The following is a 72,089-nucleotide window of genomic DNA, read 5'->3' as shown; positions in this document are numbered from 1 at the left end:
AAGACATTTGGTATTCACTGTGCAGTCACATAGGGACAAGTCCATTCTGGGCTGCCCCTCAACAGAGCCAGCTGTTGCCAGGTTTGCCTAAGGTCCTCTTGGCTTGAGGCATAGGCAGTCAATCTACAAGCTTTCTTCTACCTTACTCCTATCTTCCCCATCCCTACTAAGTCTTTGGTTTGTCCTACCATAATTAATTCCAGCAGAAGCCCATTCTCATTTCCTTTTCCATTTTTCTAAATCTGAAATCTCCCACCTGGTCTGGAGCTAGGATTTTAAAAGACCAAAGTTAAGGTTTTAATAGTCCACAGACTTTCTTGTTTCTTGGAGGTAAAGAGTTGGAAGTGTCTAATGAGTTATATTCCAATATACAATGCCCTCTGATTGTGTATTATACATCAGCATGCTGTATTTGAAAGAGGCAATTGTGTAATGCTTGCCCATTAATTGTGAATAAACATTTCAGCTGCACAGTGAGTATACCAGCCAAGCTTGTCATCCTCATATCCAACAGCTTTCAGTTGTCCTGCAGTCCCTTAATGCCAGCTTTTCTGAGAAAACTAGAGTTTGAGAAATGCAGCCCTATCTCAATATAATTTCCTTCCCATCCTAAAAGAAAAGAATCCACTTACAGTGAAAGTATTTGAGTTCTACAACCCCAAGAGAATGAGGGTTCAGCATTTTCCATGGACAATTCAGTTCAAGAGTTATTGGGCACTTATTGCTGGCAAAGCACTGCACTAAGTGTTCTCCCACCTTGAAAATTCCTATGCCACTTTGTTTAGACCTTTAAAAAAAGTTCCTTTATTAGTTTCTAACTTGTATTACTGTTACTTGTATACATGTCTTATTCACCCTCGCCAGACTTCAGGGTCTTTAAGGGCAGAGGTGGGCCTTGTGGTATAGAAGAAAGAGGGCTGGACTTGGAGCTAGGAACCATTTATAACCTGACCTCACCACTTACTGTATAACTAAGTGACTCATTGACAAATCACGACATCTTTGAGCCTCAGTTTATTCATGAATAAAATGGGGATAACATAAAGTGCATTGTAAAGCTTTTAAAAGCACCATATAAATGCATCATTATTTTTTCCTTTGTAACCCCAGTGCTTAGTATAATGCATAGCATTGCTCACTGGGCCATTGCAAATTTGCCAAGGAGTGCTGTGAGAAAGTAGTGGGAGAAGAGAGGGAGAAGGTGCACAGCGTGGAAGAGCCATGGTGCTCAGCCTAGGTGGCTCTGTTTAAGGACTAGGGGGAGAAACCATTTGCTACAAAAGCAGCAACCATATAAAGGATCACTCCCGTTTTACAGAAAGGGAAACTGAGGCAACCAAAACCATTTGTCCTCTTCTTGGGTGGCAAAACTGATGTCCAGATTCACAAGCCAGTACCTATCTATACCCTGCCCATAACTGTCTAGGGTTGCTTCTTGCACCTACATTCAGTCTGAAGAAGCAGTAAACTATGACTGTTCACATATCCAGAGCCTCCTCCTCTGCCTCTGTCTCACTCTCTCCCCTCCCTTTCACCCCCTCCCCCAACACACAGACACAGACTGAGAGGTGCTAATAGTTTCTGGCTTTTTTCAGAGTCTTTATCAGGAGCTGCTGTTCTCACAAATCAAACTGTGAGAACATTTGTCAGTGATTTCCCCAGAGTGGGCTTAGCTCTTCCTGCTGTATCAGTTATTGTGTTTATACAGGGTCTGGACCGCTTGTGGGTTGGGGCCATTCATAAATGCAATGTCCCTTTTATGCCTGGAAGCTGCTTGGGTGGTGGTGGCGTCCTGCTTCCTTCTCTTCTTCAGGGACCTAAGGAGGTGGTACAGTTCTTCAGAGAGGCATGGCAGTTTCTTAGCAGTTTCCATGACAGTTTACTATCCTTAAGGGAGTCAAACCAGTCCTTGGGAATTCTATACTCATGGACTTGCTTATCTATCCTGGTGACAGCCCTAGGGAGAGGGGAGTGTTTGGGGACCTGTGATTGATTGATTCTTCTCTGGCTAGCACACTCTCTACACCTGGGCTATTTTCTTTGACAGTTCTGTTTTTGGGTTTTTTCCTGCAGTCTAATCTGGGAATTACTTCTAACCCTAGAGGGAGTTTTTGTTTGCTAGAGTATTTAGGAAAATTTTCTCTTACTGTTAGTTGGCTTTGGGGCAGGCAGGGAAGGACTGCTGTCCATTTTTGGAGGTTAAAGTAGACCTTCCATTATGACATGAAGATAATATGGCACTCATAAGGAGACAACAATAGTGATTAGGGTTCCCCTGCAAACCCCGTTGGAAGTAGTTCCATAATACAAATACCATAGACTGAAAAGAAATAGGGAAATGCAATAAATAGAAAGAACACGATGCTAGGAGACAAGAAACATGGTCCTAGTCCCCATTATTCCATGAATTTTATGGTAGTGTGCTAACAGTAAGATGATCACTGACTTTGGAGTCAGATAACCCAAGTTCACAGCTTGGTTTTGCTCCTTCTTACCTGTGTGACCTTGGGCAAATCACTTAATATCTCTAGACTCTAGTTTCCTCAACAGTAATATAATGGGGTTGCACTACATGATTTCTAAGGTCCCTTTAAGTTCTAAACTAATGATTCTATGAACTTTAGGTCAGAGGACTAGACCTCAGTTATCTTTTCTTTCTTTCTTTTTTTTCTGGGCAATAGGGGTTAAGTGACTTGCCCAGGGTCACACAGCTAGTAAGTGTCAAGTGTCTGAAGCCAGATTTGAACTCAGGTACTCCTGAATCCAGGGCCGGTGCTTTATCCACTGTGCTGCCTAGCTGCCCCCTCAGTTATCTTATTTTTAAAATGGAAATAATAACATATTTGCATGAAAGTGAGGTGACAGACTAGATGACCTATTGAGAGCCTTTCTTGTTTGAACTTTTATAATTCAATGACCTGCCCCACTCCCTGAAACCATTAAGTTGTGGAACTAGAAATGAATGACATAGCTAGACTTCTTTTCTTATGAGTTGACAACTTATTTTACTTGGACCTGTATGGCATTTTCATAGTAGCTAATGAGCCACATTTTCTTCAGGACCCTAACTGCCTCTATCTAACATGACTGAGGTTGGCTGGCCAACCTTGTTCTTTGTTCCCCTACTTTTATGGTGAAGAATAAGTTTCTTCTTAGCAATCAGTCCCTTTTAGCCCTAAATAGTCAACAGCATTAATAGAACACCCAGTATATAATGAGAACTATTATTATCAATTACTAACCATATATTATTACACATATTATGGGGGGGGCAATGAGGGTTAAGTGACTTGCCCAGGGTCACACGGCTAGTAAGTGTCAAGTGTCTGAAGCCACATTTGAACTCAGGTCCTCCTGAATCTAGGGCCTGTGCTTTATCCACTGTGCCATCTAGCTGCACCCAAAATGTTTTTGTTTGTTTTTGTTTTAATTTCATTGCAATTGGAAACTCACAGTGAGGGAGCAACCTCTATTAATGCAGGTAGCCCTACTCTTCAGTCTTTTTTAGTCATAGGGGGTTGCTTGGAGAATGGAAAAGTTATATCATTTGCCTAGGTCCACACAGCCATTATCTATCAGGGGCAGATCTTAAAAGGAAGTTCAAAGGACCAGCTTGCATAGGCTTTCTTATAGTCTGAGGATGGATTTCCCTCTGTTGTTTGCTAGACTATCCTGTGGTTTACTTCATAGAATTCCCTTTCTTTATGGGAGAGATCAAACTTTGCCTCCCATCCTGCTTCCAGGAATATGTGTTGTGTTGTGTGGAGTGCTACAAGGAAGGGTTTTATTTTACCTTCCCTGAATGGAATGTCAATCATTCCAGCCGGCAAGGGTGCATGTAAAAATAGAGGAACATGTAAGCCTACATTAAGATCCAGAACATAAAACAGTCACTACTACGTGCTCTACTGCTCTCTTTTGATTAAAGGTCTCCGATGGCACCACAGACTTTGCTGTGGATCCTGCAAGTCAGTCACCTAATCCCAAAGCCTTATCTCAGACATAGTTTGGGTGAATTTCACTGCCAGGTACAATCCTTTCTCGTCCTGCCACCAGCAACTCCAGGTCCTAACTTCTTTTCTTGCTTTTACTACCCATTATAGATTATCCATGGTCAGAGGAGCCAGGGAGAACATGGAAACTGAGGTGTACAGTTAATCCCCAATCCCTCACTTTAAGCCAAAAATTTTAACTCCTTCCTCCTCTCACCCTTGCCTCTTCCAATTTTACCAAACCTTTGACCAAGAGAGTTTAACAAAATAAACTGGGCTTAATGAGTGATTCAGCTCTTTTAGTTTCTCCTGTGGGGATAGAGCAGAAGAGAGTCCCTTACTCAAAGACTTTTGATGGCTCACAGTTATCTCTAAGATAAAGTCCACACTTTTTATGATGACATTTAATCTATTTCTACACTACTTGCTAATCTTATCTCCCACTGTTCTATTTAAAAATTCTATTCCAGTCATGAAGTTCTGTTTCTCAAACACATCCTGTATCTTTTCTTATACCATTTCCTTCATGCATGAGTAGCAGCATGGCATAGTGGTTAGGGTACTCAATTTGAGTCAGGAAGAACTGGGTTCAAATCTTGCCTATGTGACCTTATGCAAGTCATCTAACTTTTCAGTTTCTTCATTTTTAAAATAAGAGGGTTGGACCTGGTAGCTTCTAAGATTCTTTCCAGCTCTAAATCTAGGTGGTAACATATGATCTGGAATGCCCACCTCCCTTTCTCCTACCCTTCCTCCCCTTTTCTCTCCCCATCTTATCCAGCCATAAAAATCCTGTCCATCTCTCAAGACTTAGCTCAAGTCTTACCACTTTAAAAAAGTTAACTATGCCTTTTCTAGCCCTCAGTGATCTCTCCTTATTCATGGAATATATTTTTTGGACTATTGATTTAACATCACAGACTATTCTAAAATATCTATTGTGTTCTTATTTTATATTGTTATTTAGTACTCATATGGTTATTTAACTTTAGAATTGTGTATGTCTGGGGCAGCTACGTGTCGGAGTGGATGGAACACCGGCCCTGGATTCAGGAGGACCTGAGTTCAAATTCGGCCTCAGACACTTAACACTTACTAGCTGTGTGACCCTGGGCAAGTCACTTAACCCTAATTGCCTCACAAAAAAACAAACAAAAAAAGAATTGTGTATGTCTTATCTCTCTAGATTGCAAGCCTTTTGAGACTTGCATTATTATCTTCTTTGTAACCCTTACAATATTTAGAACAATACATTTAGGGGCAGTGGATAGAGCACTGGCCCTGGAGTCAGGAAGACCTTCAAATCTGGCCTCAGACACTTGACACTTACTATCTGTGTGATCCTGGGCAAGTCACTTAACCCTGATTGCCTCAACATCTGGGGCCATCTCCACTCATCTTGATGTATCTTGCCACTGGACCCAGATTGCTCTGGAGGAGAGAGTGAGGCTGGTGAACTTGCACAGCCCTCCCTCACTTAAATGCAATTAAGTGCAAGTCACGACATCACCTCTGGATGTCATGGTCCTCTTTAAGAATGAAGGACAAGGGGGCAGCTAGGTGGCACAGTGTACAAAGCACTGGCCCTGGATTCAGGAGGACCTGAATTCAAACCCAGCCTCAGACACTTGACACTTACTAGCTGTGTGACCCTGGGCAAGTCACAACCATCATTGCCCTGCAAAAAAAAAAGAAGAAGAAGAAGAACAAACAACAACAAGTAAGTAGTCATGAATAATAATTAATGGCTGGTTATCAGTACTGGAAAGTACATAATGAGGTTCCCGAAGAAATTAAATTCAATATTCATTAAGCCCCTACTATGTGTAAGGCTCAGTGCATGCAAAGATGAAAAATGGTGTAGTCTCTCTCTCAAGGAGCTTACAACCTAGGAAGGAAATGGGACATGTACACAAATACTGTAATATAAGTAAGAAAATGAATAAGTACATAGTAGAGATAAAAGGGAGATTAGACAAAGAGGGGCTTGGTCACTTGGAGCATTGTCATTTGAAAAGACATCATAGGAGATTATACCTGATCCAGGCCTTGAAGGAGGACAAGGATTTTAATAGCTAGAAATCAGTGGTGGTAACATTTTGGGCATGGAGGGATAGTGTGTTTGCAGGAATGGTGTTGATAGAGGCAAAGATGAGGTCAGGGAACAATTTAACTAGAGCTAGAGTGTTCAAAGGGCATTATCATGAAATAAAGCTGGAAAGACAGATTGGGTCAGACTGTGGAGGGCCTTGAATGTTAGACTAAAGAGTCTACATTTTATTCAGTAGGCAGTGAGGAGCCACCGGAGACCTAGGAGCAGGGAGTTGTGTGCATTAGGATTTAGGGAGCAATCTAAAAGATGGATTGTAGAAAGGAAGGACTCCAAAAATGAGGAGACTATTAAAATAGTCCAGGTAAGAAGTGATAAAGGCCTAGACTAGGGTAGTGGCAAGGGAAGTAGAAAGGACAGAATGGATTTAAGGGATATTGTAGAGGCAGAGTCTATAGGACTTGCCAACCAATTGGATGGTATGAGGAAAATGGAAGATTCATAAACAGCTCTGATGTTGTGAGTCTGGGTGTCTGGCAGAATGATACTACCATCAACAAAATGGATAGGGAAATTAGGAGAGGGGAAAGTTTTGGAGAAAAGGAAAATAAATCAATTTTGGATTTACTTTTGTGGAGATGCAGTCAGTTCTGCTATAGAAACATAGGCATTTCTAAAAATCACCACACTATGCAAAATGGTGCCATAAAAATCACAAGGCTAATGGGGGAAATAGAGTTAGGGATATAGCCCTCAAAAACTTCATCAGTGACAACACTAAAAAAAGATAAAAAAAAGGGGGCAGCTAGGTGGAGCAGTGGATAAAGCACCGGCCCTGGATTCAGGAGGACCTGAGTTCAAATGTGGTCTCAGACACTTGACACTTACTAGCTGTGTGACCTTGGGCAAGTCACTTAACCCTCATTGCCCTGCAAAAATAAAAAAAAAAAAAGGAAAAACTGTTTAAAAAAAGTTTTAATTGCTATTGGTATTTCTACTCATACCAGTTTTGGACAATGAACATTTACTATGGGCCAGGCACTGTGTAACAGTCCTATACAGCCCATTTTTTGTGGGGCAATGAAGGTTAAGTGACTTGCCCAGGGTCACACAGTAAGTGTCAAGTGTCTGAGGCTAGATTTGAACTCAGGTCCTCCTGAATCCAGGGCTGGTGCTCTATCCACTGCACCACTTAGCAGCTCCTATTCACTTTTTTTTTTTGGTGGGGCAATGGGGGTTAAGTGACTTGCCCAGGGTCACACAGCTAGTAAGTGTCAAGTGTCTGAGGTCAGATTTGAACTCAGGTACTCCTGACTCCAGGGCCAGTGCTCTATCCACTGTGCCACCTAGCTCCCCCCCCCCATTCACTTTTTAATTTTTTAAAACATTTTTTATTTTTTGTGGGGCAATGAGGGTTAAGTGACTTGCCCAGGGTCACACAGCTAGTAAGTGTCAAGTGTCTGAGGTCAGCTTTGAACTCAGGTCCTCCTGAATCCAGGGCTGGTGCTTTATCCAATGCGCCACCTAGCTGCCCCCCTATTCACTTTTGAAAGAGGCATTGATGAAAGCTAATTTGTTGGCATCATGTAATTCCTTTGGTTGTCATGAAGGTGGTCAGCATTAAAACTAACTCTAGAGGTGACATCAGGGAAAAGAATGCAAAAGACCCTTAATGAAGTTGCCCAAGGCACACTATCTAAGTATGGTTTAATCCCATCAGTCCTTCACTGATCTAGACAAAAGTATCTATTTCCATTTCTTTTGTTCCCTTGGGTCTGTCCCAGATGAGATTTGATAAAGTTTCTCTAGGAGACATGACTGTCTAGTTTGGAGGGAGAAAGCACTGAGAAACTGATCTCTGGGTCCCTCAAGAAATCTATTATTAATAATTATTTTCTCACAGAACCTAGTAAAAATGATAGCATAGTGTTATACATGTCAAATAGATAATACAGGTTATAATAATAATGGCACTCTGTGGCCTTGGGCTGCTGTTCGGCTCTTGCCCTTTTCCTCAAAGGGTCTGGGATGATAAAATCAAGTCCCTGCTAGTGAAAGGGTAGCTTAGGGGGCCATGACTTTGGGGTTTGGGGCCTTAGCCATGGTAGAAGGTTGGGGAGATGGTAAGGGTTGGCTAGCCCTCCTCAGCCCACAGCAACTACAGCATTAAAAAATGAACAAGAAATATGGCACTTTACTTTGAAAAGCACTTAAAGCTTGCTTTTGGAATTTTATATCAGAAGGGTTCTGGCTTGTGTGTTATTGTGAAATGGCAGTTTTCTGTGTTTTCTCTGTTTCTTGTGGATAAAATCACAAATAAGATAATACAAAATTTGTGTTATGCTCAAATAGTTCCCTCATGCAGTATTGGAACAAATTCATATTTTCAAAACAAGTATTATGTCAGCACTGACTATATTAAGTAGGCAAATGGACATGTGGTATCACAAAGAGGCAGCTGGTGGCACAGTGGATAGTGCTCTGGGTCTGGAGTCAAGATCTGAGTTCAAATCTGGTCACACATACTTCCTAGCTGTGTAACCCTGGGCAAGTCTTTTAATCTCTGCCTCAGTTTCTTCAACTATAAAATGAAGATAATAATAGCAGCTACCTTGTAGGGGTGTGGCGAGGATCAAATGAGATAATAATTGTAAAGTGCTTAGCAAAGTTCCTGACACATAATAGATGCTCTCTCTCTCTCTATGTAGATATGGGATACTAGTACTTTATTTTTAATTTTTTTGGTGAGGCAATGGGGGTTAAGTGACTTGCCCAGGGTCACACAGCTAGTAAGCGTCAAGTGTCTGAGGCCAAATTTGAACTCAGGTCCTCCTGAATCCAGGGCCAGTGCTCTATCCACTGCGCCACCTAGCTGCCCCCAGTACTTTATTTTTAAAAAATTGATTTAATATTTTATTTTCCCCAATTACACATGAAAACAATTTTTAATATTGGTTTTAAAATTGAGTTCTAAATTCTTTTTCTCTGTCTCTGCCCTCCTCCTCCCCCACCATTGAGACTGCAAGAGATTTGATATAGATTATACAGTGCAGTCCTGTAAAACATACTTTTATGTTTGTCATGTTGTGAAAGAAAACACAGATCCCCCCAAAAAAACCCCAAACAAACCCCAAGAAGAATGAAGAAAATAAATTTTAAAAATATGCTTCAATCTGCATTCAGACTCCATCATTTCTTTCTCTGGAGATGAAGAACATTTTTTTATCATAAGTCCTTCAGAATTGTCTTTGGTTGTTGTATTGCCAAGAATAGACAAGTCATTCACAGTTGATCATTGTAAATATTGCTGTTACTGTATACAATGTTCTCCTGGGTCTGCTCATTTTGCTTTACATCAGTTCATGTAAGGTTTTTCTGAGAGCATCCTGCTCATCATTTCTTATAGCACAATAGTATTCCATTACAATCACATACAACTTGTTTATCCATTCTCCAATTGATGGATATCCCCTCAATTTCTAATTCTTTGACACTAAAAAAGAGCTTCTAGAAATATTTTTGTATACATAGGTCCTTTTACTTTTTCTTTGATCTCTTTGGGATAATGACCCAATAGTGGGATATTGCTGGGTCAAAGGGTATGCATAGTTTTGTAGCCCTTTGAGTATATTTCCAAATTGTTCTACAGTATGGTTGAATCAGTATATAACTTCACCAACAGTGCATTAGTGTCTCAATTTTCCCACATCCACTCCAACATTTGTCATTTTCTTTTTCTGTCATATTAGCCAAACTGATAAGTGTGGGGTAATAGGTATATATGTACATATAAATACACACACACACATAAGTATTTTATTTTTTCCCAATTACATGTAAAGATAGTTTTCAACATTCTTTTTAAATAAAATTTTGAGTTTCAATTTTTTCTCCCTCCCTCTCTCCTCTCCCTCTTCTTTAAGACAGTAAGTAATCTGATATAGTTTATACATGTGCAATCATATAAATATATTTCCATATTAGTCATGTTGTGAAAGAAGAAACAGAACAAAAGGGAAAAGCCACAAAAAACCAAAAAAGTGAAAATAGTATGCTGCAATCTGCATTCAGACTCCATAGTTCTTTTTCTGGATGTGGATAGCATTTTCCATCATGCATTCTTTGGAATTTTCTTGGATCATTGTATTATTGAGAAGAGCTAAGTCTATCACAGTTGATCATCACACAGTGTTGCAGTTACTGGGTACAATGTTCTCCTAGTTCTGCTCACTTCACTCAGCATCAGTTCATGTAAGTCTTTCCAGGTTTTTCTGAAATTCGCCTGCTCATCATTTCTTATAGCCCAATAGTATCCCATTACATTCATATACCTCAATTACCAACTCTTTAATACCACAAAAAGAGCTGCTGTAAATATTTTTATACATGTAGGTCCTTTCCCCTTTTTTATGATCTCTTTCGGATACAGAATTAGGTGCTATATTAATATTTATTTCCTCCTCTTCCTCTTCCCTATCAGACTTCAAGAGAGAGGTCAGCTATTGAGACATATATTTGGAAATCATATAAATAGAGGTGGTCAATCGACCAACAAGAATTGGGGGCAGCTAGGTGGTGCAGTAGATAGAGCACTGGCCCTGGATTCAGGAGTACCTGAGTTCAAATCCGGCCTCAGACACTTGACACTTACTAGCTGTACGACCCTGGGCAAGTCACTTAACCCCCACTGCCCCGCAAAAAACAAAAACAAAAACAAAGAATTTATTAGGAACTTTCTATGTTCTGATCAATAATTGATGCAATGGGAGAAGATGTTACTGTTATGGTAGAAATTATAGGGAGAGAAGAAAAGAAGGCTGAGGACAGGATTTTGGGGGATACCTACACTTAGAGAAGAGAACAGATGAAAGAAGAGAAGCTAGAAAGACATATTGAGAAGGATGAGTTAGAGTCCAAGAGATTGAACCAGAAAAAAAACCATGTCATAGAAATCAGTGAAAGAATGAATATTATTAGAGAGGGTGATCAGCTACTTCAAGTCCTGAAGAAAAGTGAAGGAGGATGAGGACTAGAAAAGGATGATTAGATTTGGCACTTAAAAAGAGACCTCATGGGATAGGGAGACTTTCAGTAGGGTGATGAGGACAGAAGTCAAACTACAAGAGCTAAGGAGTACATGGTGTGGAAGTAAACGGAGCAAGTATAAACTTCATTCATTCATTCAGAAGGTTTAGCTGTGAGGGAAAAGAGGATAGGAGAGATAAGATTGGTTTGCAGAGATACTAGGGGCAGGGAATATTTTTCTGTGGTTAAGCTGTGTAATATGAAAATGTTTAGGAACAATTAGGGACAATCTTTAGGTCTGTGTTGGAGATTATCATTCCATTAAAACTGCAGAATGATACTGGGACTAAGTGGGTCTCAGAATAAGACAACTTGGATGTACAAATTGTATTGTCAGCAATCAGGTTTTGGTAACATCTTAGTTATTTTTAGGGGGCTCTGGTCTTGACATGGGTCTGATGAACATTGTCTTTTATTCTATTCACTGCTCCTTTGTCTCCTGAACTAGTCAAGCAGTAAATATTTATTGAACTTCTACTATGTGGAGTGCCGGAGTGCTTTATGCTTGGGCTGGTGATATTCAACATTTTTATATTTGACTTGAATGAAAACAAAGATGGCATATTTATCAAATTTGATGAGGACATGAAGCTGGGAGGAATAACTAGTATATTAAATGACAGAATCAGGATCTAACAAGATCTCATCAGGCTAGGCAGATTGGTCCAAATTAAAGTAAAATTTACTAAGTAATGTCTTTTACTCAAGTTCAAAAAAATCAACTGCAAAAATATTGGCTATACAGCAATTTGTGTGAAAGAGACGTGGGATTTTTGGTGAATGGAAAGCCTAACATGAGTCAAAAGTACAGCATTATGGACCAAAAATCTTTGTATAAATGGAAGAGTGGTATTCCAGCTAAAAGGGAGTATAGACCTGTTGCATCCTTCATTTGATCAGAACATATATGAATTATTGTATTTGGTTCTGGGTATCACATTTTACGAATGAAATAGAAAAGCTAGATCTTGTCCAGACGAAAAAGACCAGAATACATAGATGACTTGAAATCATGCCAAAGGAGGATTAATTGAAAGAATTAGTGAGAGTGGGGCAGCTAGGTGGTGCAGTGGACAAAGCACCGGCCCTGGATTCAGGAATACCTACCTGAGTTCAAATCCGGCCTCAGACACTTGACACTTACTAGCTGTGTGACCCTGGGCAAGTCACTTAACCCCCAATGCCCTGCAAAAAAAAAAGTGTTAGATTGGAGGAGAAAAAAATTGGGGGGAAAATAATAGCTGTCTTAAAGCATTTGAATGATTGTCAAGTAGAAGGAAGGAAAGAAACAAGCATTTATTAAGTGCCTAAGTATGTGCCAGTCACTTTGCTAAGGACTTCACAAATATTGACTCATTTAATTCTCAGAATAATTTTGGAATTTCAGTACTATTATTATCCTCATTTTAAAGTTGAAGAAACTGAGGTAGACAAAAATTAAGTGACTTGCCTAGGGATACACAGGTATATGTGTCAAAGGTAAGATTTGAACTCAGTTCTTTCTTCCTCCAGGTCCAGACTCTACCATCAAGACAGAAGATGGTTTATACTTGTTCTGCTTGGCTCTAGAGGGCAGAACTAGGAATAATAGAGGGAAGTCTCAGAAAGGAAGATTTTAGTTTGATGTGAGGAGAAAAAAATCCTAAGAATTAGGACTTGAAAGAAAGAAAGAAAGAAAGAAAGAAAAAAGAAATGGTCTGCTTAGAAAAGGAGTGGGAACCCTTCATTTGAGATCTTTGAGCAAAGAACCTCTGTTGTGGATGTGATAGATGGGGTCCCTATTCAGGTGGGGGTTGGATTAGATCAATGATGAAATCCCTTCCAGCTCTGAGATTTGATAACCTCCCCTCTCTAGCACTGTTAAAGATCCTGTGTGTGTATGAATGATAATAGTATCAAGATGTAACCACAAAGTAAATGGTTTTAAACAAGAAGTATGTAACTAATACATCCAAATAAATGTTTCCCTGTTCAAAGTAGTTTCACTGGGAGTCTATATACCCTATTCCAAAGATGCTACCATTGCTCAATATATTTTTGGAGTTCTTCTTTTGGAATTATTCATTCTTTTGCATGCCTCTGTCAGAGCAAATATTTCAAGTAGATTTGATGTTTGGTTATAGCCAAAAAGTGACCTGGAGCCATTTCAAATGGATAAATAGAATTACCAAGCTGGATAAATTGAACTGTCCAAAAAATGCAATACACTTCTTTGTGACATAAGTTCCCCATTCCCAGAAATGTTTAAATGGAGGTTGTATGAACAATCACTTTTGAAGGTTGTTGTAGAAGAAATATAGCCATGGGATAGGGGGTTGGCTATATGGGCTAAGTGCCCTTTAATATGTTTCTGATGAATAATGATGGCATCATCATTCTTCTTGTCACCTGGGTTTACTACCTTTGAGTCATCCTTCACATCTCAATTTCTCACTTCCCACATATGATTAGTTGCCAAGTCTTGTTGATTCTGCCTTTCTAGCATCTCTCACATCAACCCCCTTTTTTCCACTCACATTCATTTTCTGAACCATCCTCCACAGATCTGCCAAAATCATCTTTCTAAGGCATGGGTCTTATCATGTTATAAGTCTATTAAAAAATCTTTCATTTCTCCAGTATCTCTCTATTGCTTTTGGGATAAAATACCAACTCCTCAGCTTGGCATCTGAAACCTTTACAATCTGGGGACAGTCTGCCTCTCCAGACTTCACTTCATGTTATTTTCCTACATTCACTCTGTGTTCCAGACAAACTGGCCTGCTTGTTGTTTCCTGAACTCAGCATTCCATCTTCTGTTTCTGCTTTTGCACAGCATGTCCCTTGTGCCTGAAATGCATTCCCCTCTCAACTTCACCTCCTAAAATGCTTCATTTCCTTCAAACCTCCACTCAGGTGCAGCTGTGGAGGAGGCACCTATTGAACAAGCCCCTTCTGATCCCCCCAGTTCAGTAGTTCTACACCTTTTCTGACCACTTTGGCAGCAAAACCTATGGGCCCTTTCTCAGAATATTTTTAAATGCATAAAATAAAGTACAGAAGATTACAAAGGAAGCCAAAGGTTAGTGAAAATAGAGAATTTTTTCCCTTTTAAATCTCACAGATCCCCTGAAATCTATCCACAGACCCCAGATTAAGAACCACTGCCCTAGTTACTATTCCTCTTCCTTGTCAAATTACCTTGCCTTTCCTTATTATGTACATGTATCTATGAGCAGAATATAGGCTCCTTAAAGAAAAAGACAAGTTTTGTTTTCTCTTTCTTTTTTTTTTTTTTAGTGAGGCAAGTGGGGTTAAGTGATTTGCCCAGGGTCACACAGCTAGTAAGTGTTAAGTGTTAAGTGTCTGAGGCCAGATTTGAACTCAGGTCCTCCTGACTCCAGGGCCAGTGCTCTATCCACTGTGCCACCTAGCCACCCCTTATTTTCTCTTTCTAACTCCAACACCTAGCATGGTGCCTTGCATATAGTAGCCTTTTAATAATTGTTTGTTGAATCAGATTAAAAACAAGGTGTGACTGCAAAGTAATGACTGACTTTCTGTTATGGCTCCTAAACTAGTTTTCAAGGCAAATTCCTAAAGAGGAGTTCTATAAGTATTTTGAGCAAAGGAAGTTTTTGGAGGAAGTTCATAATGGCCTAAGGTGAAAGCATGGAAGCAAAAGACTCACTTAGGTGTCTAAGTTCTGATTGATTAAAACAGTCTCATTGCTTGAGAGTCATTTTGTGAAGGACAGTTCCTGCCCAGGGGAAACTGTGGTGACTACCAACAAAACCTAGCAGGAAGAGATAGAAAGAGAAATTCCATTTAAAATAACTGCAGACACTATAAAATGCTTGGGAGTCTACTTGTCACAAGACACACATGGGAACTATATAAACACAATTACAAAACACTCTTCACACAAATGAAGACAGACCTAAATAGTTGGAAAAATATTAATTGTTCATAGGTAGGTTGAGCCAATATAATAAAAAGTGACAATAGTGCCTAAATTAATTTAATTATTCAGTTCCCTACCAATCAAACTACCCAAAAATTACTTCATGAATATAGAAAAATTATAAAATTCATCTGGAAGAACAGGTCAAGATCATCAAAGGAACAGGCAGCTAGGTGGTGCAGTGGATAAAGCATCGGCCCTGGATTCAGGAGGACCTGAGTTAAAATCTGGCATCAGACATTTGACATTTACTAGTTGTGTGACCCTGGGCAAGCCACTTAACCCTCACAGCCCCACGAAAACAAAAGATCATCAAAGGAATCGATTTTTTCAAAATGTGAAGGAAAGGGGCCTACTAGTGCCAGATTTCAAACTATATTAAAAGTAGTAATCATCAAAACAATTTGGATGAAAAATTAATGGTTGATCAATGGAATAGATTAGTTACACAATACAAAGAAACAAATGAGCATAGCAGCTAGCCTAGTGTTTGATAAATTCAAAGATCCTGGCTAGTTAGGCAAGAACTTATTATTTGACAAAAACTGTTGGGAAAACTGGAAAGTAATCTGGTTTCTAGGCATAGACTGACATCACATACTGTATGCCAAGATAAACTCAAAATGGGCACATGATTTAGACATAAAGGATGATATCATAGGCAAATTAGGAGAACATGTCAAATCTATGAATATCACCCTTTATATCTAAATTGTGTACCCATTTTGAGCTTATCTTGGCATACGCTGTGAGATATTCTAAATCACTAATAATTGGAGAAATGCAAATTAGAACAACTCTGAGGTACAAGTTCACACTCATCAGATTAGCAAAATTGACAAAAAGGAAAATTACAAATGTTGGAAGGGCTGTTGGTGGAGCTGCCATATTTTAAAGATAATCAACTATGAAAGACTTAGGAACTTTGATCAATGCAGTGATCTGTCACAGTTCAAGGATTCATGATGTAAAATCAATTGGGGAAAGGCTTGACTCAGTACCGTATATATCTTAGAAATGAGACTTTTAGGCTTTTGACAAAATACAGCACTCATACCTATTAAAAACATTAGAGAGCATAGGAATAAATGGAGCTTTCCTTAAAATGATAAACAGTATCTACCTAAAACCATCAGCAAATATCATATGTAATGGGAATAAGTTAAAGGCATTCCCAGTAAGATCAGGGGTGAAACAAGGATGTCCGTTATCATCTCTATTGCAGATGATATGATGATATACTTAGAGAATCCGAGAGAATCAATTAAAAAACTACTTGAAACAATCACTTTAGCAAAGTTGCTGGTTATAAAATAAATCCACATAAATCATCAGCATTTCTATACATGATCAACAAAGCTCAGCAGCAAGAGATAGAAAGAGAAATTCCATTTAAAGTAAGTGTAAGGGGCAGCTAGGTGGCACAGTGGATAAAGCACCAGCCCTGGAGTCAGGAATACCTGAGTTCAAATCTGACCTCAGACACTTAAAACTTACTAGCTGTGTGACACTGGGCAAGTCACTTAACCCCCATTGCCCACCCAAAATAAAAAATGTACATCTAAAGTAAGTGTAGACAATATAAAATATTTGGGTGTCTATCTGCCAAGACAAATCCAGGAACTCTATGAACACAATTACAAAACATTTTTCACACAGATAAAATCAGATCTAAACAATAGGAAAACTGTCCATTGCTCATGGATAGGCAGAGCTAATATAACAAAATGACAATTCTACCTAAATTACATATTCAGTGCCATACCAATCAGACTACCTAAAACTTATTTTATAGAACTAGAAAAAATAATAACAAAATTAATCTGGAAAAACAAAAGGTCAAGAATATCAAGGGAACTAATTAAAAAAATGCTCAAGAAGGTGGGCTAGCTGTACCAAATCTGAAGCTGTACTATAAAGTGGTAGTCATCAAATCTATTTGGTACTGGCTAAGAAATAGAGTGGTAGATCAATGGAATAGGTTAGGCACAGGTGACATAGTAGTAAATGACTTTAGTAATGTACTGTTTGATAAACCCAAAGACACCATCTTCTGGGATAGTAACTCAGTATTTGACAAAAACTTCTGGGAATACTGGAAGATAGTATGGCAGAAACTAGGCATAGACCAACATCTATCTTACACTGTATGCCAAAATAAGGTCAAAATGGGTAAATGATTTAGACATAAAGGATAATGCCATAGGTAAATTAGGAAAGGAAGGGCTAGTTTACCTCTCAGATCTATGGAGAGGAGAATTTATGACCATACAAGAGATAGACAATATTATGAAATGCAAAATGTATGATTTTGATTACATTAAATTAAAAAGGTTTTGTACAAACAGAAGCTATGCATCCAAAATTAGAAGGGAAGCAGAGAGCTGTGAAACAATTTTTATGTCCAGTATCTCTGATAAAGGCATCATTTCTAAAATATATAGGGAATTAAATAAAATTATAAGAATACAAGTCATTCCCCAATTGAGAAATGGTCAAAGGATATGAATAGACAGTTTTCAGATGAAGAAATCAAAGCTATTTATTGCCACATGAAAAATGCAAATTAAAACAACTCTGAGGTACCACCTCACACCTATCAGATTAGCTAAAATGACAATAAAGGAACATAATAAATGTTGGAGAAATTGGAAAAATTGGAACATTAATTCATTGTTGGTGGAGCTGTGAACTGATCCAACCATTCTGGAGAGCAATTTGGAACTATGTCCAAAGGGCTATAAAACTGTGCATACCGTTTGACCCAGCAATGCCACTATTAGGTCTATATCCCAAAGAGATCATAAAAAAGGGAAAAGGATCTATATGTACAAAAATATTTATAGCTGCTCTTTTTTGTGGTGGCAAAGAATTGGAAATCGAGGGAATACCCCCCATCAATTGAGGAATGGCTGAACAAGTTATGGTATATGAATGTAATGGAATACTATTCTGCTGTAAGAAACAATGAACAGGCAGATTTCAGAGAAACCTGAAAGGACTTGCATGAACTGATGATGAGTGAGATGAGCAGAACCAGGGGAACATTATACACAGTATCATCAACATTATGTGTTGATCAACTGTGACAGACTTGATTCTTCTCAGCAATACAACGGTACAAGATAGTTCCAAAGGACTCATGATGGAAAATGCTTTCCACATCCAGAAAAAAGAACTATGGAATCTGGATGCAGATTAAACCAGACTATTTTTCCTCCCCCCCCCCCTTTTCAAAGTTTTTCCCTTTTGTTCTGATTCTTCTTTCACAACATGACTAATGCAGAAATATGTTTAATGTGATTGTACAACTATAACCTATATCAGATTGCTTTCTGTTTGGGGGAGGAGAGAGGGAATGGAAGGGAGGGAGGGAAAAAAATTTGGAACTAGAAATCTTATAAAAACAAATGTTGAAAATGATATCTACATGTAACTAGAAAATAATAAAATACTTTTATGATAAAAAAGAAATGAGACTCTTATAAGAGAAACTTGCTACAAAGGCACACCCTCCCTCCCCTACCAGTTTCCTACTTCTCTTCTAATTTTAAATGTATTGGGTTTTGTTTGTTCAAAGCCTTTTAAATTTCAAGTCGTAAAAATTGTACACTATATCATCTATGACCCTTTTTATTTCTTAATTGACCATAAACTCTTCCCTTCTCCATAGATCTGACAGGTAATTTCTTCCTTACTCCTCTAATTTGTTTATGATGTCATCCTTCATGTTTAAGTAATTTACCCATTTGGAGTTTGTTTTGGTATATAATGTGAGATTCTGGTTTATATCTAGTTCTTGTCATATTTCTTTCCAGTTTTCTCAACAGCATTTTTTTTTCTTCCAAATAGTGATTTCTTTCCCTAGTAGTTGAAATTTTGGGATTTATCAAATTCTAGGCTACTGTGCTCATTTGCATCTGTAAATTGTGTACCTATTTTGTTCCACTGATTAACCTGTTTCTAGCCCAGTATAAAATTATTTTAATTACCACTGCTGTATAGTACAGTTTGAGATGTGGCAATGCTAAACCCCTTTCCTTCCCATTCTGTCCCCTCTCCGTCCCCCTACGCTCAATTAATTCCCTTGATATTATTGATCTTTTATCCCTCCAGATAAATGTTATTTTTCCTTCTAACTCTATAAAGTAGTTTGATTGGTATGGCATTGAGTAAGTACATTAATTTAGATAGTATTGTAATTTTTATTATTTGCTTGGGCTACCCATTAGATCTGTTTTTATGTGTAAAGAGTGTTTGGTACTTAAGTTCATAAAGTTCCTGTGTGTCTCTTGACAAGTACACTTCCAAGTACTTAAAATTTTCTATGGTTATTTTATTTATTTGTCTATTTATTTTAACATTTCATTTTTAAATTCTCTCCCTTCCTTCAACCTTTTCCCTACTCACTGATAAAGCAAGCAATACCATACCCATTATTTCATTGTTTTTTTTGTTTTGTTTTGTTTTTTTTGGTGAGACAGTTGGGGTTAAGTGACTTGCCCAGGGTCACACAGCTAGTAAGTGTTAAGTGTCTGAGGCTGGATTTGAACTCAGGTCCTCCTGAATCCAGGGCCAGTGCTCTATCCACTGCGCCACCTAGCTGCCCCCTCATTGTTATTTTAAATGGAATTTTTCTTTCGATTCCTGATGAATTTTTTTGGTAACATACAGGTATGCTAATGATTTATGTGTTTTAATTTTATATCCTGTAATTTTATTGAAATGGATAATTATTTGAATTAGTTTTTAGTTGACTCTCTAAGTAAACTATCATATCATCTGCAACAAGTGATCATTTTGGGGGCAGCTAGGTGGCTCAGTGGATAGAGCGCCGGCCCTGAATTCAGGAGGACCTGAGTTCAAATTTGACCTCAGACACTTGATATTTACTAGCTGTGTGGCCCCGGGCAAGTCACTTAACCCCAACTGCCTCAAAAAAAAATTTTTTTTTAAGTGATCATTTTGTTTTCTCTTTGCCTATTGTTCCTTTGATTTCTTTTTCTTATATTATTGCTATAGCTTATATTTCTAGCATTATTTTGAATAGTAATGATTATATTGGACATACTTGCTTTATTTGTGATCTTATTGGAAAGTTTTCTAGTTAATCCCCATTGCAGATAAGGCTAACTTAATTTTAGGTATATACTATTTATCATATTAGGAAAGGATCTATATTTTCCTATGTTTTCTAGTGTTTTTTAGCAGGAATGGGTGTTGTATCTTGTCAAAAACTTTTCCTGAATCTAAGATATAATCATGTGATTTTTGTTGTTTTAGTTACTATGTTTATGGTTTCCCTGGTATTTCACCAGCCTTGCATTCTTTGTATAAATCTAGACTGGTAATAAAATCAGTTGATAAATTTAGTCTGGCCATGGTATATAATCTTTGTGATACATTGCTGTAGTCTTCTTGCTAAAATTTTGTTTAAAATATTTGCATCAATATTCATTAGAGTTATTGTTCTATAATTTTCTTTCTCTGATTTGATTCTCTCTGATTTAAGTATCAAGACCATATTTGTATCATAGAAGAAATTTGCCAGGACCTCTTCCTTTCCCATTTTTTCAAACATTTTATGTAATAGAGCAGTTAGCTGTTCTCTAAATGTTTGGTAGAATTTCTTGTAAACCCATCTGGTTTAAGAGCTTCCCCCCCCCCCCCTTGGGAGTTCATTTACAGTTTATTCAAGATATATTTTCCTAAAGTTGGATATTTAAGTCTTCTACTTCCTGTTGTTAGTCTGGGCATTTTAAATTTTTGTAAATATCCATCTATTTCATTTAGATGGTCAGTTTTATTGGCATATAATTGGGTGAAAGAACTAATGATTTATTTTGTTTCTTTTTTTATTAGTTTGCTTTTTATCTTAAAAATTTTTGATATTGGTAATTTGGTTTTCTTCTTTTTTTTTTAATCAGGTTAGTGGATGGTTCATCTATTTAATTGATTCTCCCCTTTCTACAAATCTTTAGTTTTATTTATTAATTGAAAGAGTTGCTTGTTTTCCATCTTGTTAATTTCTTCTTAGATCTTCAGGACTTCTATTTTGGTGTTTAATTGGGGTTTCAAAATTTGTTTGTTTTTCAAGTCTTTTTAGATTCATGTCCATTTCATTGATTTGCTTTTTCTCTCTTTTACTGATGAAAATATTTAGAGACATAACATTTACCCTAAGAATTGCTTTGGCTATATCCTCTAAATTTTGGTATGGTGTCTCATTGTCACATTACATTGAATGAAATTATGGATTGTTTCTACGATTTGCTCTTTGAGTCACCCATTTTTTTAGGATTAAGTTAGGTAGTCTCTCCTTAATTTTTAATTATTGTTTCATAACTCCTTAATGGATATAATTTTGCATTATGGTATATAAAATGTATTTAATATTTTTGTTTTTCTACAATTGTCTGTGAGATCTTTATGCTCTACATTGTCAATTTTTGTGAAGGTATCATGTATAGCTAAGAAACATTTATCTTCCTTTCTAGTCTTATTCAACAATCTCTAGAGTTCTATTATATCTAACTTTTTCACAATTTTATTCAGGTCCTTCTTTTACTTTTTGCTTACTTTTTGGTTAGATTTATCTAAATTTGAGAGGGGTAAATTGGTGTTATTCCACTATTATAGTTTCATAGTCTATTTCTCTGAAATTAATTTCACTTTTTCTTTAAGAATTAGATGCTGTGCCATTTGGTCTATATATATTTAGTATTGATATTAATTAATTGACTGTGATGCCTTTTGGCAAAATGTATTCTTCCTGTTTATGTATGTTAAGCGTCTATTTTTACTGTTGCTTTGTTTGAGATCATAATTGCTACCCCTGCCTTTTTTTCTTTACTTAAAGCATAAAAGATTTTGTTCTAGCTCCTTATTTTAATTCTGTGTTCATCTGTCTGTTTTAGGTGTGTTTCTTGTAGGCAACATATCTTTGCAGTCACCTTTCCAATCCATTCTGCTATCCTTTTCTATTTGAAGCATGAGTTAATCTCATTCACATTCACTGTTAAGATTATCGTGTATCCATCCATCATATTCTTTTATTTTTCCTTCTCTTTGTTCCATGCCTCCTGCTTACTAGTTTATTTTGCTTAAGACTAATTCTTGGGTTTTTTTTTTTGTGAGGCAATTGGGGTCAAGCGACCCGCCCAGGGTCACACAGCCAGCAAGTGTTAAGTGTCCGAGGCCGGATTCAAACCCAGGCACTCCGGACTCCAGGGCCGGCGCTCCATCCACTGCGCCACCCAGCCGCCCCAAGACTAATTCTTGAGACAACTAGATGACACAGTGGATAGAGCACTGATGTTGGAGTCAGGAGGACCTGAGTTCAAATTCAGACTTAGACATTTACTAGCTTTGTGACCCTGGGCAAGTCACTTAACCCCAATTGCTTCCAAAAAAAAAAAAAGACTACTCCTTCCTTTCATCTACCCTCCCTTTTATTCTTCTATTCTTCTTTTTTCTTTTTCTTTCTTTCTTCTTTTTTTTTTTGACTTGCCCAGGGTCATACAGCTAGTGTCAAGTGTCTAAGGCTGGATTTGAACTCAGGTCCTCCTGAATCCAGGGCCAGTGCTTTATCCACTGCATCACCTAGCTGCCCTTTCCTTTTCCTTTTTAACTCCTGTTTCCTTGTTGGTTGAAATCTATTCCTCTCTCTCTCTCTCTCTCTCTCTCTCTCTCTCTCTCTCTCTCTCTCTCTCTCTCTCCCTGTTTGTATTTTTTCTTCCTTTGACCAGTTCAGATCAGAGTAGAGTTGAAGTGTTACGGGCTCCACTTCCCACTCCTTTCTCCTTGTTTCTAGTTGCTTAATCTAATTTTGAGATAATTTCCCCAATCTCCCCCTAGATATTTCTCTTCCCCTCCCTTTCCATTCTTCTTTTAAGATAAAAACATAACATTCCCATTCCCTCTGCCTGATTAGACTCCTCTATGTCCCTTGATGATAGTATTCTGAGATGTATTATGTTCCTATATGTATCATAAACATGTGTGTTATCATATGTATTATACACATACACATAATATATACATGTTACATACCTACATGTATTATCTCCTATTATAAGAATGTAAATAGTTTATCCTTGTTTAGTCCCTTATGATTGCTTGTTCATTTTTAACTTTTTATGCCTTTCTTGACTCCTGTGTTTTTATTTCAGAGTTGCTATGCAGTATTTTCTTTTCATCAAGAACAATGAGCCCTTTTTTGTTAAAGGTCCATTTTCTCCCTTGTAAAATTAGACTTAGTTTTTTTTTCAGGTAAGTTATTTTTTGTTCTAAGCCTATATCTTTTGTTTTCTGGAATATCATATTCCAGAAATTTTAGTCCTTTATAGTAGTGGCTAAATTTATATGATCATGACTAGCTCCTTGGTACTTTAATTCTTTCTTTTTGGCTATTTGAATTATTTTTTTTTTCTTTGACTTGGAAGCTCTGGGTTTCTGCTAGAATGTTCTAGGAAGTGTTCATTTTGGGGTTCCTTTCAGAAGGTGACAAGAGGATTCTTTTTATTTCTATTTTGTCTTCTGGTTCTAAGAGATCCGAGTAGATTTTTTTTAGGCTTTTCTTTTGGTTATGGCTTTCAAAGAGTCCAGTGATTCTTAAATTATCTCTCCTTGATCTATTTTCTAGGTCAGTTCTTTTTGCTATAAGATAACTTACATTTTCTACTTTTTTCATTCTTTTGACTTTCTTTTAATCTTATTCTCTCATGGAGTAATTAGCTGCTATTTGGTCAATTATAACTTTCAGGAAGTTTTTTTTCTTGGGTGAGGTTTTGTGCCTCTTGTTCTAAAACTGTTAATTCTCTTTCTTTTTTAAAAAATTAATTGGGGCATCTAGGTGGTGCAGTGGATAGAGCACCGGCCCTGGAGTCAGGAGTACCTGAGTTCAAATCCGGCCTCAGACACATAACACTTACTAGCTATGTGACCCTGGGCAAGTCACTTAACCCCAATTGCCTCACTAAAAAATAAAAATAATTAATTAATTTTTGCAGGGCAATGAGGGTTAAGTGACTTGCCCAGGGTCACACAGCTAGTAAGTGTCAAGTGTCTGAGGCCAGATTTGAACTCAGGTACTCCTGAATTCAGGGCTGGTGCTTTATCCACTGTGCCACCTAGCTGCCCCTGTTAATTCTCTTTCTAAATCTTTCTTCCATAGTTCTCATTTTCCCCATTTTTTTCCCCAGTATTCTTATTTGGTTTTAGAAATAATATTTAGTTAAAAAAAAAAAACTCTTGCTTCATCTCTTACAGGAATTCTGGTTGGACTTGTTCTCAAACTATGTTTTACTTTGAGGCTTTACTTGTATATGGTTTTGGAGTCATTCTCTTCTTGGTTTTTGTCTTGGGCATCCCAGTCTACATAACAGCTCTTTATGGTGGAATTATTATTTTTTTCCTTTGTTCATTCTTCCATCTTACTTCTTGACTTCTGAATTTAAGTTAGGGGCTTTGTAGTAGGCCTCCACCAATTGCGGTCGACCATGGATCAGCACCTTGAAGAGCCACAGGCCACAGTGTGGCTGTGCAGTCTGATACGGGAGCCGCAGCTCCTGAGTGACTTATAACCAGCCAAGGCTAACGAGCCCCACCTGCCCGAAGGGGGTTTGTAATATAAGTTAATTAAATTAGGGAGTTTGTAATTTAAGTTAGTTTGTGAGGAATGCCTGAGCTGAGTGTTTGTCCTTGTGGGTCCTTCTGCTGCTTTCTTGGGGTATTGAGTGTTGTGTCATTTCAGGATCTCAAGGTCAGCTTAGGCTGGGGACCTGCAAGGTTATAGTGCTCCATTAGTGGTCTGATCCAAGGCAAAGTCTGATCACTACCCTCCTGTTCTAACTCTGCAACTTTCTCCCTCAGGTTTGGGTCTGAGCAATACTCCTGTGGGTTTGTCTCTGGTTAGAAGTTCCAGTAGACTGTTCCTAAACTCAGCCTCTATCAGCCAGCTGGAAAACTCTACCAGTTTAGAGGGCCAGAACTGAAAGATTTCTGAGTATTCCACTGAAGGCTTTTGACCAGGCTGCAAGCTAGAACCAAGTCCATGCTCTGCTCTTGAGATCTGCCACACAAATACTGTTTGCTCCTGAATTTGTTCCTAAAACTCCATGTGGTGACTGTTTCTCAATCTGAATTGCCACCCTTAGGCTCAGATTCCTTCTTCAGTTACCCAGAACTGGGTAATGAATGACAGAGCTTATAATTGGCACCTGTTCCTGTATCCTTGGGGTCCCTAGGACCCCATACCTTTTGATCCTGGTATGCCTCTCATTTTGCACCCCTGGCTATCTCCAAGGACCATAGAAATCTCTGTCTCCTTACATTGGATTGGGCTGGAAAAATCACTCACTGACTTTTTCTTGGATTTCCCCATCAGAATTTGGTCTGGTTCATTTTCTCTTTGGGGAGTGGTTGTATTGCCATCTTGGTTACACCTTTCCAGTTCATAGTTGACTAGCAATATGATCTTGGGCAAGTCATCTATCTGTGCCTCAGTTTCTTTTTGTAAAATGAAGAGTTGGACTAGTTGCTCTCTAAGTCCCAAGTTCTTGTTTATCCTCCTATGTACCCATTCACATGGTCTTGTTTATTCCTGGCTTTAGAGTGAGTCACCTTCTGATCTTCCTTATTCTCAAAAGGTAAAACTAATGGGGCTTTTGTTTTGTGTCTGCAGAAAGCATGTGAATTGGTAGGTGTGTCCATTCTACTATATGAAGAGTGAAATTTAATTTAAATCTTACTGTAAAGCCCTCTCCAGAATGAGATATTCTTTTGCCAGGGACTTTTCTCGCCCACCATATGCACAAGTTTGTACTTTAAATAGTACCCTGTTACCATCTGAAAAATCTGCCTCTACATTTTCTTCTTCTCTATCTCTGCCTCTTATTCCTTTTTCCTTTTGCAAAGGAATACCATGATAATATAAATTGTTCTTCATAATGACCTCCAGGCTTATTTGATGCGTGTCATAATATTACTACATAGTGAGATATTTCTAAGAGTAGGACAGTCAGAGAGTTGGCTGTCATCATTATGCAGTGAGTTGAAACCTGGGAAGGAATCAGGTGGGAGTGAGGGAGAGGGATAGAGGGAGGGGAAAGGAGAGAGGGGGAGACAGAAAGAAACAGAGAGACAGAGAGACAGAGACACACATAGAGACATACACACAGAGAGATATACAGAGAGAGACAGAGAGACATAGACACACAGACACACACAGACACAGAGCCACACACAGACAGATAGAGATATACACAGAGACAAACACACACACAGACACAGAGAGAGGGAGACACACAGAGAGAGGAGACAGAGAGAGAGAGAGAGAGAGAGAGAGAGAGAGAGAGAGAGAGAGAGAGAACAAATAGGAAGAGCATAGCATGAGCCAATACACATGACAGTGCAATGGACTGAGAGCGTGCTTAAAATAGAGGGCGCTTCTCCTGGGATTCACACCCCGGGCCTTGGCAGCCATCCTGCCCTTATCAGCAGTAATTTTTGGAGTTCAAAATTGGGCCCCACACCCTGGTGTTAAGCTGCTAACCTCCAGCATCAAGGCACCAGCTGCTAGGAAGAATTCCTTTTTCAAGCTGTGGCATCATAGGAGTTCTTTATCTGGATACACATACTGGAGGTGGTCTCTTAATGTTCCTGGGTCCTGGGATTATTTATACACACACACACACATACACACACACACAAACATGTACATATGTGTTTACACAAAACCACACACAATATAATCTATATATAAACATATACATATATGTATTTATACATACATACATATCTATGTATACACACACATACAGTACAGAATTCAGTGGACTAAGCTACTGCAACTGTAGAATGTGTGGAAGTGCATAGGTATGTGTAGCCCATTGCTCAGGAATGCCCTAGCAGTTTTGCATAGGAAGGATCTTTTCTAGAGCCCTTCTGTTCTAGTGGTTGAAGGAAGAGATGAAGAAATTATATGAGAACCCTGCACATGAGCGCTTAATGAAAGTATAAATATCTCTGGAGACTGGAAAGACCAAGTTAGAGCTAGACCTTAATTCCAAGAATCCAGAATTTCAAAATCTTTGTCTAACTTACCTTGCTGGGAGCTGTGAACTTTATGTGTCATCAGCAGAGGGCCCCCTCCACCTTGTACGCTGGTACTCTAAAAGCCAAGCAATCTTGATGATTGTCTCTTCCGCCAGAGAAGAAACGCAAACTTGACTCATTTAAAAGCCCAAGTGTCCCTGTGTACTTCTGGAGAGAAGAAAAGGCTAGTGTATCCTGAACACTGGTGACTTAAGCAAGAAAGTATTTGTCAGCGTTTACATTTAGCGACACTGTTTAAATTCCTGGATCAAGGTCAGCATAATGTTTATGCATAGTGTAACACACAGCTAAGTTTTTGTCAGAGAACAGAGAAACAAGGGCAGCTGCTATGCACCCAGCTTGGGCCATCATATTGAGTGGACAAGGTATCTCAGAGCCTCCTCGGCTTTCGGTCAGTCAGCAATGACTTTGTGCCCATTCTGGATAAAGCATTGTGGAGAACTTGCAAGAAACAAAACAGATTCCAGAACTGAAAGGTATGTCAGAGGTCATCTATTTCCACTCCTTGCTTGATGAAGGAATTCCCTGTACAACCAGACAGAACATACACAGGTGAAACAATCAAATACGTAGAAAGGTAATAAAGGTAATAATAACTAGCATCACTATTACCTCATTTTATCCTCACAACAACCCTGGGAGGTGAGTGCTCTTATTAACCCCATTTTACAGATAGGGAAACTGAGGCGAACAGAGGTACACAGCTAGAAAGAGTCTGAGGTCAGTTTTGAACTCAGGTTCTAATTCCAGGTCTGGGGTTCTATCCATGTCATGCCCTAACTACTTCTTAGGTAAAATCAGGGGCAGCTAGATGGTGCAGTGGATAAAGCACGGGCCCTGGATTCAGGAGTACCTGAGTTCAAATCTGGCCTCAGACACTTAATACTTACTAGCTGTGTGATCCTGGGCAAGTCACTTAACCCCAATTGCCTCACCAAAAAAAAAAAAAAGTCAATAGGTAAAATCATTGGCTTTTAATCTTAACAGTCATGTGGTCCAACCCACTCATTTGACAGGTTAGGAAACCAAAGCTCAGCCTTATAAAACATCCACTCTAGCAAGATTCAATATAGAAAAGATAGCCAAAATGTTGCTGTGCTTCTAGGCTGCACTCTCAGAAGCCTCAAACCTCAGTATATCAGAATGTAAGTTCCTTGTGGGCAGGGATTGGTTTTGCCTTTCTTTTATCCCCAATGATTAGTGCAATGAATGGCACATTGTAAGGGGTCACAAATGGTTGTTGACTTGTTGACTGCCTAGAATAAGGGAGTAACAGTCACACTGTCCTCATAGACTTTAGGATTTGGAAGGAACCTCAGAGATCATCTCTGATTTGCCCTGGTCGGATAGCATCTGGAGTACTCTGTCCAATTCTAGTCACTGCATCGTGAAGGGACATCGATAAGTACGAAGGCATCCATGTTTCCTGAGGAAACCTAAAATTAAATCGGCAGCTAGGTAGCACAATGGGTAGAGTGCTAGGGTGGGAATCCAGAGGAGCTGGTTTCAAATCCAGCCTAAGATACTTTTTTTAGCTCTGTGACCCTGGGCAAGCCATTTGCTTCAGTTTGCTTTAGTTTCCTCAACTGGAAATGGTGATAATAATGCACTTACTTCCCAGAGTTGTGAGGATCAAACAAGATAAAATTTGTAAAGTTTTTAGCTCAGTACCTGGTACATAGTAGATGTTATAAAATGTCATCTTCTATCATTATTATTATTATTATTAGTTATCATCTCTGTGACTCTGGGCAAGTCATGCAACCTCTGTTTGTTTCCTCAACTGTAAATGGAGATAATAATAGCACCTACTTCCCAAAGTTGCTGTAAGGATCAAATAAGATAATATTTGCAAATCACTTAACAGTGCCTGGAATGTGGTAAATGCTTAATAAATGCTTATTTTTCCCCCTTCCTTCATATTAAGATGAATCAAAAGAACTAAGGATGCTTAGCTTGGAGAGGAATGAAAAAAGCATTTATTAAGTGCTTCCTATTTGCAAAGCCCTTAGTAGATGAGCTAAGTGCTGGGTATAAAAATTTTAGGGGCAGCTAGGTGGTGCAGTGGATAGAGCACCAGCCCTGGAGTCAGGAGTACCTGAGTTCAAATCTGGCCTCAGACACCTAACACTTACTAGCTGTGTGACCCTGGGCATGTCACTTAACCCCAATTGCCTCACTAAAATAAATAAATAAACAAATTTTAGAAAAGTCCTCATTCTTAAGTAGCTAACATTTGTTTGAGGGAGACAACAGGTTTCAGCTGCAAGTCAGATTAAAGGACCCCATGGTTCTTAGAGTACAGAAGATAGTAACGTCTCTTTTAAAATGCTAGTTTCATTGATAAAACCATGTCTGTCTCTCATGTCGGATCATTGGACAGTGCTAAGGACTTTGGGGGTGAGAACTTTTTTGCCATGTCCCATCTGCCCAGGGGATGCCTCTCTCAGTAATGGCTGCAGGCGCTCGAGCAGAAGCAGGGCTAGTGATCTGAGGGGCGCTGCTATTCTGAAGGCTCTTGGGCTCAGGTTATGAGGCTCCTTGGGGGTTGAGTGGAGATGGTAACTGATGTGGTCGTGGTAGTTTGACCCTCCTGTGTCAGGGTGCCTTGATGCTTCAGTTGTGCTAGCCTGCCTCTCCTGTCATTGGTTGTCATCTAGAAGAAGGATTATACTTATCCTTGGCCCCAAAGAGCAGAACCTGGGCAAATAGGCAGAAGTTAAAAGTAGGCAGGTTCCATTCCAATATAAGGAAGGAAGCTGTTCAAAAGCAATCAAGTTCTTAGGAGGTGGCAGGTTTCCTGCTTACTGGAGGTCTGCAAGTAGGGGCTACAATGATGATTTATCAGGGATGTGTAAGGGGGATTCATGCTTTCAGTTTGGATATGGATTAGACGACCACTAAGTTCCCTTTCAGTGCTAAAATTCTGTAAGTCCTAGAGAGACATGTTTCTCAGCCAAGCAGAGTTAATCAGGAAAGGTTTCTCTTGGGAGACCAGCATCCCTCTCTGGGATACCAGGGCAAAAGCCACGATCATACAGACTTGAGGTAATTGCAGTGGGAAACTAACTCAACTCTTCTGTTTGTGCTGGCTTCTTTTGTTCAGATGTTTTTCATCAGCTACATTCAGATTAATTCCGTTTGCAAAATTCTCCTGGCAGTCTTAGTAGATGAGGCTTGGTGGCAAAATCTTTGGCATTTGTGGTCTTGCCCAGGCCCTGTTCTCTCCTTGTGCAGTTGGCACTTCAGCTCCTGAGCAGGAACTGGAAGGCGAGGGGTGGCTTTTCCACAAGACCAAATGCAAAACAGAGCATTGGAACATCCTATGAAATCAAATCACTCCAAATGGGAGGTGGGAAGGAAAGAGGAGGGGGAGAGTTCTGGTAGTTCCCCTAAACAGGACTGAATGATGTTTGTGGTGAAGGTCTCTCTATCTCTCTCTCTGGCTTTATTTCACTTATCACCCATTAATAAAGATTAATTACCCTTAATTTTTCTGTCACATGTGGTTTCCTATTCATTGGCATCTATTTAAACACCAGGCCTCCACCCCAAAATGTTAGAAAAGGCCTCCATAACATTTTCTCACCCCTCTACACTGTCACTCATACTACCACTGCCTGGCACAATCTTACCTCCACCTGTGTCCTGTTATAATATTTCTATCACCAATTCCTTTTCTTTCAAATCTTCCTACCTCTCCACTCCCACCCCCATATCTTGGCCATCCTTCCACCATCTTGACTTTACTAATTTTGCTGGTATAACCTCTTTGTTCATCTCTATAGTTGAGCCCAAATCTCTGTGTATTCAGTCAACTATTTCCAATTTTAACCTTTGCTTATCATACTCCCTAACCTTGTATGCCTCAGCCAATCCCTTCCCTTCATCCCAAGAAACAAAACAAAACCAAAATGCTCCAAATGGCTGCACACGCACATGCATATACATTCTTGGGGAGTTACTTGGACTAGAATGAAGTAGATAAAGCCTCAGAGGTTTAGTTTTATGTCAAGTGCAGATCCAATAGATGTATGATATGGTGGAGAGAGCTCTGGGTTTGGAGGCAAAGGCCCTGGGTTAGAACCCTGACTCTGCTCTTTACTATCAGTGTGACTTTAGGCAAGATACCTTATCTCATTGGACCTCAGTTTCCTTTATCTGTAACATGAAGAGAGTTGCACTACATGACCTTTAAGGGCCTTCCTAGGTTTAAAGCTATGATGCTATGAGACATCATGAATGCCTTCATTCTATCTTCTTAAACACTTTCTAGATGTTAGGCTTAACCTTTGAGACATGTACCTAACACTGGGTGTTTGGTTAGACACAGATTGTTTCTGAAGCCCTTTGCTGTTGTTTAGTCATTTCAGTCCTGTCTGACTCTTCATGATCCCATTTGGGGTTTTCTTGGCAGAGATACTGGAGTGGTTTGCCATTTCCTTCTCCAGCTCATTTTACAGATGGGGAAACTGAGGCAAACAGGTCACACAGCTAGTAAGCATCTAAGGCTGGATTTGAACTCAGGTCTTTCTGACTCCTGGCCTGGTTCCCGATCTACTGTGCCACCCAGTTGTCCTCTGAAGCACCAGCAGGTTCCATTGAAGCTTTCAATTTATCAGCAGAAGACCAAGCCTAAATAGGTGAGTTTAACAGGACAAAGAAAGATAGAGAAGAGAAATGCCGAACATATTATCCAATTGGAATTTCTGGCAGTAAACTAAGATAGTATAAGGGCATAATTAGACTTGATGCCTCATAGCCTTGAAGCAACCTTCCAACCTGCAAGGCACGGTAGGTGTACTCAATCTATCTAGAGGTGTGCTTTACATTCATAGTGACCTGCTGCCAGGCGTCTTAGAACTATTTCTATTTTCCTTCTGACTTATCAAAGCTCGAGATGTATACACTGGAGTGGATACAAGCATGGAGATAGTAAAACTGTCTTAGCTCACTAAAATGTTTGTATTGATGGTGGTAGATATGGGAGGATGGGACTGCTCCTCCAGGGAAAGGGATTATAGGGTGTGATGTTTAAAATCTATGTTGTGGTCACATTAAATTATAAGCTTCAGCACCAGTCTTTGGGCATTAAACATTTATTAAAGCATACAGGTATTAACATAGAGTTTAGAAAGTTAAGAAAAGGCCTGTCTCCAATAGAGTTCCAGCCTGGTTGGGTTCTTCCTCAAGTCCTCCTCCAGGAGCCTCCTTTAAGCAGGAACTCTCTCCAGCAAACTGATTGTGGAAGCTTTTTATAGGTCTGGAACAGAGGCGGTCCTTACACACTGCTTCAAGCTGATTGGTTGGCATCATCCAAATCCATTGGTTCTCAAGGTGTGATTACAATCCAGTTAACTTGAAGTAGGCTAATCAGCAGTTAATCACTCTCACTTGATTCAATCAGTCTAAATTAATCTCCAGGTGGGTCTTTGAGTATCTGCTAAATCTCATTATTTCATCACATCCCCCCCTTTGTTTCTTCTAGGAACAGGTGTTCCTTGATGAAACAGTCAAAAATGGCTTTGCCAGTAATCAAATCAAACAATGAAAGTTCTTAAAAACGTGAATTGAGAAGACAAGAATTTTTTAAAATCAGGATCACAGGAATTGATCCCTCTTCTTCAGAAACTTAGAGTGACCTATGGAGAGAGTATATATATATATATACTTTTCTACCTTTTGGTTCCATCTCTCAAAGGTCCTTTTGCATGTTCCTGTAAAGCCTTTTGACATGTGGCTCCATTTAGCCTTCCCAGCTTCCTGTCCCCTCCACTTTTATGCCAACATTATGTGAAGCTCTCTTCTGCTTCTGCAGATGTTATTTTTGGCTTCTCTAACTCTCTTATTAAGGTGATATTTTGGAGTCATCATGTGCTTTTGGGACATCTTCTGAGGTTGTGTATTATTTCATCACAAGGGTCAGATTCAGGGGACTGGTGACTCCTCATGGGACATTACCAGGGAAGAGTCTTCACTTAGAAATCCTTGTTCTTACAAAGGCTACTGGGTATTGTCACACCAGCTCTGCTCTGGAAAATGGTGCTACTTCTTTTCTCTTGGCCTCTTATTAGATCTGGCATAGTCACCAGTCATACATTAACCTTTCTGGAGTCCAAATGATCTAGGGTGGCCTTTCTCAGGGCACTCAGATGTGTTCCGAGGGTGGAAAGGTCAGTTCCCTTTCCATGGAGTAGGAATTTGACATCAGTCCCAGCCTCCCCAACCACACAGGCTGACTTACAAAAATATCACCAGAGGCATAATGGAAAGATGGGACCATCAGGATGAATGTGCTAAGCAGCTCCTGAAGAATATTGCAGCATCCATGCTGGAAAGGTCAACAGCTGCAGGGGGAAAGGCCAGGACCTGAAGGGGGCTGTCAGAGTGGAAAGAGATATAGCGTATAGACAGTGAGGGTTAGGGCTGTCAAAGATGGACACTCAGTTCTGGATTTATGATATACATACTATTATATATTTTAATTTATATATATATGTATCTTTTAATCACTTTTTACAATCGATAAGCCTATTTCCTTCACTTATTCCTGATGTCCCCAGGTCTTCCCTTGTTTTTGCAATCTTTAATATCAGTCCTCAGAGCCAAGGTTACCTAAGGCTTCAGCTCCCTTCATATCCCATTGCCATAGAGTTTGTCGAGTATTTGATTAAGAGATCAACTGGTCTGTGGTTTTGGCTCAGCTACATCTGAGCCATCCTCTAAGAATGTTCTGCCCTCAGGCCCATTGGGAATGTTCCCTTTCTCCTTCCCCCCTCCACTGCTATATACATGTATGTACAAAAGAACTCGGGATCAGGAGCACTTACCTGCCTTCAGCATCACTGGTGGTGGCTTTTGCAGTCCACTCTAGATCACCTCTTGCTCAAGTTGTCAGTATTTTGAAAATCATTCAGACCATGGTACTAGCCCCTGAACCCTCTATTACCTCTGACTCACTTCCAATTTCAGTCTCCACATTCTTTCTTTCCCCTCCCATCCCTTCATCTCAGCTCCCCTTTTCCTGCTTTCTGGTCCTACATGTGGAACACACAGCATCTTTTCTTACTTCCGGAGAAATTCATTCCACATGTGTCTGATTCATTCGTGTTTACTCTAACTTGAAATCTCTGGTGTCCAAAAAGCCTTTTAACTATTTTTTCTTCCCTTTCTTAGAAGCAGGAAGTTGTGTTTGGCTTAGTGTAAACTCTTCCCGATCCTCCAGAGCCTTATGAGATGTTTGGAACGCGGAACCCTTGAGGTCTAAGGAGGTTTTAGTGCAGTGCTCTCCACTCCCTGCTCAGCCCAGCACACTGTTTCCGGGATAATTGTGTGCTTGCCAGGGGTAGACTTGGCAGCCTAGGAGTGCTGGAAGGATAGCTAGAACCTTCCTGCCTCATCTCAGTGATCTCAGGGCCTGCAGGGAGAATAGACTTTAAGAGTGACAGCTTTGACACGAGGGGATCTTCATCAGTGATTTGGGGTATATGCTTGGCTATGATTTATACTGTTTCTCTTTTCTTTTTTACTTCCTTCCCCGATGAGAAACATGGTTAGCAATATCCACTAGGAGCTCTGGTGCTGTTAATTTTGTGGGGTGGACAAGGTTTAATGACAGGGGAGGCCAACTGGGCCCTATTTAGAAATATCACAGATGTTCTTCACCTGGAGGAATATGAATTAGTGAAATGTAATGTAGCTGTTAAGTCGGAAAAGAGCAAATCTGGTCTGGTCTGGTAAATCTGATTGAGTTGTTTGGAAGGGGTTACCTAGAAAACAAAGAGATACATAGGGAAGTAGTCCCTTCCTAGTATATTTCTTTCTTTTTTTTTTTTTAGTGAGGCAATTGGGGTTAAGTGACTTGCCCAGGGTCACACAGCTAGTAAGTGTTAAGTGTCTGAGGCCGGATTTGAACTCAGGTACTCCTGACTCCAGGGCCAGTGCTCTATCCATTGTGTCACCTAGCTGCCCCCTAGTATATTTCTAAGAAAGGAAAATGGCTAGGTAGGCAAAAACATATAAGGAAAAGACCTGGAAGTCACAATAGACTAATTCATTCACCAAGCATTTACATATTAACCTATTAGTTTCTACCTGTCTTATAGATTTTCTAAATGTGAAGGAGCTCTGATGGAGACAACTGCTCCCTTGATCGCTAGGATTGATTTATCTAACTACATGAACATCTTCCTTAAAGTCATAGGTTCATTATTTGAAGGGGATGACCTTTCTCTATTCACCATTCTTTAGTAAAGGGCGTATGAGTAATTACACATCCCTGAATTATATATATATATATATATATATTTATATTTTTCCCCCCCCAGGGCTGGGACCAAACCAGGTTCCTTCTCTCCTTTGTATGATATCATAGTACCTGTAAACAATGGAAGATCAATACACAATGGCAACTGACTAACCTACCAGTGACTGAGATCAGAATGGGCAATGTTGAGAAAAAGGCAGATCATTTTTCACTAAGATGATCATCAACCACCATAGCCCAGTTGAATATAATGGGGGTTGGGGAATCAGCAGTAGTAATTTAAGCCCTATTCAGTATGTTGCATTCACTGTTTCCAGCTTGCTCAATAATCTTGAACTGTTTTATGGTCGGTCACCTGATCATGGAGGTGACTTCAGTTCATCATACTGTAGAGAGTGCAGTGATGGGGAAATATTGAGCAAAGGTCATCAACTTCACCATTTCTACCAAGTCCTTTTTGTTCTTGCTTCTGAATTGGTTTGTGTGGCACCCAAGGGCATTATTTGGGGTGAAACAAATCTCCTCATTCAAATTCCTTTTCAGTTTTGCTGAATAGAATCCCTAGTGTGTGTGTGTGTTTGGGGGGGAGTAGTATCCTAACCCCTGCCTCTATGCAACTTGGACCTGTTTTCCCTTAAATATGTATTTCTTCAAAAGCTCCAGGCACGCTCTAATGCTTGGTGGATGGACCACAATGGGCAACCCAGGCTAGAGAGTTTTGTTTAGCTGTACCAACTTGAGGTATTCTTGTGTGTGTGTGTGTGTGTGTGTGTGTGTGTGAGGCAATGGGGGTTAAGTGATTTGCCTAGGGTCACACAGCTAGTAAGTGTCAAGTGTCTGAGGCCGGATTTGAACTCAGGTTCTCCTGAATCCAGAGCTGGTGCTCTATCCACTGTGCCACCTAGCTGCCCCTAAACTTGAGGTATTCTTAATGCATGCCCCTGTTGAATATGAGACTGAGAAAGGTGATGGGAATTAAAAGGAATTTCAGATCATAACTAAGATAAGTGTATGAACTGAGAAAGTCTGAGTGTCATCCGGAGAAAGAACAGTTCAAAAGACAGACTTAAGAATGTCCAAGGACTTTTCTAGCTAGCAGGCCGGGTGTAGCTGGCTGGGGTTTGAACCTTTTTTTTTTTTTTAATGAGCTAACTATAGCTCTTGAGGCTATTAGTTAAAAAGCTAATAGACTCTTCCCTCTTTTGGGAAGAAGCCAAATTGCTGCTGATAACCAGTAGATGGAAGCAGAGAGCAACATAGTGACTTCTAGAGGACATTGGCAACTGCATCATTGGAGGCCTGAGTTGTCCTATTCACACATGTTCTCTGGCCATATTTGTTCCCAGCCACACACGTGTCCTTTCATGTGTGTCCTCTGGTTACACACGTGTCCCTTCATGTGTGTCCTCTGGTGGTAACTGTATGTATTGGGGAAATCTTTGTCATTTATTTTACTATGCCAGTTGACTAACCATCTTTTCCTATGAATTGTCTTCTCTGGTTGACTTAGTAAAAGTAAACCATTGGTGGGAACTCAAGAGTTATGGTTTGGAGTGGATGCTAACCCATAAGGTTCCTTAAACTCAGAACAGCTTTCTTGGGATCCATATGTGTAGTACCATGTGCTACAATATAATTAAGGCTCTTCTCAGTCCTACAGGTACAAGGGCAATGACGTGACCATGACAGTGGGTATCTGGAATTGGAAACTGAGGAATGGATACCTCTGTGGGGAATGAGTACTCAATTTCTACTTGTGGGTATAAGGTAGTCAACCTCTAGCTTCCCAACACACAGAAGAAAAACTTCTGATTTGATGGACTTTGTAGTATGTATCCAAATATCCTGGCCCATTGCTGATAAAGTGGATTAAAGTGCCTGGGGCAAGTGTTTTGGAGGTTTCTTAAATCTAATTCTTGCTGACCAGAAGAAATTTGGAAATTGGGAATTTTAGACTCTGTATGAGGGCTTACTGATCCAGGATCTTTGAACCCCCATCAGTATGCAAACTGTTTAATAAAATTTTAGCAATTTAATAGTAACATAGCCTTTCTCCATCCTTGTCTTAGACCACAAGCTTAAAATAAGTCAGGACACAACTGTGATGTTTGAAAAAATAGAGCCAACATAATACTAGGAATCCTCCCACTATTCTTGGCATTAGTCATGCTTGTTTAGGAGAATGTGGAAAAACTGGAGAGAGGCCCAGAGGAGAGCAAGGAAAGTGACTAAATAGTTGGAAAACAGGGTTTAGGAATAGGCTTTGTAGGAAGGGCACCCAGCTGGGTTAAAAAAAATATGAAGGACACTGCCTGACAGGTGTTTGCAGAGATTAAGATATGGCTTTAACAAGGAGATGGTCCATCCCCACTGGGGAACTGTTTCTTCACTAAGGGGGAGCTGATGTGGGTGGGGGAAGAGGAATGTTGCAAGTCTTTGTAAATTTAAAAACAAAACACAACACTACCGTTAAAGGCCAAGAGAGGCCTCCAGGCAGTTAGGGGAGTGAAGGACAGGAATTATTCCCAGGCATAAGACTCACTAGGAATAAGGAGGGAAAGGAGAAAAAAAAATCATTTGTGCCAGCAATTTTCTTTGACATATTCAAGCAGAGGCTGGAAATCATTGGTCAGAGATGTTGCAGAGAGGATTCATTCATGCATTAGGGGGAATTCTGAGATTCTGTGATTCTCAATGTGTCTGATATGTTCAAAGGCATTAATCTAATGACTAGCTTCCCAAACAAGGCCCCTAAGGATTTCCTGTTATGAAACACCCATACCAACATCCACTGGCACTTCAAGTTGGGGAATGGACAACTTCAGCATAAGGAGAGTCAGTGCCTAAGAGGTACCCTGCTGGAGAACACACCCATCATGTCTTCCCCTACTCTGCAAGAGGCGGATGGTGGTTAGTTTAGGGCAACAATGGCCGGGTCTCCCTTTTTAGATCTGTTCTTTGTGAACCTCTGAGCCACAGCTGTTGGGTTTCCAGACACAAATAAGCATTTATCCTGTTAGCCCTGCTGAGCCCACACAGTGAGGGGAGAGCCAAGTTGGATTCCATTCTGCTTTGCACATCATCAGCCCCACTGCCAGCTGAATTCCAGGGGCAAAATCTGTGATTGGTAATGATGTAGGGAGCAGAAATGCTTCAGCTGGATCAGTGCGAACGAGTCAAGAGAACATCCCACCATGACTGTTTCAGGGGGATCCATCTGAGAGTTTGGGCGAATGAAAGAAGACTGACCCAGAAAGCAATCGAGGTGCATTGCTACTGCCGTCACTCATTTAGCAGCTTTGGCATGCTCATTTTCAACATTGTACATATGTTGGCCTATGTAAACCTGGCTTTCTACAGTACACCTTAAAAAAGGGGGAACAGAATAGATTGAATTCTCTTTCCATAAAGCAAGTAGACAGAGAAGTAATCTACCCTCTTGTCTGTGCTTTTGGGATAAGAAGGGGAAGGAAAAGAGTCAAAGATTAGAAGATAAAGAAGCTGCATGATGGAAACAGACTGTTATGGTTTTCTTCCCTCTTCTGAATGTTATTTCTTAATTTTGCTTATCTTTGTTGCTTCTCACCCACTTATAATCATTGATTTAGAGCCCCTTATGTTAGGAGTGGATGGCAAAGAGCCACGAGGCGTAGAGTGGAGCCAAAACAAGGAAAAGAGAGGACATAGATGACTCTGAGAACATTGGCTGGCCTTCAGTTGGTCCCTCGGCTGCTAGATAGGGAATGCCATTCTGTGCAAATGCATCCAGCAAGGGAGGGTGGGAGAAAGAGGTCTGTGGCTCCACTTTCAGACAGTTTTTGGATTCAACTATTTCCCGCTTCAGCCTCCCAACTCTGAGGATAGATTTAAATGGAGGAGATGCAGGGGGTGGAGGCTGAGTGTGTGTGCAGGATAGGATATAACCCATTAAAATGATTAGCTTTGAAGTGTCACGTAAATGACACAAAATTGATGGTTTGAACCTGAAACACTCTAATCCAATCTAGGCGAACTGTTGCTATTATGACTTAGGTTCACCTGTCATATTCAGAGTCTGAACCAGGACCCTTTTTGCCATTCTTTTTGATTAGATGTCTGGAGCTAGAAGGGTTCTTAGAAAGCATCTCTTCCAACCCCCTTCTTCTACACATGAAGAAACTGAGGCTCATGGAGGGGAAGCAATTTGTCCAAAGACACTGGCTCCTCTCTGGGCATGCTCCATTGGAGCCAACCTTTTTCCTGGAGTGGCAGCCCCATCCATGGACTTCCCTTACCCCTTCCAAGGAAATAATGAAGCAGATCAAGCTCATTACATTAGTACAAGATCACACTTTAGTCCGGCACACATTTGCATAAATACTTGAAAAGAATCTCTCTCCTTCAGGCAGATGCTTTGAGAACATCTGACCACCCACTTCCCCCTATCACTTGTAGTCTTTTAAGCAATGGAGTTTAATACTGAGGGTTTCATTGTCATCTTTTTAAAGGCAACTTGAGTGACATATTTAATGTCCCTTATTCTGACAGAGCTTTTCTTTCCCTTCCCTTTCCGCTACTTCTTTTCCCCCTTTGAGGTAGATTATCTATTGGGGAAACCAAACAGACAGCACTTTGTTCTTCCTTCTTGAACATTTTTAGTCTCATATAGTCTTTTGAAAACAGGTTGACGCCAAGTCTATACTTAGGTCAGTAAGTGCATTTTTGCCTTTAAACCTATACCCTCTATTTGAACCCAAGCAAGGTCCACTCAACAGCCTTTATGATCTATCCCTTTTCCCTCCTCCCCCTTTTCATTTTTGTAGTCCCCAGGGGGTTGTGGCAATAGGAGGCCAGGGTGGGATGCATTGCCCCAACTCATGTTGTCATCATAGGTGGCTGCCCTTGTCCATTCCCCAGTACCATGTCCATGATCATGAGGACCATAGACCTTTGCTGGGTCACAGGGGGCAGGGTCGGTTTCCACAGGGCTTGGTGTCCTCTGGCTTCAGAGCTTTGTTGCAGGTAGATGAAGCTTGGCCAGAGGAGGGGTCCCTGCACTCCACTGTCCGCCTCTGCCAGCCAGACCCACAGGTGCTAGAACATTCAGTCCAGTCCCCCAGGACCCACTGAACATTTAGCAGGGGTTGGATAATGTTGTCAGTCATCTTCTCCTTTCCTTTTGGTTTGAAGACTACATTCTTGGGGATAAAGAAGGTATACTTGACTTTTGGGGGAAAGATCTCACTGGAAACAGTCAGTAGCTGGACGGTCAAGGGCTCTGGCAGTGGTCTGAAGCTCTGGAGCCGTTCGAGGGTAGCGATAGAACCACTGTACTTAAGGATGGTCCCCTTGAGGAGGATGTCCTGTTCCATGGCTGAGATGGCCAGGTCTCCATTGAGCAGGTACCGCCCGTCGGCAGTCTTCAAGGCCAGGTAGTTGCCGTCGTTCCGAACTCCCCCGTGGCTTCGCTGTTTCACATCAATGTTGGTGGCTCCTGCTGGAATGGTGACTATATCATTGTATCCATACCTACAGGGAGAAAGGGACAATTAAGGGCAGTGGACAGAGAATTCAGGCTGTGATTGTGGCCTAGGAATTAATATGCTTGTGAATGCTGGAAAAACATTTTCTCTCATACAAGGTTGGAGATGAGGTGAAGAAAGCAAGGCCTTTAGAAATGGCTCAAAAAGCCCTCAAGAAATCAACTCTGGAGGCAGACAGGAATGCTTGCCATTCAGTTTTTAAAGTTTTTTGCTTAATCTGGCAATTATGTTCCAAATGATTGGGTTGAAATTTTAGATATGTCTATTTCTAGATTAGTCCAGAGAGTAGGAGAGCAAGTTCAGTGAGCTTTGAGAAGCATGTTGGTGTTGCCAAACCTGTCACCTCTCAGTTTAAATGAGCTCTCAAATAAATTCAGTTCAGCGCACTGGTATTAAACTTTGTTTGGCCACCTCAGCACATGGAGCTCAAACCCACATGGAAAAATCAGTTCCAGAGAACCATTCCAGAACCCTGTGAAGATGGAAATCTCATTCCATCTCTGGATCAATCTGCTACTAGAGTTGGATGGTGTCCACTTGGTTAATATTGTTCCAGGACAGGAACTAGTGAAAGAAAACTTTCTTATGAGGAGGCCTGGCTAGCATGTCAGGAGGTAGGTGTTTCTTGGATGACATGATAACCTTCTGAGAAAATGTGGAAAAAAATGTTGAGGTATAGAACTTGAGGTGGGGTTGATTAGGGTTGAACCTTTATTACCTTTTCTCCTCCTCAGAAGAGAGGAGGTATGGAGAAAGGAGGATGAGAACTATTGTAATTTTCTGTCTTTCTAGCCTGGGGAAGGATGTTGGGGTGAGAATGAGATGAGTTGCTTAATCTAGGACCCTATGATCCTTTGGTCTATATGATGAAGGACTAAAAAAAAAAATCATTCATCAGGATTTAAAGGCATTGCCAGGGAAAGCAAAAAAAAAAAATCATTTGCTTCATCTTTCTATTCCCTTTGGGCTTAGAAATACGAGGAAACTCTTGAGTATGTTTGTCTTAGGCAGATTGTGTTCTTTCAGTGAAGTGAAATGGGAGAACAGAATGGGATGGAGTGGGAGCAAGTGTAAATTTGCTAAGCAGTATATCTTTAAATGCTTCTCAAAGACTCATTCATTGAGGACAACAAAAGAAATGTTTATGTGGCACCAAGTTGCCCAAGTCTACTGATTATCTTTTTAAAAAAATGATATTTTATTGTTTTCCTGATTACATATAAAGACATTTTTCAATATTTATTTATTTTTTGGTGAGGTAATTGGGATTAAGTGACTTGCCCAGGGTCACACAGCCAGTGAGTGTCATGTGTCTGAGGCCGGATTTGAACTCAGGTCCTCCTGACTCCAGGGCCGGTGCTCTATCCACTGTGCCACCTAGCTGCCCCCATAAAGACAATTTTTAACATTTTTTTAAAAAATTGTTCCAAATTTTCTAATGATTATCCTAATGATCCCTGAGTCAGTATGGCATGTGGAGGGTGTGACATAGATCTCAAATATGGAGGACCACTATTCCTGGCATCAGGTTGCTTGGCACAGTGATGGCTCTTAATTCCTCAAAATGCAAAATGGAAAGAAAAATGGACCCGGGAACTACCAAGAGAGTTGTGTTCTAGTCCTGGCTCTGTCATTAACCAGCAAGATGATCTTGAGCTACTCACTTAGTCTCTTTTTGTTTCATTTTCCTCATCTGAAAAATGGGCATCATACCCACCTCACAGAATTATTGTGAGAGTCAAATGAGACTATAGAAATTAACACACAGTCATTCTATCAAGTATTATACAAATGTGAGGTATTACTCTATGTGAATAAGGGTCTTAGAGTTCCTAGAAGAGGACCAAAAGGATCTTTTGTGTTTTGATGAAACCAAGGGCCTCAAGCAGAAAGAACAGAACTCCCCATGCCCAAGATAGAGCCACCTTCTGAAAGACTATTTAGAAAAGTCCTCAAATTGCTAGGCCACTAGGGAGAGCATCCAGGGGCTCTGGCCATTGCCGTTTTCTCCTACTTAGAAGTACAAAAAGAAAAGAAAAAGAAAATCTGGGTCATTCTAGGGAAAAGTATTTCAGAGGGAGTTCAGTCCTGCTTATGACCTACTTTTCCCACCTGGCCACTAATCTTAGACATGAGGGTTTAGGGAGACTCACTTGGAGTGGTTGAGTGAGCCTGAGATCTTTCTGCATGATGAGCCACTGCCCCCACACACACCACACTTGTCCAGTTTCCTAGGGGAGTCTACCACGTGATCGCAGCCCGCCTTGACACACTGTCCATGGACACAGATGGATAGTGTCTCTGGCCCACACAGGGTTCCATCGATCACCTGGAGTGGGAAGAGGCAAAGAAAAGCAGAATTCCTGGTAAGTCTAAGGGAGGCCAACTTAAGCATGGGGAGGTGAGTTCACTTTCCTTCTGAATTGAGTCAGGATTCTTACTTTGGTTTCAAATACTTTAAACTCACTCCTTCCTCGAGCTCTGCAGAACAGCTTGCAGCGGTCCCGGGGAGACACCCCAGCATACTTGGGGACCCACTGAAGGAGATTCCCATTATTGTCAGTGAAGTTGTAGGCATTGTACTTCTCACATTGCTGCTCTCTGAAACTCTTTCCTAAAAAAAGCAAGAGGAAGGGGTTTGGGTTCTGAAGAAGATGGAATTCTTGGAACTTTTAGGGAGGACAAAAAACTTTGAGGCTATATGGCCACTTGTAATACTACAACTAAGATTCATACTTTGGGTAGGGGACACAACAGAAGACCTCTGAAATCTCTTCCATCTCTATAATTCTATGATTCTATAAATTAGAAGAGAGTACCACCCCCCATCCCCATCACACCCAGGACTTAGTTGTAAGAGTATTCATACATTCTTATTTATTGACAGCTTTGGGAAGATCTTCATTATTTCCATTTTACAGATGAATATGTTGACACAAGGTTCAAATCCCACCTCTCATGACCATTTATGACCTGTGTGATCTTGGTCAAGTCAAGCTTTTTGGGCCTCAATTTCTGCATTTGTAAAATGAGGAGGGGTTGAGATGTTGAACTAGTTGGATTCTAGGGTTCATTTTAATTCCAAATCTATGATGTTACAATCATAAGGAATAGGAAACCATTTGATAATCCCAGGACAGAAGATAGCTCTAATTTTTGTCCTCTATTCTCTAGGTTTCCTAATCTATTCTCCTGGTTCCTACTAATTCCTCAAACTATCTTTAGTCCCGACCTCTTTTGCAACTGCAGTATTGATTCCCAGCTATATATAGGACGTCTCCATTTGGAACATACACTGGATTTTGCATTCAGGGTACCCAGATCATAGACCTATATCTGTGGTTCTGAATAAATGATTTCTTTGGAACTCTTTTGTTGCTTCTATTACTAGATGACTTCTAAGATTCCTTTTCTTTCTTCCAGTTCTAAAATTCTATAATATGATGGTGTTGATGCAATGGAAAGGGGACTGGTACCATGCTCAAAAGACCTGAGTTCAAACTGTACCTCTTACCTTATCTCTGTGGTCTTGAGCAAATCATTTATCTTCCCTGAACCTCAGTTCCCTCAACTGTAAAATTAAGGAGTTGGTCCAGGTGGTCCCTTAAGTTCCTTCCAGCTCTAAATCAATGATCTTAGGACCTCCAACTCAACATGTCCAAACCTAACATGCCACCCTTCCCAGAGCCCCAATTTCTATTCACAGAAATACTATTTTTCCAGTTTCCAAGGCTGAAAATCTTGAGCTATCTTTGCCTTTTTTCTCTCATTTATCCTTCTCATTCCATCTGTTGAGAAGCAATATGGCATAATGAATAGGGGGTTGGCTTTCAAAGCAGGAACAATTGAGTGTAAGTTCTGTCTTGGATACATGGACAAATGTCACTATAGGCAATTTACTCAGTCCCCCAGGCAACCTGCTAAGAGTATAAGTTACAGATGACAAGATGGAGGAATTTTCAGCACTAGGAATTCCTCATGCAGATGAAATCATAGGGGTAGACCTCTTCCTTCCTCACCAAAAATAAAAGGTTATCTAGCCTTATCACATGTTTTGAATTTGCCTCTTTTCCACTGCCGCCACGCTTAAGTACAGGCCCTTATCATCATATAGCTGAATAATTGTAATAGTTTCCCAGCTGGCCCTTCCTGTCTCCAGTCTGTCCTTCCTTCAATTTATATTGTATATGATTGCCTGACTAATCTTCCCAAAATGCTGCTTTCATTATCTCAATCTCAGGTAGATAAGGACGATTCCTTATTGCCTGCTACTTCATTTCCAAAGTCCTTGTTATAAAAACCCTCTGTAATACAGCCCTGCAACTCCAAACTACAATTTTCTTTGCCCAAGCTGATGTCCTTAATGTATTCCATGTTCTTTCCATCTCCATGTCAACTTCTGTTCTCTCTCACCTGGAATGCCTTTCCTCACTTCTCTGCCTGTCAAAATGGTACCTATTTGTCTAGGCCCACCTCAAATCCAATGTGTAGAACACAATGGTAGGAGCTGGGGGAGACAAAAAGATTAAATATTACATGGTGCTTCTCCTTATGAAGCTCATAGTAAGTGCTTAATAAGTGCTTGCTGACTGATGGACTTGCAGTCTTAAGTATTATGGGATTAAAAGACTTTAACAAAAATTCCTCAGTCATGGAATGAGGGAACATAATACAAACGAGTCCACATACTACAAAAGGATATGGGATAATTGTTTAACAGAGATACAAAACAGGTGCTATGTCAGGTCTAAGGGAGAGAGGGATCTTTACTTACTGGGGGCATCAGGGAAAAGATGGCTTATTTTCTCAGAGTCCATTGTTTATTTCTGTCAACACCATGGTCTCCTTTCTCTGAGCACTAACTACCCTTAGAATCTATACCGTACAGTTTCATAATTCCTTATTCATCATGTGTGTTATTGTCTTATTTCTCCTGGAGAAAGAGACAGGGAGCATGTCCTTCTGTATTTCTTCTCTATCCCCCATAATACCTAGTACAGTGCCAAGCACACAATATAGACCCAATAAATATTTGCTGATTGTGATGGCAACAAAAATATCCATCTGATCTCAGGCTACTTCCCACCCTGTATACACATACATGTATATGTGTATGTGTGTGTATATGTATATATATGTATACACACACATATACCCTTTACTCTTAGAAACTCTGGCCAGTGACCTGGCATTGTGGAGATTTATCTATACAGAAAAAAGTATGTATATTTATATGTTTCAATATATTATATATTTTATATATCATCTATAACATATGTATATTTTAATATATTTATTTTCTGTATACGATTGGGCACATTCCACATATTGGTCCAGGCAAATCTCCACAATGCCAGGTCACTGGTCAGAGTTTCTAAGAGTAAAGGTCACTGACAAACCCTCCTCCCTCTTACAAAAATGCAAAACAATGCAGCAGGCATTTGACTGATTGCCTCGGGAGACAGTCTCTTTTTACCCTTTGTACTCAGGTATATCACTCCTAGTGTTCTGTCTTTATCTTTTCATGCCTGGTAATATTTCTAGGAAATGACAAGGGAGGTGAATGGGACAGTGGGAAAAAGAACTGATTTTCCCTTCTCCCCTCCCTCTGCCCTCTCCCCCATGCTAGTGTCCTTTAGTACTATTCCCCCATTCAAGTACACTTCTATGCTTTTTTTCTAGCAGGTGCCAAGGATAGGAATGTGGCCCAGAGAGGTAGAATTGTCATCTCTTTGCTAGAAGGCTCAATCATGTCCATGCTATGGACCCAAGGGAAGATGGTCAACTATTCTCAGAAAGAATGTGAGTGAGAGTCAGACTCAGAAATCCTGCCTCTGCCCTGGACTGAATGTTGGCTTAGACATTGAGGCTTTGGCTCTAAACCCTCTTTGGAAAGTCCTTCCAAACATACAGAGGAGGATTTGGCAGCCACAGGACGGGTTACTATCCTAGCCACTGGAGTGCTTCTTTCTCCATAAGAACAGCTGGGGGTTTGGAGTGACCTTGTCTGGACGGCTTTTCAATGCCCTCCCCAGGCATTCTCCCCCTCACCCCTTTGTTAGACTTTTTCAGGGCAATGTCTGGTCCCTAGAAATTGGGTTTCCCAGGTTCCCTGCAGACTGTTTCCATATTTGGTGCCTTGTTGTATCCACTGGTGTCAGGACAAAGAATCCTTTCATCTCAGGCTCAGAGCTCCATTCCTGGAGACCTGCCCCTATTGCTCTCCTTGTGATATGTTGACCAGCAGCAGCCCCGCTATGAGCATTGCCTGTAAGCAGCCAATTACCATCAGGTGGACATTCCTCAGTGTGGCATGACTGATACTTGGCTCTCTGGCCCACGCAGTAACGGCCTCCGTTCCTCGGCTCAGGGTCCTTGCAGTCTCGGTAGGAGAACTGCACCCCTCCTCCACACGTTCGGGAACACTCTCCCCATGGTCCCCATGGGGCCCAGCCTCCATCTACGACAGGCTGAAACACAGGATGCCTTAGTGAGTCTGCTTCAGGGGCAAGAGGCTTGAATTCTCTACAGCAGGTCATATATCTAGTAGGGGCATGCAGGTTCCTGAGTCTCAGCCTAGCTACCTAGGAAATCTTACATCCAAGCTACCAGTTCCTAGTGGAAGGGTTGCCTTGATGGCTACTCTAGGAGTTGCTAATGGGAGGAATGGTACATTTACAAATGCTTCCAGTTGAGCCATTGACCTCTGAGACCAAACACTTTTGTATATATAAAAGGACCTTTCTTAATACAGTTTGGCCTCTAACTGTTGGAGGCTGGTATCTGGAGTTCATACATGGCAAGCCAAAGAAATCTTCATAAGGCCAAGTCAGAATTTCTTTCAGTAGAGAGTTTAAACCTCGCAGAAATTGTGCAGGAGATTGGTGGGGGTATGGAAGTGGATAAGTATCCAACGTGTGGAGGAAAAAGTAGGTTTAGGAAATTATATGAAATGGCCTGACTAAATATGCTGGGTAAAGTGTGGAGCAAAAGACACTCTGGAGAGCTGCACCCTTTTGGGTTTTCCTAGATTACTTCTGTTAGATCGGTGTCTAGAACCAGGATGTAAAACTAATTGGGTGTGAAATGAGAGAAGGGACCAGCCCAGTGAACTCCAAAAAGGGCTCAGAATGAGATGGAATAATCACAAGAGATGTGTGTATAGCACTTATACAAGGTGGCCCAAAAGGCTTCTTGCAATTGGAAGCTTGCAGTCAGACCTTTGAACCACCCTCTATTATCTCACTAAATCCTTAGAACAGCCCTGTAAAATGGAGACTGGAGGCATTATCATCCCCATTTTACAGATGAAGAAAATGAAAATCTAGCAGTTTACTGACTGCTCAAGGTCACAAAACTAGAAAGTGTCACACTGGGGCTTCAAAGTCAAGTCTCCTGGGTTTGGTTCCAATGTTTTTGTTTTTTCTTTTGCTCCTATGTCACAGCTGTGCAAGGAACAAAGAAATTAAGAGCTTCAATGGGGAAAATGTATCCTTCAAGTTTGTGGAGTCTGGGGGCCCTGCTTTCACAACTCTATCAGAGAAGGTCTAGAAAGTATTTTTTCCTCTTTACATGATCCTATTCTCCTTCCTTTCTACTTCAGTTATGTAACTTCCCTGATGATGCAAGTAACATTCCCTTATGTTTTAGATTTAATGCTTCTGTTCTAACTGCAGGGTACCTGTCTTAAACTGTAAGCTCTTAGTGGGTAGGGGATCGTGTCTATGTGATCATCTTAGTATGGTGTATGAGCTATCAGATGCTGAAGGTAATGGCAAGAGTGTGGTAGAATAGAGAGAGTTGGTCTCAGAGGTACGAGAGCTGAATTTAAGTCCTGCCTGCCTCTTTTACATTCTAACTTCATGAGAATGAGCAGGTCTCTAGATTTCTCTTAGAGGAAACTAGGTGACTGGAACATAGCACTTAGACTCAGGAAGATCTGAGGGTCAAATCAGAAATAAGCTACGTTGTTTTGAGCAAATCATTTCTCCTCTGTTTCCTCATCTGTAAAGATGAGGCTCACAATAGTACCTACCTCACAAGGGTTGTTGTGAAAGTCAAATGAGGTAACATATGCAAAGTGTTTTGTAAATCTGAAAGTTCTATGTAAGTTTTAGCTATTATTTTTAGACTCTAGGGATATCCAGGTGATGGAATGGATAGAGTGCCATGCCTGGAGTCAGGAAGACTCATCTTCCTCAGTTCAAGTTTGGCCTCAGACACTTTACTGTGTGACCTTGGGCAAGTCACTTAACTCTATTTGCCTCAGTTTCCTCATCTGTCAAATGAGCTGGATAAGGAAATGGCAAAACCACTCAAGTATCTTTGCCAAGAATATCCCAAATAGGGTCATGAAGAGTCAGACACGATTGAAACAATTGAACAACAATCAGACCTTTTTCTCTGAGCCTTGGTTTTTCTCATCAGAAAAATAGGGTTAAAACTATCTGTACAACCTATCTCACTCTTTGTAAATCCTAAGATGCTATATGGATGTGGGTTATGATTTTCTAGAAACATCTATAGGCCCATCTTTTTTTACCAATGTGATCCCAAGCAGCCTCATTACTCACCTTTGGCCTTGTTACTTCCTCTTCAGGCAGACAGCTACCATCCCAACACAGGTGGCCGTCTCTACAGGGTGTTCCATCAGCCCAGGGCAGGCTGCCATTCTTGGTGTGGCAGAGGGGTTCAGCAGCATCGGTACGGCACCAGAGCTGGGCACAGATGTCCTGGGCTGAGGTGTTGGGACAGTGGCGGAAGCCTGGTCCAAAGATCTGCTGGCATTGCCGGTCTAGCCTGTAGAGAGTCTCACGGCCTGGGAGGTTGGAGGGTAGGGGGATAGCTGCAGTTGGAGCATCTAGTAGGCAGTGGCCTGGTTGGAAGAGAAAGGAACAAGCTTTCAATAATTCCCTATCACCTCTATGTCAAATTAAAATTCCTAACTATGGGCTTCCTGGCCTCTTTATTACCAATAATGTACTCCTCCTTCTCCTCTACAATTGAATTAACACCAATTATTGACCATCTGCATGCGTATCATCTACTTTTTTGGATCAGCATTAAAGTCATATTTTAAGTTGACTTCTTCCATTTGCAGCACAATTCTCAGTCACATCCCTGACTCTCCCATTCCCTATTGTCTCCCAAGTAGTTATTGTACACCTAGGTAATGAAAGGTAATGTTAATATTTAATCTTCTTTAAACTTCAAAAGGCAAGGTTTCCCCCCCCCCCGCCCCCATGCTGATCTTAAACCCTCCTATACCTTATTTAACAAATGGTGTCCTTGAGGGACCAAAAAAAAAAAGCCAATCCAAAAAACCCCCCAAACCCCAAACCTAACCCCACAAATCTTCAAACCCATCATCTAATGGCCAACCTTCAATTTCTTTGAAATTGGCCTGGTGCTCATATGACAGATATCCTTCCAGTTTGGGAGATGCTTTTTAGAGCTTATCCTTTCGTGGATCTAACCTCAGAGAACTTGGTGTCACCTTCTTGCCATAGTTAGTATTCAAGTAGGATTGAAGTGGAGGAATATTAATCTTAGTAAAAAAAAAACCCAAATATAATATGTTGAGAAAAAAATAAATCAGACATCTCAAAGTCAAAGAAATATGACATTTGGATTATTAGGCAGTGGTGTCACTGCTCCCCTCTACTAGGGTAGAGAATCAAGGGTTGTGTCCTCATTCCTATTTATCTGTTTGAATTCTTCACTCGGTCGGTCACATAAACCTTCTGTCTCCATGACTTTTCCTATTTTGTGTCCCCATTGTTTCATACATTACATGGGCTATTACCCCAATTTGGACTACTCTTTGCACTGGTCATTTTTTTTCCTGCCCTTCAAACTGGGCGGAACACTCACCTCCTGTAGGGAGCTTTCCTGGACTAATTTCACCCAGCTCTGTAACTATCACATCTGCCATGGAGTTTGGATTGCTGGGAGATAAGGCTAACCGGGCAGTAGGCCAAGTAGTAGTCCTCATGAAGGGTGGAGGGAAGTAAAAATTTGATTCAGATCTCTAAGATCATTTCTAACTCCAAAATGATATGATTTTCTGACTCCAGGAAAGATTCAGGTAGAAGGTTTTTCCCTATGGGGCAAATTTTAAGAGTTGCTAGCTCAGAAGAAAAGAGAGAAAGTCCAAGTGATGCTCACCATGTCCCCCATCCAGGAACTCTGTGATGTATTTGGCACTACAAGGAGACCAGGGCACTGTCTTGTTCAGGTGGACAAAGAGAGGAGCCATCATATGGTGCTTGCCCATAGGCCCAAACAGTCGCTCACAGGTTTTGGAGTCATCATGAGGCATGCTAAGGACGTGTCCTAGGGAAGAAGATGCATTGCATTATTAACACACCAGTCTCCCAGCCTCCATCCCTCTCTTGTCCCAGTCTACATATTCCATTCCATCTGGCCTGAGGGTACTCTCCCTCATCACATCGGTGCAAACCCTTAAAGAGAACCGAGCTCAGTGGAAAGTTTGTTCATAAGTTTTCCAACTAAAGTTATTACTACAATATACCATGAGCTCCTTGAGGTCAAGGACCGATTTATGCCTTTCTTTGCACCCCCAGGGTGCACGGTGCATTGAACATGGTAGGTGCTTCACAAATGCTACTTTACTAGTTAACTGACTGACTTGTTATTATCACAGTCAGAAACCATCTCATGATCAAGTTCATCCTCTTTGTTTCCTGTCTCTTATGATATTGTCTGGCTGTGTTGTCGTCCTAGAACATGTTTCCCTACCAGGTTGACAGTGGATCCTGAGGTGCTACCTACTTCAGGATGCCTTCTGAGATTAATTAGAAGAGAAGCATTGATTTCCCATTTTACTCACTTCACTCTGCCTTAAAAATACATTTCTTTATTTGTCATCCTGAAAAAAACCCTTACTGCTTTAGTTGTATGTAGTGTTGAAAATTCCACTTATTTGGTTATTTACATGCTTGGAATGTGTCTTATAAGAGCTGCTTACGTACACATTGTCATCTTCATTAGAATGTAAGTGCCTTGTGGGGTGGCTAGGTGGTGCAGTGGATAGAGCACCAGCCCAGGAGTCAGGAGTACCTGAGTTCAAATCCGGCCTCAGACACTTAACACTTACTAGCTGTGTGACCCTGGGCAAGTCACTTAACCCCAATTGCCTCACTTAAAAAAAAAAAAAAGAATGTAAGCGCCTTGAGGGTAGGGACTGCTTTTGTTTTTTATTTATATCCCGAGAGCAATAAATACTTGATGATTGATTGCTATGAATCCATAGTTTTCAGGGGATGATTGCTTTTCAAAAAAAATTTTTTTAGAGCTAGCAGGGACCTTAGAAATTATCTAAGTGCTAGGTACGGTGTTACACACACATAATACCTGCTATTGGGATTGTTTGAGCTCTATAGTTCTTAGCTGCTGTGTAACTGGGTATCTGCATTGAGTCTAGCATCAATTTGGTGAGCTCTGGGCTGCCTAGGAAAGGGCAAACTGGCCCAGGTCCGAAAGAGAGTAAGTGAAAGCTTTCATTGCCAGTGAGCAATGGGACTGGGTCCACTGAAGTCCACCCCGAATGAGGCTCAAAATCTCAAGGAAAAAAAAAAGAATTATCTAAGTCAACTTCCTCTTTTTACAGATGAGGAAACTGAGGCAAACAGGGTAAAGTGACTTGCACAGGGTCATAGCTGATAAATGTCTGAGGCCAGATTGAATTCAAGAAGATGAATCAGTTTTCTTTGCAATTCTATGCATTTTATTTTATGCCTTTAAGAGCATTCTTGAATGTCCAGAAAGGACCCAGAAGGTGCTCCTCAAGCTTCAGCAAACTGCCAAAGGGATCCATGACACTAAAAAAAGTTCACAAACCTCTGTCTTAGACCGAGGCCCTCGGGTGATCTGTGCTCGTTCAGCCCATCCCCTAGATTCAAACACCCACCCATATGGAGCCACATGCAAATATGCTCTCTGAGTAGCTGCTCGAGAGTGCTGTGTTTTTCTTTAGTACATGGGACAGCAGAGGGAGACCCGGAAGCCTCTTCTCCTGCTGCAGCTGCTCCTTCCTACAAGGAGAACTCACCTAATTCGTGAGCCAGAGTGTAGGCAGCCTGGAGCCCCTCATCCTCGATCACAGAACAGCTCTTGTCAGGGTCACAGATAGTTCCAATGTCAGCCACGCCTAGGGTGTCACAGCTCTGTTGCCCACAGAAATCCTGCTTGGCAGGAAGACAATTTTGTAAGGAAGACAGTTGTACAGAGAAGCAACCAGAAGCCTTTTAGTCCCTTTTCACTCTCCTAGTTGGGGCTCAACTAACCTAGAGGATACTTGCACAGTGACCTTTAGACCAACTAGTATTCGCTAAACTGTTCTCATGGAAGTTGAAAAGTCTCAGTAGCTGATTATTCCTAGGTTTTCTACCTACATGATGAAGCCCATGATGACTCTGATATTTAGAGGTAGAAGGGACCTCAGAGGTCATTTAGTTCAAGCCCCTTATTTGACAGATGAGGAAGGTGAAGCTCAGAGAGATTAAGCAATTTGCCAGCAAATGAGAGAGCCAGGATTAGAACCCATTTTGTGGTATTTTCCCAGTTATCCTCAGATTCCTGCTGCTTCCCCTTAGAGATTCATCAGTCATTAAGATATGAGAAGGATGCGGAATTTCTGGATGATGTAAGAGGTGACCCAGAGATTTCTATTCCCCCTCAAATAAGCCCTGGTGGCCAGTATAAAGGTAAACTCCATTCTTTTTAAAAACTGAAATTCTTGGCTTTTTTTTTTTATCACTGTAACTGCAATGACTATAAATGGAGATCTGTTTGGTTTTGTGGTGCCTCTGAACCAGAAAGGACATCAGTGATCATCTAGTCTGATCTACACTTGAACAAAATTCCTCTTTCCTATATATCCCATAAGTAGACAGTCAGCCTCTGTCTGATGACATCTAGTGAAGGAAAAACCACTAACACCCATGGCAACCCATTCTGCTTTTGGTCAGCATTCATTATAAGGAAATTTCCCTTTATATCAAGTCTAAATCTGCCTCTTTGCAACTTCCATTCACAGCTCTTAGTTTGGGCCTGTGGGGTCTAATTATTCTTCCACATTACAGCCCTTCAGATAATTGAAAACAGCTATTACCTTACTTATCTTGGACACTATTGCTATCTTAATGGTGGACAAGATTGATATAGCTTTTTGGGTTGCCATATCACATATTGCCTCATTAAGTTTATAGAACATTTAAACTCTTAAATCTTTTTTCACAGGAAAAAGCCACATCTTTCCTACTTTTCACCTGTGAAGTGGACTTTTTTCAGCTCAAGATTTTAAACTTATTTTGGGGCAGCTAGGTAGTGCAGTGGATAGAGCACTGGCCCGGAGTTGAGAGGACCTGAGTTCAAATCCAGCCTCAGACACTTACCAGCTGTGTGACCCTGGGCAAGTCACTTAACCCTGATTCCCTCCAAAACTATTTCTATTGAATTTCAACCTAGATTTGTCTCAAAATGCTGTAGCCGGTTGAGTTTTTTTTCCCCTTAATTTTGGATCCTGAATTTGTCTCGCCTGAAAATGCCATCTATGTGTTCGCCTCAGTCACTGGCAAAAACATTAAATAGCACAGGGTCAAATACAGATGCCTAAAGGCACCCTGCTTGGAAAACTTCAACACTGACATCAAAAAATTAGTCTTTAGGTTTGGGCATTCAGCCAGTTCAGAATTAACCCAACTATACTATTGGCAGGATACAATGGAAAGAATGTTGGGTTTGGAGCTAGTAGATCTGGGATCAAATCCTGGCTCTGCCATTTATCTTTATGATCTTGGCAAGTTACTTAACTTCTTTGCGCCTCAGTTTTCTCATCTGCAAAAACAGAGAAGGTTTGACTAGATGACTTCTAAGTTCCTTCCCAGCCCCAAATCTCCAGTCCTGTATTCTAGCCCACATCTCTCCATCTTGCTCACAAGAATAACAAGAGAGTCTTTGTCAAATGAGGTGTTTTTTTTTCTTTTGTTTTGTTTTGTTTTGTTTTGCTGGGCAATGAGGGTTAAGTGACTTGCCCAGGGTCACACAGCTAGTAAGTGTCAAGTGTCTGAGGCCGGATTTAAACTCAGGTACTCCTGAATCCAGGGCCGGTGCTTTATCCACTGCGCCACCTAGCTGCCCCAAATGAGTTGTTAATATCTAAGTGATATCATCAAGAGCATTTCTTTGAGCTGCTAGTCCAATGCTGATAATTCTATGGAGTTTTGATCTTATCACTCCCTCCAGCAGTAGAAATCACAACCTGACCACAATTTCTAATGCCATGCAATTCTTGTGCATGTCTTTCTACATATCCTCCAGAGGGGGTCCATCTAACATGCTACAGATCTACAGGCAACAGGCCCCCAGGAGGCCTGCCTGTAGATTTCTTGACATTACATGGTACCAGTGGAGCACACAGGTTGTAGTCCTTGCTCTTGGAACATAACTGACCCTTCTTTTCTTATGGTAAATTTCTTACGTTTTTCTTTTACTTTTTCTTTTCTTTCTTTCTTTTTTTTTTTTTGTGAGGAAATTGGGGTTAAGTGACTTGCCTAGGGTCACACAGCTAGTAATTGTTAAGTGTCTGAGGCCAGATTTGAACTCAGATCCTCCTGAATCCAGGGCCAATGCTCTATCCACTGTGCCACCTAGCTGCCCCCTTATGGTAATTTTTTATTTGTACTTTTTAATTAGTAATATACTGAAGCCCATTTGTGTTCCCCATCTCTATTGCCTTTTGGAGGACCCACAAATTTAATTCTTCAGAGAATATGTTATTTTACAATGAACAGGTTTATACAACATCACCTGAAGAATATTGCTGTTGGTAAAAAACCAAGCCTTTGTTTTAGGGAGAAGCTTGGCATTATTAAAAAGCACTGCAAAATCCTTCAAATGCAATTGAACTCTTCCCCTCCTTCCTCTTTAAATCTGTAGTGTCTAACCAAGGTAGATGTCCTTGTGGACCAGCACTATGGATCATCCATCCAGCCACCCATCAGTCAGAACAAGAGGTATTTTTCATTTACTTGCTTTTTCCTTTGTGGACAGTTAGGCTGAACTTTTGGGAAGGATTGTAGGTCTCATTTAGGAAGAAATGCAATGTGCCAGCACCTGATGGAAGCCACACAATGCCAGTCATCAGTAGGAAAATCTGAGGGGCTTCATGGTCTCTAGGAAGTTTCTCTTTGATTTGGAGTCTGTGCAGACATCCTCCATGACAGTGACCAACCATCCTGTCTACCCTGGGGGAGTATCTCCCTGTTTTATATCAATAATTAGAGGACTGTTGAACAAAGTTATTTCACTTGTTGCATTTCCATCTTTCAAAGAATCTTGTATATTTTTTTTTAACATTCTGCCTAACACAACTAATCTAGTAAGCCCCTCCAAAGGAAAAAGAAGGGTAATGAGGTCTTTCATTACTTGTTCATTGTTTTTTGGGGTGGGGGTGGGGCGTGGTTTTTTGGGAGGCAATCAAGGTTAAGTGATGTGCCCAGGTTCACAAATCTAGTAAGTGTCTTGAGTTTGGATTTGAACTCGGGTCCTTCTGACTCCAGAACCAGTATGCTACCTAGCTGTCCCCTCATGACCTGTCCTGAAGTCATGGCTCTTTGTGATCACAGTTTCCTTTTCTAGATGTTCACTAACAACCTCTCTATAATTTTGTCAGAAATTGAAGGCAAACTTATTGTCCTTGAGCCTATCGATTCTTTTTTCTAAAAAAAAAAAAGAAACAAATCGAGAAATTTGCTTTTATCCATTCCTGCAGTACCTATTCCATTTCCCACAATCTTTCAAAGATGTCTGAGTGTCACCAATTATATCTGCCAGTTGTTTCAATGACCAAGGATGTAGTTTGCCCAGGCTTGGGCAACATAAACTTATCTCAGGAAGAGAGGTGATCGCTTACCATCTCATTCTTTATCTTGAGTGTCATCTCCTTATTAGCCACTTTGTTCTATCCTTTCCTGCGCTGATTTCTCTTTATATATTTTTAAATTATTGGATTCTACCTATCCTTTCTCTGAGACCTTTGAAATCTTCTCTTTCCAAAGCAGGAGGGAAAGTGACCATTTTTCTTTTCTTCTCTATCACAAATAACAAAAAGGAATGGTCATTTCCTCTTAAGATTCTTTCAGTTTCTACCTCAGCAGCCAGGTCCTTTTTGTTGATAAGAAAGAGGCTCAGTTCTTTTTTGGTTCCTCTACCTTATGAAGGATGAAATTATCTTTGAGATAAGCCAAGAAATTATTACCTGTTCTGCTATTTTTTTTTTCTGGTGGGGAAGAAGAGAGACAGTGAGAGAATGAGAGAAAGAATGAGAGTGAGAGAATGAGACTGAAAGTGAGAAAACAAGACGGAGATGGAGAGAGAAGGAGACAGCTGCCTCATATGTCTGGATAACTGAAGTCTTGTCATTTGACAGCTGTCTCTTTTCTCTTTTTCTCCAGTTGGAAATGTTTTTTCCCATCTGAATTCAGAACATTTGTGGGCTAGAACATACCTCATTTAATAACCTCATTTGCCTTTAGGTGGGAATGCATTTAAACCACACTGGACTCCTAATTTTATGAAGCTATAGACAAGATCTCTCTCCTGCCTGTTCCTGTGTTTAACAACCTTCTTTGGTAGAAATTCTTTCTTATAGCTAACTTAAAAGTCCACAAGCTGATGTTTACTTTCCTTTGCGGTCAGGATTTGAGTGGTCAGCCAGTCACCAAGCTCGGAATAAGAACCTTCTTGAGACTTCCTTCATAAATACTCTACACTAAGATGTCTATCCTGACTCTTCCCACTCATGAGACTTCTGGCCTTCAGACTGGACTAAAAGAGAGACCTTTCCCCCATGTGGGTAGGCCTGCTGGGGCTCCCTTTTATCTGCTTTCCTCCTGTTCTCCATTGAACCCCAGGGCATCCTGAAGCCAGAATCACAGACCTGTCTGGTGAGCAGAATGGCAGTATCATAGTGTTCAGGGTGGCGGTCACTGGTGGGATTGAAACGCTGTTGCCAGCTGCAGAAATTGCGAAGGGTGAGCCCCCCATTGTCTGACACCTCTGGCCCCCACTTCTCATCTTCCACTACCAACACCTTGACCACGACTAGGTTGACGGAGTTCTTCAGGCTGGGATGCTTGTAGATACGAGCTGCTATTGACATCAGTGTCAGAATGTGATTCTGCCAGGAGGAAAGGACACCATGAGAAATAGAAGGTTAAATGCTGTGAGGAGGAACCAAGAATGCTAGAAATTCTGCAAAAGGCTTCACCTATATTACTTCCTTTCATTGTCAAACAATGCCACGCTATAATGAGAAAACTGAAGCAGACACAAGTGATGTGAATCATCCAGGGTCACAGAATTTGAACTTGGGTCTCCCTGACTCTAAGTCCCATGTTCTATCCACTGGGTCACACTGCCTCTCGACTAATTTGACTGGTTATTTAAAAATTTCTTTTGGCGGGGCAATGAGGGTTAAGTGACTTGCCCAGGGTCACACAGCTAGTGTTAAGTGTCTGAGGTCACATTTGAACTCAGGTCCTCCTGAATTCAGGGCCAGTGCTTTATCTACTGCATCACCTAGCTGCCCTGACTGGTTATTTTTAAAATAAATTTTGATTGCTCTTTTACCAGCATATTCATTCTTTCACCCTCCCCTGATTAGAGAGTCATCCCTTATGACAAAGAGGGGGAAAAAAGACAAATTAACAAAACTAACCAATACATCCAAAAGTTTGACCTTATATGTAGCATTTCACACCTATGTTACCTCTTAAGAGGAGGTGTCTTATCTTATTTCTTCCTTCTTTGGAGCTAAACTTGTCAGCTCTTCTAATGCCTTCCCATGGCATAGGCATTTTCTTAGGAAAAAAGCAACTGATCACATATCCAAAGAAAGTAGGGGTTCCTCCTTCCCCTTCTCCCCCCCTTCTCCCCCACTCCACAAAAGTAATTTGCCTGATGGTCTAAGGAGTAATCTGTACTTTTCAGCAAACAGGGAGCAACACTGAGCTGCTGACATTGCAGACTGCCTGCCTGGTGGCCTGACGTCACCAGCTTCTGTGTGCACAGCTTTGAGGGTCTGCTCAGGTCTTAAAAGAAAGGAGTGGGTCTAATCAGAATGAGGCAGTGCCGGATCACACCTGTTTTCAGTTCTTCAGGGAAGGCTGAAGGCACAGAGATCATAGTTTGGCCACAGTCCTGTTCTCAAGTTGCCAGTTCCTTTCATGCTAGATTCCAGGGGTTTGAGAACAGGCCATATTCCCCAGTGTCTTTTCCTTTCTCAGGGTCTTTTTCAAGCTGGCCCTCCCAGACTAGTTGACAGATGGAGTGGAGAAAGGGCAGAGGGACAGTCCACAGCTGACTGGAGTACTAGGACCTGGCTCTCTGTCCTCCAGGCTGGTCAGCATCCTGCATCCCCTGGGTCATGCAATCCTATCTCCCTTCTGCTCTGTGGTCAGGAAGGTGGGAGGGTGTTGAGGACGGCAGAGGAAAATCCGGAAAGGGACATTCCACAGGCTAAAGCCATGTGTGGGAGTTCCAGACGAATCCCATTATTTGTGAATGGGATTTGTCTGTACACCTCTTGGGCGGGAGCCAGGTATTTGGACAGCCCCACAGACGTGGGGTTGGAAGGTTACTTAGCACGTCAAGCACTCCAGCAATGTTTAGGCTGATGTAAACATCTTATCAGCAATGCTAGAACTTGGCACTGGCTCTTGGAGTCAGATTCATGAGAAAAAAGGCAATTATTATGCAACCCTAGGCCAAGGGCTCAGGGTAGTAGCTACCAGGGGCTCATTCCTGGGCCAGGTCTTCTTTTTGGAGGGTGTTCAGAGGGACAGAAAGAGCCACTTGCCTTCCCGAGAAGGGAGGCAGAGGGTGCGACAGAATAAGAACAACTCCCTGGGGTTTCTTTACAGTTTTATGAAGCTGATTATTCCCAAATGCTTACCCTTTTCTGGATATCCGTTTCCAAAGTTCAAATCTGACCCCAGACACTTACTAGTGGTGTGACCCTGGCAAGTTCCCTAACCTCTCTTTGTTTCAGTTTCCCCTACTGTAAAATGGGGATAATAACAGCACCTATTTCCCAGGGTTGTTGGAATGATCAAATGAGACAATAATTGTAAAGTGCTTAGGGTAGTGCCTGGCTCATAGTAAGTATTATATAAGTGTAAGCTATTATTATCATCATCTGTAAAATAGTGATGATGGCTTCTTTCACAGGAGTTGTAAGGATGAAAGAAGTATCAGATGTCAATTGTTTAGTGTCAGTCACAGTGGTTGAACACATGGTATTAAAGGCTTTAAGACATTAGAATAGTCTGCTTCCCCCCAAACCACACAAGACTGAAAGTCAAGCACTAGTTTTCATTGAAGAAAATATTTGTTGTCCAGTTGTTTCAGTCATATCCCACTCTTTGTGACCCCATTTGGGGGTTTCTTGGAAGAGATACTATAATGTTTGGCTATTTCCTTCTCCATCTCATTTTATACATGAAGAGACTGAGGCAAAAAAGGGTCAAATGACTTGCCCAGGGTCACACAGGTAGTAAGTGTGTGAGGCCAGATTTGAATTCAGAAAGATGAGTTTTCCTGACTCCAGGGCCAGCGCTGTGCCACCTAGCTGCCCTAAAGAAAATACAGATGGCTTCTTCAGAGGATAGAACAGGAAGGAATGGTATTTAGTTCCAATAGTAAGGACTGAGGCAATTTTAGTGAGGCAATTGGGGTTAAGTGACTTGCCCAGGGTCACACAGCTAGTAAGTGTTAAGTGTCTGAGGCCCGATTTGAACTCAGGTACTCCTGAATCCAGGGCCAGTGCTCTATCCACTGCGCCACCTAGCTGCCCCTGGGAAGAACTTCTTATCAATAAAAGCCTTAAAATATTTGAACACAAGGGAAGCCCTTAGAATGGCAAGTTTACCTTGAGGTGGGATATTGGACTATAGAAGAAAAACTCACATTTACATAGCAATTTACAAAGTATTTTCCTCAGAACAACCCTATAAGGTGAGCAGTATAAAAGGGTTTTTTTTGGTTTTGTTTTTGTTTTTTCTCCTCTAAGACCTGTGATTTCATCAGTATGGGAGCTACTGGTGAGGAAACTCCCTCTACTGGGGTATATCTACAACTGTTCTTTAATTAATAATTTGAAGGCTGCCAGTATATTTCAGTGGTAGCACTTGAACCCAGGTCATTCTGATTACAAGGCCAGCCCTCTATGTACTGCCAGTATAAACTTTATCATTCCCATTTTACAAGTAAGAAAATAGAGGCCCAGGAAGTTTCACTTGTTTAGAGCTAGGACTTGAAGGCACGTCTTCTGGCTCTAAGCATGAGATGCTTTTCCCTATAACAAGCCTCAGAACAACATGAGGTCTTAAGGTCACTACTACCTTCTCACAATTTCTAGGGATTATCTGTCTACATCTATTAAAATTCAAAGCCTGAAGCGCAATTCTCTTTGCTGAACCTTCCTCCCCTCTCCCTCCCTTGTCCCCTTAGCTCTTGGCTCTTTCTTTGCTTTGATGGGTACTTAAACTAGCCTCTTGGAGGCAGACCTTCGAGAGGAAGAATGAAGAAAGTACAGAAGTGAGGTCATTTGGGTGGCAGCAGTGGAGGTACTGAGAGGCATAGGAACCTCTGAGTCCTTGCTAATTCTTTGGGTCTGGGGCCACGTTCAACTTAGAAAGCCACCCTAGGAAGGTAGGCTCCGCAACTAGCCAAGGAAAAGGTCAAGTTCATTTGCTCTACCATCTGGTGTCTATTTATACCCACCCACCTACAGAATAAGTACATGCTGCTGAAGAACGAACAAGATCCTGCCTGGCTGGGCTGGGCTGGACTGGGCCCCAACAGCATCCACGGGAGGTGGGCAAGAGAAGGAAGGAGCTTGGGTGGGTGGAATGAGGCATCAATGGCTGAACTAACTCTAGAATTTGTCTCTGTGGCTTGGCTCTCTCACCTAAGTTGCAGATTCTCAGAGTTGGAAAATACTTTAGAGGCCATGTAGACTCAACCCAAGCCAGGTCAAGAATCCCTTCTATATAGTATCCCTGACAGCAAAGGGGATCCTCATTACCTTCAAAGGCAGGCAGCCCATTCTACTTTTGGACACTTAAAAAAAAATTAGGCAATTGGGGTTAAATGACTTGTCTAGGGTCACACAGCTAGTAAGTGTTAAGTGTCTGAAACTGGATTTGAACTCAGGTCCTCCTGACTCCAGGGCCAGTGCTCTATCCACTGCACCACCTGGCTGCCCTTTTGGATACTTTTTAATTAAGAATCTCGCGCCCCCCCCCCTTACAATGAGCATAAAGAAAGTCAGGCCAAATCTCATGATACCCTACCACTAAGCAGTACTTACAGGTGTCCCAGGTACCTCTGATGAGATGAATTAGAAGATTTTAGTCCCTTGAGACACTTTGAGGGAATGGTTTGGCCTCTAGATAAGTCCCCATCATTTGGTGTCCCCAGGCTCTGGGAATTACCTTGATCTTCCAGTGGACTACCTTGGACATAACCTGTCCTTTGATTCCTTTAGTTACCAGAAAGGAAATTTTCCAACAGAGCTGAGTGATAACTAAAAGCAAATGGTGAGTAGTATCCCTTGATACCTTGCTTCTCCCTACTGGATTTTCCCTATGGGCCAAGACAGGTCTCAAAGATGAAACCCCAGACACCTCCTTTCTTTGAGGCTGATCCCAGGGCACCTGAACTAATTCTGAATGGTAGGGTTTGAAAGAACAGAGTGATGAAAGGAAAAGAGGAGGTCCAGAAAGAATTGCTCTTATTCTTCCTTCCTCATGAATTCAAAGGTTTTCAGACCCTTGAGATGATGTCCTTAGCCAGAACAAAGGAAACCACCTCCTCAAAGCAGGTTATTTTAACAAGAATAGCTAGCATTCATACCATGCTTTGAGGTTTGCAAAATACTATATATATATGTATACACACACACACACACATATATATATATATATGCACATATATATATATGTGTGTGTGTGTGTGTGATCTCATTTGACATCTCATGACAGTCCTCTGAGATAGGTGCTGTTATCATCCCCATTTTACAAACGAGGAAACTGAGACAGAAATCAGTTAAGTAACTTGCCCGGGGTCACACAGTAGCTGAAGGAAGAAGTAGATTGAACACCAGAGGATGACCCTCAAACATATCACCATCTCCCTTCCATATCACACATCTGTGTTAGGAAAAAATACAAGTTATTGCATAGATCATTGCACATGCCCACTCCTTTCTGGTGGGAATCCTAGCTGAACCATTTGAGATAGCAAAGTTTAAAAATAATAGCTAATCATCTATGGGTTATATGCCTTTAAAACAGACTTACTTCACTGATGAACTGTCCCATCAGGACCCACAGAGGGCAGCCACTTCTGCTAAGCAACAGTGCCTGTCAGAAATCAAAAGCTGTTTTCTCTGGCTATTTATATCTATGATAATGGCTCTGTTTGGCACAATGAAGGGGAAAGAATATTGGGTTTGGGGTCCAGAAGCAGATCTGATACTAAAGATTACATAGCTAGTAAATTATTTAAGCTCTCAGTCTCAATCTTATTTGTAAAATGGGAACAACAATGCTTACCCCATCTCAGGTTGCTCTGTGGAAAAGCACTCTATAAAAGTGAGTTATGTAGTAGTATCCCTTCATTTAAGATAGGGCAGCTAGGTGGCACAGTGGATAAAGCATCCGCCCTGGATTCAGAAGGACCTGAGTTTAAATCTGACCTCATATACTTTACACTTACTAGCTGTGTGACCCCTGGGCAAGTCACTTAACCCTTATTGCCCTGCCCCCTCCCCCCCAAATAAAATAAGATGGGGCTGCTTTCAAAACATCCTGGGCAAATATCTCTTGAGGAAGAGATCATCTGACCACCCTCGTTTATTGGGTCTTACTGGCCAGAAGTTCTTCTTTTTTTGTTGTTTTTTGTTTTTGTTTTTGTTTTTGCAGAGCAATGAGGGTTAAGTGACTTGCCCAGGGCCACACAGCTAGTGTCAAGTGTCTGAGGTCAGACCTGAACTCAGGTCCTCCTGAATCTAGGGCCAGTGCTTTATCCATTGCGCCACTTAGCTGCCCCCCAGAAGTTCTTCTTGATAGATGGTCACAGTTCTTCCTATTGTAATTTAAGACCATTTTCTATGGAATTCATTTGTTTTCTTCAACTGAAAGAAACTTTTGCTTGATTCTTAGTTTTTAGCCATGTAAACTTCGGAAAGTCTTTTCACTGGTAGAAGCCTCATTTTTCATTTGTAAAATAAGCATAGTATTGGTACTACCTACTTCACAGGCTTGTTGTGAGGAAGGGGCCTTGTAAACTCTGAAGTGCGATGGAAAGGTCAGCTATTATTATAATTGGGAGAGTGATGGTAGGCACGTTTGGGGTGAGGGGGTGGAGTAGTACATTGGCCATTAAGATACTTTACTTGGGAAAGTTCCCTTTTGACTGTGCTGATTTGAACAACTATATCTGACAGTATAGGATGGGGAGTAGGAAAGAACAGTAGACAGAATGTAGCTTATGATTTAAAGCAGGCAATCTTTAGCTTTTTAAAAATGTCATGGTCCTCGTTGGTAGCCTATAGAAGTCTTTGGATCCCTTCTCAGAATGATGCATAAAAGAAAAGGATTATCAGAGGAACCAGTTAAACTGAAATACACATATATCTATTTTAAAAGTTTATGGACCCCAGGTTAAGAATTCCTGTTAAAAAAGGAGGCTACCCTACCTTCTCCTGGGTCAATTTAGAATGTCATAAAGGAATTGAGGGGGGCGGCTAGGTGGCGAAGTGAATAAAGCACCGGCCCTGGATTCAGGAGTACCTGAGTTCAAATCCGGCCTCAGACGCTTGATACTTACTAGCTGTGTGACCCTGGGCAAGTCACTTAACCCCCATTGCCCCACAAAAAAATAAATAAATAAAGGAATTGAGGACATTTGGGTCCCCCCCCCCCCAGGATAAACTGGATGAGGAAGGGAGACATTAGTGACCTGCCCCTAGAAATAGTCTTGTGGTGGTTAAGCATCAAGAGATTAGCTCAGTCTGTTTTGGAGAGGTTTTCCAGCCCCATACCTGAGGGCTCCAAAAGCACAGAAGAGAATTCAGAAGACCAGTCTTATTGAAGATACAATGACAAGTTGGACTCTCACCTAGGGGTTCCCATGCCAAAAGACTTGGGGGGCACCAATCGATTGCCACCCAGTTCTTTCTTGCTCCAGTTTCATCCGGGGTTACAATTAGCAGGAGCCGGATGTAGCCAGAGTTAATTGAATCTTCTGAGGTGGTCCCCTCCCTTTCAGAAAGCCCCTTTGTTAGAGCCCCTTAACTCTGAAATCAGATAAGGAGGTGGGAGGCAGGGGGCCCCTTTTGTCAAAGGATTAAGTGAACTCAATTGCATGGGTTCTGGAAAACTTCATAGGCGCCTGACAGTGAGACCTGCCCAGGGCAAGTTTAATTCCTCCCTCCCTCTTCCTTGAGGCTAACTGCTTTTTAGGATAGGGTAAAAGAGCAAAGCAGTGGCTTATATATGAGTTTCCCATGAGGGTAAAAGTCCAGACATGGGTTTTTGGGATTGTTACCTTTATTGTCTGTTCCCATAAGAGAGGAGACCATATTCAGACAAGCAGAGGGCCAGTGAAACCTGCAGTCCCCCCCCCCCCCCAGCCCTTTTATATATTGAGATGCCCACTTCCCTTAGGTCAGGGACATTGTCTTTGGAAGGCAGGATTGCTCCCAGAAGTGAAATGGGAAATTGGAACAAATGATGAAAGATTAAGGCTAGAACTTAGGTCTCCCAATTCACAGTCCTGTGTTTTTTCATGCTCTACTATTCAACCTCCCATTAATTGAAGAAGGCTTTGGGAAACTGCTTGAAGAGGTATTTTATGCCATGTTATGTTTTTTTTTCTTTTCCAAAATGCCTATATGGAAAGGGAGTGTCCTGACCCCGGGGTCACCCTGTGACCAAAGCTACATGGGGTGCTATGAATCTGCTCTCTTCTTTGTCCTGCTCTCCTAGCTGTGTTTTCATTTATTCCTTCAGGAGGGCCCTGGGAGGGGTGGAGAGGAGGGAAAAGGCATTGAGCAGAACACAGCTCGTCTGTTGTGTTCTGCACATCATCAGCTTGGTTCTGTAGCATCTCCACAGCCAGGGAGGACGTCAGACGAAAGAGGCCAGTGGGCGGTCATGGGAACAGCTGTGCCTCAGTCCTTGCTCTCCCCTCCCACCCCCAGCTTCACCAAAGTGGTGACAGCAGAGGAGGAGATACTCCGTGATATAATGAGATCAAGGTGGAGACAGAGGAGCTAGTAGAGCTGAGAAGTTTTTTTCCTTTTAGGATTAACTTCAGAAGCAGCCCCAGAAGTGGACATACCCAAAGAGAGGAGAAAAGCTTTCTCACATGGTGTTAGTGCTTTTTTTTTGGTAAGTTTCCCTATGCCACTGGGTATGTGTGCCTGGACAAATATGTCCAGAAGTGCCTGTGCATAATGTGGGGGACAGAGAAAGACAGAGATAGAGAAAATGTGTATATATATATATATATATACAGATGTGCTGAATGAGACCCTAATATGTTAGGTCACTTAAGCCATGATCACAAAGAGCTGAAATGCTATTGGCAGGCATAGCTGGCGAGAGACAGCTAACATGCCAGCTACTACAGTCTTCCTTTGCCTTTTTGCAGTGGGCTTGAAGATAAGGGAGCCAAGTGCATTAATACTAGCCTAGGGAGAGGAGGTGATGGGAAAGGAACTAAATTTCACCCCTTCTTTACCCAAATTTCCCATCCATTTTTGTTGCCAAAAGTATTTTCTTCAGCCTAGAAACACAAGGGCTAACTCAGCTCAATCCACAGCCTTGAAAGCATTTGGAACTTATGGGCTAGAAACCAAAGCTTGTCTGTCTATGGCCAGCTGTAATGCTCGGTGATGACAGGTATTTGTTTAAAAGCAGGACCTTGAAGTTTCAGTTTGACTGTAAGACCCCTAGACTAGATTTGCTTTTGCTGTTTTCTCCCTCTCATTTTCCACAGGGCTTCTTCCCTGCCCCTCCCCCTCCTGCCCCAACCCCCTTCTCTTTATCATTACCATTTTGAAATATAAGCCAGAAATCAGCCTTGGGGGTGGGTAGGAAAAATATGTTTAGAGCGAATCTACTATGCTGGTAGGACTCCCAGGTCAGAAGTACCTAAAATGAGGGAGGAAAAGCAGTAGTCCTCTTAAGCATATTTCTGGTATCTACTCTCTGGAGTCTTCTTTTCGTGGGAATTAGAGGAAGGAGGTAGGTTGACTGTGAGCAAGCCGGCACCTGCCTCTGATTCCATGACCAATATGGAAAATGTAAGCAACACAGACCCAAACCCAGCCCATGTGGATAGACTGCCTGGGTGAGGTAGAGCTGCCTACCTGTGCTCTAAGAGAAACTAGTACCAAGGGAAAGAGCAGGTTTGAGTGGCTGAGGCTTAGCCAGGGTTTTTGTGGTAATCAGAAGTATCAGGTAGAACTCTTATCCCCTAATACTTCATATGACAGTCAGGCTTGAATGAATTTCTTAGTGACAAGAGAAGGTGGGGTGAGGAGGTGGAAGGCAAGTCTATTTCCTTTCCCATGGCTGCTTCCCCTTAGGCTGTCATTAATACCCTTGGTCTCTTAGCTTCATATCCACTCTAAAGGGCAGAGAATGAGTTTCCTGGGTGTCTGGGTTGATTGGCAGCCTGCGGATGCCCTTCGTTTGGAATTGATTTCTCCAGGCTCCGTGCTCCAAGGGACCTAGATCCAGAAGGCAGATCAGTTTCTCCTTCCCTGGCACAGGTCCTGGTTCTATTTTTCCCCGGGAGCAGGGAGAGGATAGCTCCCTCCTGTTTCTGGCACCCTCTCTGCCAGCCTGGGTCCTCCACACTTTGGGGAGGTGGTGAGTCTTGGGGAAAACAGATACATCCTGCTGTGTCCGCTCTGACTACAGTGGTGTGGCTACAATTTACTTACTCCTAGGGGTACTTCCTGCGCCCCACTTGAAGGTGGCTGTGTCTACGATCTGAGTACAAGGCTTTAAGAAAGATGGACTACCACATGCAAACATTCGTAACAAATACACACGTATACACCATCCAAAGGGTTAACACTAAACTACTCTTCTTCCCTCCCTTTTCCACTGAAGCTCTAGTTTCCAGAGTAGAATTTCCCACTCTGCCAGGCACACAGTCCCCAGGCAGAAGTCCCATTCTCCTCCCATCTTATGTTGGTTGTGGGCACAACCCAGTTTTTCTGGGGCTATGATCCAGGTTGGCTGGCAGATATGTTTTATAACATCCCTCCGTTCCCATCAAATTGTGCTGAGCAGATAGAGTATTTGGGTCACCTACTCTTCCCCCCGCGCCGCTCCCCCCTCCCCCATGCCATTTTCCTTAATACAATCTGAGTTTTTGAGAAGCTATAGCTGTTCACTCCTATCTTCATTTCTTTGGGTTCTTTTAGTTTCTTTGGAACAATTTAGGAAGTAGGGATACCCTCCCAAGATGTTCCCGGTTAACCTGCTTGGGGAGGAGATGTCGAGAGGAGCCTAGGAGGGGAATTCACCCACACATGCAACTTTGCCAGGTGCTTCCAGGATTTCAGAATGAGTGGTATGAGGAACAAGAAAAGATGTTTGTGAGTAAAACTGGTGATGAAATTAATGAAGAACTGAGATACGGTCCAGGTGGAAGGGTGGAGACAGAAAGGGTTAACACTTTTCAGAGTAAGAGATTGGGGCGGGGGGGGGGCGGGAGAAGAGAAGTGTCCGGAATTTTCAAAATAAATGAAGGGGCTAGCGAGAAGCAAGTAGAAAGTTCTTCCTGAGGGAACACTGGAAGGAGGTGAGGTTGTTTGGGGATGCAGGCTGAAGCCTCTGGTTAAGGACGGAAAGTGCGCTCCTACCTTCAGGTCCGATCCATAGAAACGGGCCATGGAGGCGTCCGCCACCAGCAGCGTCTCCACGTATCGAGCCTCGGACACAAAGCGCTTGGTCCGGCTGGTGGCTCCCAGGGGCGGCGGGGACTCGCTGGCTCCTTCCGCTTCTTCCTCTTCTTCCTCCTCCTCTTCCTCCTGGGGGTCTCCCTCCTGCGTCTCTCGCTCCGGCCCCAGCCGTAGAGGGCCTCCATCCGGGGTGCCCGGCCCCAGGAGACTAGCATGCCCCTCCCGCCCCCCGCGCAGCAGTCGGTGTGGCTGGGTCAGGGGGTCCCCCGCGCCCGCCGGGCCCGAGGGCAGCACGGTGAACTCTTCGCCGTCCAGTAGGAAGGAGCCACTCAGCCCTCCGCACAGGCTGACGGCCACCAACGACTCGGGCTGCCCATTGACTGTGCCCGAGTAAAAGCAGCTCCGCAGCCCCTCCTCGCCTCGGGCCGGCCCCCCCGCCCCGCCCAGGTGCTCGATCTTGAACTCGGGGGCCAGGAAGCTGGCGTCGGGAGCCAGGCGCAGGAGGAAAGACTTCCCGAAGGCAAACAGGTGGAGAGCAATCTCCCCCTCACTGCCCAGCAACCTCGTGGGCACCACCAACTCATGGGCCTCCTCCCCCGGACTGGGCAGGGCCAGGGCGCTCGAGAACAGCAGCGGCAGCAGCAGCAGCAGCGGCGGCGGCAGCAGCAGCGGCGGTGACCAAGGCCAGGGGGAGGCGGCAGGGCCCCGGGGCAGGGCTGGGCAGGGTGAGGGCATGGGTGACTTCGGGGTGCGACTGGCACAGGAAGAGAGAAGCCCAGCCAGGGCCGTGGGGCAGGTGCTGGGAGCCGCTACAGGACGGACCTGAAAGGTCTGTCACCTCAGAAGAACCCCAGTCAACCTGGTGAAATCAGGTTAAGGGGCAGCCCAGGGCTGGGACTCTGAGAACAATGCGAGAGGCCAAGCCGAAGGGCAACGGGAGGGAGAAAGACCCTGGGCTCCAGGCTCCCTCCGGCGGCTCAGTGGCTCAGCTCGTTTCCCTCTTTGCGGAGATCCTGCCTCCCCGAGCAGCAGCGAGCTGGGGAGCCGGCTGAGCGGGAGCAGCTGCCTCTGTGGGCCAGGCGTGGGATCCGTCCTCCTCCCCTTCCCCCGGACTCTGCCTTGCCTGCCTAGCCTCCGCCTCCCTACCCTGGGAAGCACCCGAGTGGGCTGTCGAGCCCTCCGTATTTATACTTCCTTCCCGGCTTTGACATAAGAGGTTTATTTTTGATCTCTCACTATTCCAGTTTCCCCTCCCCTGGGATCCTAGAGAGAAGCAGAAAAGAGGGAGAGGGGAAAAAAAAGTTTTGGACGAAATTTAAAGCCAATCAGGAGTTAGCGAGACCCGCCTCCCCGCCTTCCCGCCCCCACCCCCCTTTAAGTGTCAACTCCAACTTTTTTTTCCTTTTCCCCTTTTCCGCTTTCCCATATTAACCCTTACAATGCTGGGCTGGCATTCAAGGGAGTGTTTATGGACCCCCCTGACCCTCCCTTCTTGAGGACAGCAGCTCAGGTAAGTCCCCTTCTCTGGCTACAACGCCATTATCCAGATCCCTGCACAGTCTGAGGTGTCGCCCCAGAGATGGCTCCAGCTTTTATTCCTGGGGCCCAGGGAAGGGGGATTCCAGTATTTCAATTGTCAAACCCAAAGTGGGAGGCAGAGAAGGGATCTACACAGTCAAAGCACCACGATAAGAACCTTATCCTCATCCTAAATCAGAGATCCTGGAAAATCCCGCCCCAGCTAGCTTCACTAATCACAATGGACATTGCAGCCCGGGTGGGGAAGCGGGCAGAGGGCCCCATTTCCACCAGGCAAGTGCTTCCCTCCCTGTGGAGGGAGGAAAGATGGGAGCAAAGTGGGACCACCCCAGAAGATTAAAACAGAAATCAGCCAGTAGTTTTTGGACTTCTCCTTTGGAAAGGAAGGTGCTCTTCAGGAGCAGCATTGGCTGGAGGCCCTGAAAACTCTTCCTTCAAGTCTGGCGTAGTGTAAATTGCCTGACCTGCTTTTTGAAAGTTGGATTCTCCCATCCTACCCTAAGGTCTTTGCCTTTTTCCCCCCTCCTTTTTGTCCCTGTGGTGTTCCTTACACCCTGGATTACAAACATGGGAAGATCTTTTCAACTCCAACTACCTCTTGCCTTGTCCTGCCCTGCTTAGGTGAATGGAATGAAATTGGGGTACGGCAATTGAGGAAGACTTTGATTCCGTTTTCTTTCTCCCTCAAGTCTGCAAAGCCTGGAGGGGATCTACAGGATAGATTTTTGAAGATGCTCTTCGTCTTGGTTAAGGGCTCCCTTCTTCCCCCTTTTCTCATTTCCCAGTAGATTAGAATCCATTAGGGGGTCATCACATAGGAAAAATGGAGAAGCCAGAAGCCCCCTTCTCTCGCTGCATTCCCCTCCCCTCCCCTTGAGAGCCCAGGGAGAGCTGAGGCTTGAGGTCATTTCTGCTTCTCATTAGCAGTTGATTCTATGCGGTAGCCAGTATTGTTTGTAGCTCATATGAGGCTCTTAGGGCTTGTTAAATTCAAAGAGGAGCCTATCACAACAACAACAAACACACATTTGCGGCAACTGAATTCAGTGTCAGATCCTCCCTTGGGTTTTAGGGGAAATTTTAAAGCAATCACCTCTTTCTAGGGTCAGACCTTTCCTTGAGATTCAAGGGAAATTATACAGCAATCATCTCATTTTAGGGCTTACTTCCTTCAAAAAACCAGACGTTAGAGCTAGAAGTGATTTTAGAAGTGTGCTAGTCCAAGTTACTTATTTGACAGATGAGAAAACTGGTGATGGACAAGTGACTCACCCTGGTCAAATTAGTTAGGAAGTAGTAGAAGCAAGACTAGAACTTGTCTTCTGGGTCCAAGTTTAGTTCTCATTCTGGGTCCAAGTTAGATAGATGGAAGAACTTTCCAATGCGGAGCATTGTGGACTGTTGATCCTGGAAGATCTTTTGGAGCTCTTTAAGGGTAGAAATAACTCATGCCTCCCTAGGATACTTTAGGGGAAATTTGGTGGGAGGCAATAAGATGGATGGAAGTGGCTTCTCCAGTTCCCTTCCAGCCTGAGAACTCTACAAGTTTGTAAGGAACAA

General features: G+C 41.9%; 1 protein-coding gene across 1 annotated transcript; it reads right to left on the bottom strand.

The window, feature by feature from the left end:
* Positions 1–40,084: 40,084 nt before the first annotated feature.
* Positions 40,085–70,256, bottom strand: ADAMTS8 (ADAM metallopeptidase with thrombospondin type 1 motif 8). The gene is made up of 9 exons (XM_043990781.1): positions 68,952–70,256; positions 57,939–58,178; positions 53,049–53,181; positions 51,143–51,310; positions 49,549–49,850; positions 47,262–47,445; positions 43,417–43,589; positions 43,129–43,304; positions 40,085–40,961 (listed from the first exon to the last, which is right to left on the bottom strand). The coding sequence occupies exons 1-9, from the start codon at positions 69,723–69,725 to the stop codon at positions 40,391–40,393; spliced, it is 2,721 nt and encodes a 906-aa protein (XP_043846716.1). The 5' UTR covers positions 69,726–70,256; the 3' UTR covers positions 40,085–40,390.
* Positions 70,257–72,089: the final 1,833 nt, after the last annotated feature.

Source organism: Dromiciops gliroides, chromosome 3 (assembly GCF_019393635.1).
Source record: "Dromiciops gliroides isolate mDroGli1 chromosome 3, mDroGli1.pri, whole genome shotgun sequence".
NCBI classification, from domain to species: Eukaryota; Metazoa; Chordata; class Mammalia; order Microbiotheria; family Microbiotheriidae; genus Dromiciops; species Dromiciops gliroides.
The sequence above is the reverse complement of the archived record's forward strand: the minus strand, read 5'-3'. Positions and strand labels throughout refer to the sequence as shown.

What these genes read in the sequence shown, in the direction of transcription:
- ADAMTS8 (XM_043990781.1), bottom strand. Translation starts at nt 69,725, where the DNA reads ATGCCCTCACCCTGCCCAGCCCTGCCCCGGGGCCCTGCCGCCTCCCCC. An exon ending in CCATTCTGCTCACCAGACAG is followed by an intron (nt 53,182 to 57,938) that starts GTCTGTGATTCT and finishes CCTGCCAAGCAG; the next exon opens with GATTTCTGTGGGCAACAGAG. An exon ending in TGAGGAATGTCCACCTGATG is followed by an intron (nt 43,590 to 47,261) that starts GTAATTGGCTGC and finishes TGCTTTTTTTAG; the next exon opens with GAAAGAGTTTCAGAGAGCAG.